Source organism: Melozone crissalis, unplaced genomic scaffold (genome assembly GCF_028551555.1).
Source record: "Melozone crissalis strain CALT ecotype California unplaced genomic scaffold, PUWL_Pcris_2 ptg000017l_1, whole genome shotgun sequence".
In the NCBI taxonomy this organism is placed as follows: Eukaryota; Metazoa; Chordata; class Aves; order Passeriformes; family Passerellidae; genus Melozone; species Melozone crissalis.
In genome coordinates this window covers 3,150,752-3,219,855 of record NW_026535795.1, presented here as the reverse complement: position 1 = coordinate 3,219,855, position 69,104 = coordinate 3,150,752, and the positions used below count along the sequence as shown (strand labels likewise).

Genomic DNA, 69,104 nt, shown 5'->3' with positions numbered 1-69,104 from the left:
GCTCCCAGCGGAGCCCCGGCCGGGCTCGGGGGAGGTCAGGGAAGCGCTCCCGGCAACAGGAGGAGCTCCCGGGGCCGCACAGCGCCAGGGCAGCCCTGGGAACCGGCACCGAGCTGCAGGCAATATTCGCTTTTTAATGAATCAAACCAGAACTTCAGGTCACCTCAGATTTTAAGACATCCCTCCTCCCCTTTTTTAAAGTGTTGGGTTACTCGTTGGGGTTTTTATGTTTGTTTTGAGGTGGTTTGTGGTGGTTGTGTTTTGGGAATTTTTGTTTGTGTTTAGCTTTGGTTGGTTAGTTTTTACTCCAGTGTTTAAAAACATTTCTTTGAAATTTACAGCATGGTTTAGTATAGAGTGCAGCTTTATTGATAGCCCTAGGCCAGTGTAATTACAGCAACATTACACTTTTTGCTTCCCTCTCTCCTCGGTTGTTTTAAACATTTGAAAAGTTCCTAAGAATTTATAAAGCATTGCTATAACCTGTCACAGGCATGAGTTTGGGATGCCCCTCTTAAGAGGAGAAATATGCTGGTCTTAAAAACTGGTAATTTATGTACACTAAAAAGTATTCATTGGACTTTAAACATACTGGACTTTATACATACATGACTTCAGAAAAAGATGAAATAAAAAGATTCCAAAGAAAATTAATTTCTCACACCAGTATAATCTACATGCAGGGCACCTTTCCCTCACACAAATTCTTTGTATCATGTTATTTGACTTACTAAATTCCAAAAATGTGTAAGGTAGCTAAAAAGATCTAGAATAACAAGAGTGTTGTTCTCTTCCTGGCACTAAGAGCAATGTCAAATGAGTGATGTGTATGTTAAAATTAACACCCCAGAGCAGGACAGTGGCGTTCCCTGCTCTGAGCACATCTGCAGTGTTTATACCTCACCTTCAGCTGCTCCTGTCCACCACAATCCCTGTTCTGCTCATGTGCTTTGCCACCTCCCATCCTATTTCATCTTTTTTGTTCTCTATCGTCTTTCATTCCATGCCAAACCAAACCAAACCCAACCCATACCTGTGTTTAGTACAAAACTTCCAGTTTTGCATGATACAAGTGAAACCTGCCAACTCCTTCCAGGCAGGATAATGGGACTGATTTTCTAAAGCTTCAGCACTGCAGGGCAATACCCTCAAATACTGCTCTTGTTCTTTAAATTCCTACTCTTTTGGGGAAAGGATGGTCACATAACATCATAAAGGAGTGCATTTTCTTTTCCAGAAAACTAGATTTGGATGGTATTTTTACTCCTTGAGGGGATGGGGCATAATTTTTAGCCTAAGCTACAGGTTATGTCATAACATTTTAGATCTCAAGTCAGGAGAGAATTGAGTTCATACTTTGCAGCTTTCTTGGCTGGTACTGTGGGAAGGTTACCTTCTTTTACCTAATCGCTTAAGTTTTATTTTATAAACAGATTCTCTCTGTAAGCCAGGCAGGCTCGGAGCAGTAATTAGTAGAAAAGACAAGCTTCATACATATCAGTAAATTATTTGCAAACTAACGGCGAGGAGTAAGAGAGAAAGCTTTACACAGCATATAGTCATGCATAATAAAAGCCCTAAAGTAAACAACCATTAAGTGTTGCTGCCCAGACCTTTCCGAGTTCTACTTTTCCTGAAAGAAGTACAAAGAAGCCCCTGAAGCGTTATGATCCACCTCTCAAAGGAGTTGCCAAGATGTATCACCTTGCCCTAATTGGCAGCTCTGAACTTACCTGTTTGTATTTGAAGGACTCGCCCACGTTTTCATCCAGGCTGAAGGTTTTATAAAGCACAGCATTGTTTAAGTTGAAAATTTATGAAGTCGAATAAATGCAGGTTGTCAGGTTTTTGTTGCATGTAAATAATGTGTGTACATTTAATTTTGTGCCAGGTGTGCATGGAGGGCACCTGCAGTACCCCATCCCTGTCCCACAGACAGCTCTCACTGGGGACAATTCAGCCACAAGACTAAAAGGCAACTTCGTGCCCACAAGAGTTTTTGATTTTCAGGAGAAAATTGGGATGAACACTGCAGGGAAATGCTGGACAGCACCTGAAAGCTTTGTACTGGAACAATTTTAAAGAACAAGTTCATTGGTTGCAAAACTTCTACCTAGGAAGCAGTGAAAGTGAAATATTCTCATTGTGTGTGTGCAAACCAGGTGGTTTGCATTTAGTTCTCAGATTCCCTATGCAAACACATGCAAATGGTTTTTTCTCTCTATTCCAGCATATTCCTTGTGTCTGCATTTCTTATGCTCTCCTAGATGCACATTCATGCCATCTTAGACAAACCCATCTGACACTATTCAAAAGCAGTTTGTTCACATCTAAGAGCATAACTGCAAAATTGCAGGTAAAGAAATTTAAATAATTCCAGGTCTGTTTAACAAAATGTGACATGGTATGTGTTTCCTGCATCAGAACTGCAGCCACTTGCTTAATAAAAACTTGTACCCAACCTTTTCATGTGAAAGAGCAGTTCAGAAACAGGACTTTATGTTTATTTAGCTTTTGAAGGCTGCCATTAACTCAACAGGTTAGATATGCATCGCAGAGTAAAGCGACCAAACCACATCTTTTAAGCATCGTGTAAGACAAGTGAGTTAACTGCAGCCAAATCCATATTTTTGAGAACTACATAAGCCCCAGAGCAGTGGTTTAAAAAAAGCAAGCTACCAACCAGCTGGGTATTAACAAACAGGAGAAGATCCCTTCCCAGCACAACAGGCCCACGACACTCTGCAGATATTAAAAGCACTTTACAGTTTTGATTGACAGAAACCTGGCCTAAGCAGTTGAGAACTGTGCATTTCATGCAGTCCAAGGTAAAAACAATGTATTAAATAACTTGGTTCTATAGAATTTGTCAGCCTTGCCCTGCTAGAGAAGCCTGTGTGTGGCCTGCAGTTTCTCAGGCATGGTGCTGCAAAGAAAGGAGGAGTTACACAAAAGCTGCATTCTCTCTGCTGTTTGCCCCCATCCCTTCTTTGCACAGGATCTTCTGCCTTTGTCTGTGTGTACACAGACCAGAGAAAAACTCCAGTTTCTGCACACCAGTAGTCAGGACTTCTGGAAAACAGCTATTCCAGTCATTTGTACATGTAAGCTATTGCTTACATTCCTCTTCTGTAATTATATTGCTATAGAGACTGTTTTTTAAGATGTGGAGAATTTTGGAAGCATTTATAAACAAGCCAGCATATTTATAAACAAAGCATTTTATTAATAAAATGTTTACACCTTTTTTTTTTTGCACAATACATCAGACTGGTAGTGATTTAGCATGTTATTACACTATAAAAGTTTATTATGAATGCTTAGGCTGAAAAGGCTGTTTACATTATGTCAAATCAACATTTCTTTATTTGCATTCTATGCACTATATGGGAATGTAAGGACTCAAACAAAAAGGAGAGAACAAAAGCCTGGTTTTCCTCATTAGCATCTACAAACCAACAATACAGACAAACCTGTACACGCTCTCAGGACCAGCCCAAGAGAAGACTAAAAAAAGTCTTAAAACATTCATAAGCTTGGGAATTCATCACTACAATATTTCATCACTAGTAATCTGACTACACTTCATGCAGTGAAGCAATGGGTGGGAATTTGTGCAGTTTACAGTGCTGCAAATGCTCTGTAACTTGGAGCGGCTTAAGTTTGTTTTAGTAAGAGATAACAGAGTAAGAAGGCACAGACCTTTCAACCCTTGGAACAGGTTAGCCCATCCTAGAATGAAAAGGCAGAATGTTGTTATGAGTGACAAGAATTGCTGACACAAAGGTTAACCTTTACACATTTTACAGGCAAACATTTACTACACTGCAAGAGCTCTATGAATATCAGGTTATTTTTGTGTCCTGAACACACAAATGCAGTTTCTCATTCAGAAAAAAACCCTTTTTTCTTCATTGTCCTCAGTGTGGAGGGTACAAGTGGGAAGATTGCCAGGAGGTCTTAAGCATCTTAGCTACAGAAATGCAATCCATTCCTGTGCCTTAAATCAATTAACTCACCCTCACAGTGTCAGTGTTGGATACACAATTTCAGAAAGAGGAAGTACAAGAAAGGAAGTTAAAATACGGAAGAGTGGACTAGAGGCTTACAATAACTTGCTCCTCCAGGTGAATTTAGCCTTCACTATGTGGTAAAATACAGTCATGGCACAGGTCTCAGCTGCTGGGACAGTTTCATAAGGCTGTGCTAATGAATTACCCTTTTGCTGACAAATATTTGCTGCTGTGACAGATACTTCTAGAACTTTGTGGCAAAAGAGACACTCACCACCTACCCTTGTCTAAATCCCATAAGGAAACAAAGAACAAATTGCCAAGAAAACATAATGGATTTAATAGGAAATACATACTGTAACATGAGTAAAAGTGAGGCAAGATAGTAGCAGTGAATCTATCAAGGTGTCAGAGTTACAGAATATTCAAGTGCAACAACTGGATGGAGTATCACACCCATGGTGATGCAGAGCATGACAGAAGGGTGGTCTGTGTCCTTCAGCATTTGAAAAAGTTGGTTTGTTCAACAATACTTATGTGAAAACATCAACAGAAGCCAAGCAAAGCAAACCCCAACCTTCTTAAAAGAAAATCTTTACAATGGTAATTAGCTCCTTAAATAAAATTTATACTTAGTGTTTAAGCAAAAACTTAGGAACATCAATTTGCAGGTTGATGTAACAGGAACAGCAAAATTGTTTCTTCTTAGAAGTCTTAATTCTACATTGAGAAAACTGATCCTACTGCCTCAATTCCTCATGTAAAATAGGGAGCACCAAGTAACTCTCAGCCATTAGAACTTCTCTAAGTATTTCTGAATAGCTCTTTATAGCATGTACACTCTGACAACACTATGTTAAAAATTCAGGGTTGGGTGGGGTGGGTGGAAATGGAGGGGGAAGGAGGAAAAAGGTGACCCTAAGAACATTTTGACATGTCAGAGGCTAAGCTCATCAGCATTCTTGGATTTCAGGATAGTCTTATATCCTTGAAAGATTTGTATCCATGACACTTTAGGGTAAAAGACTGGTCATGCTTGTTCAAACTTTTCCAAGTTGTGCATTTCTGATGGTAGCTGAGCAAGAAATGGTTTGCATTCAGATTTTTGAGACCTCCAGAATATCAGAAGGGATTTTTCAGAAACAAACATTAGTGTCAGAAGGTCTAAAATAATTTTAGGGAATTACATTTTGGCACCTGAATTTTTGTATGATACACAAATATATATTTTCAAGCGTATTCCTTTTGACAAGCTGGAGCCATATGACTCAAAGGAAAGCTAACATGACTATTTTAACACTAGAACCTTTATTTCCATCTTACATTGGTAATTCACACCATCAACATAGTTCTGTAAATCTTGTCACCTACCATCACTAGGCTGTGATCTATTATCAGAGATGGGATCTGAACATGAAACACCAACAGTTTTCTATAGGAATTTTTTGCAGAGTTTTAGAGACTTAACTCCAAGTATATAATTCTTCTGCTTTGAGTGACTGACTTGTGATGTACAAACCATCTCAGGTGGCTGTACAATGACTCCCTGCTAGAAAAGCTAAGAAAGTTTGTCCTTTTCTTTCAACTATGAGCCAAAAGCCATTTCTAGAGGCTGTAAGTATTCAGGAGAGATACATGAAGCCTGTTTACAAAATGAGCAGGCAGTGTAGAAGTTGAAGCCAGTGAATTATGATGGTTCTCCTTGTTTTGGAGATGATTTTGCCCTGCTTGTCTGTGGCTATTGCTGCTGAGTGGGGTTCACTCCAGGGTGAGCAGCTCCACTGTTCTGACAGCTTCTGTCCTGTAAATCATCCATTCCTGTGCAGATTGCTGACACAGCTCACCACAAACAGCCTACACCATCCTTAACACACACTAAAGACTGTTTCACAAGCAAGTATTCAAACATCACTGCTAAAGCTTCCTTTTCCAACTACTGATCTGTTCTACTGGAACTAAACACTAATGTGAAGGAATAATTTAACCTTAACAGTGTAAGAAAAAAAATCTTGCTGAGGCCAACTTTTAAACCATTCAAGATTTTCACCTTGAATTACTTTTTGATAATTAAAATGGAGCTTTAACCAAGATTGTAGCTCTCCCTCAACCAGGCTGAAGGATTAGACTTCCAAATCAATAAGTAGGTCCTGTCTCCTCTCCTCTTACCCTCTTCCCAAGCAAATAAATAATCCTTCTTGAGCAGGCTGGTAGCATTAAATGTAAAGCAACACATCAAAGACTCCAGTCTGCATAAAACACCCTCTAAACCATTAACTGTCTGATCCTGCAGCACTTAAAGGAAGGGTCTCACTGATGGCAGCAGGGATCAGGAGTGCAGTGATTTGTTGGACCTAAAATAAAGCCTTTACCTTCACAGTAACAGCAAAAGTTGTTAGAATTGTCTTAGAACTTTTCAAAGCACCTATAACAAATTTCAGTAGTATGATTACTAAATGTCAGCTTCCAAATTTCACCTAGCTGGGTATTTGACATACCAGTTTTCAGGATGTATATAAAATATTCTACAAAACTACCTGCAGCGCAGATGGAGAACCTGGCACGTCAGCTAAGTGACTGTTTCAAGAGAGGGTCAGATGAAGACACCTTCCAAAACTGGAGAGCACATTCAGGTTGCTCCAAAGCTTAAGAATGAAATATTTATCAAATTTAATTCAATTCTATAACTTTCATGAGAAAGAACTGGTGGTGTTCAGAAGTTGCATTAGTCATATTTTTTCAGCTAAAAATGCTCTGGATCAATGATATAACATACACCTCATTACATTTTTACATACATGACACTTTGCCCTTTCAAACATGTGCTGCAGAAATTAATCTGTGCAATGTGCTCTGGAATGACCCTGCTTGAGCAGGGAGGTTGAACAGATTACTCACTGTGGTCCCTTTCAACCTGAACCATTCTGAGATTGTGTAATCCCCTTTGACAGTATCTGAAAGTTGAGTCTCTCTGGTGAGCTCCACTCATTAGACAGAAAGACATGGTGGAATAAAACTTTAATCCTGAGCTTTTTTAACAACTTCTTACCAGAAAAAAAGTTATTAAAAATTTAGCTGGAATGATTGATAATCTGCACTCCAAACACTCCAATACCAATGTATCTCCAAACAGAGAAGCTATGTTAGGACAAAATATAATCAATTCCAGCAAGCCTAGTGCAAGATCAAAGCAGCTGACCTAACAAATTATTAATACAAAAGAAACCACTTTTCTCTACCAAAAATGAAACAATGAGCATGTGCATCTCATGCAGGGAAGATTGCATTCCAGCATTCAGCAGGGCCAGTGATCAATAAACACTTCTCTGGGCTCAGAAGAACTTACATCAACTGTCTGATTTTTAAACTGGCAAATATTAAGAAGCAGCCTCACTCCAGGGCTGGCAGTTTGGGCAATCTGAAACACTGGCTGTTACACTTGACCTGCAGCAATCCAAGATCAGAACTGCACAAAGAGCAGGGTGCATACCCTTGAAGTTGGATTTCCTGGGCTCTCTAGACGCATGGAGCCTGTGGGACTATGGCAAAGAAGGCAGAATTGGCAATGCAGCAGGGGAAGCAAAAGGCATGACCAAAATGTAGTCACCAAATATCATTAAACTCACTGATCTGTCCAAAAACCTCCATGTACCAGTTTGCCTGTTCTGCTCCAGCTCTCCAACAATTTTCAGTAACACAAATGAATCTGAAGTACAAGTCCTTTCATTTCTTATAATTTTTTCTACATTTCCTTCAGAGAAAATACTTGAGATGATAGAAAACCAGATTAAAAAAAAAGAATAAGCATCATCATGAGCTCAGTTGGATACTAAAGCTAACCAGCATATTTTATTATATACTCAAGTCTATTAAGCTCTTTTTCTTCAAAAGTATAAAAGTTTCTCACTAGTGCTGGTAAGAAACAAAAAGTAAAAATAAATAAAATAGCACAAACAGGTATGGTCAACCTATAGTTTAATTGAAAGCCTACTAAAATCCATACAGAATAAGCTAAACACTGATTTGCTAAAAACCCTCACAGATGAAAAACCCCAGGAACCAAGAGGTAATGATCTACATTACCACATGTCTTAAGGTTACTTCCTATGTGTATTTTTGTGCCTAAAATAGGAAAGACTGGTGCACCCTAGATGAAAGCTTGTTCAACAGACAGGCCTTGTGCTGCCCCAACAGGATGTTCTATTGGCCCTTTCAAATGTCATTGAAAGAGAAAGAATTTCATCTGCCTCTGGATGAACTCACAGTGACAATATCTAAAATGCAGGAAAAAACCCTGATGGAGATTCCCCAAGAGTTTATCCCTAGGTGTGGAATGGAAGGAGTGTAGAAGACTCTATTATTTTTTACTGTTTTTACATAATTTATAACACTTTAAACACTGGTCTCATAAATATAATATGAACACTTTACACATGCCAAGCAATTAAAAGCTTCCCCAAAACCTTGTAAGTCTTATCAGAACCACTGGCAGCATCTGTTTACAGCATCTCTTTTTAGTCAGTAACCACTTCATTTAGTCAGATCTACGAGTAATTTTCTTTAACCAATATCTTAATATTAAAAAAACTCGTAACAACAAAAAGATGCCTATCAGCATACCAGTTTGCCTTAAAGTGATTACAGTCAGCATGAAAAAGAAGATTGTCTGTGGTTTAAGATCTGTTGCTTGTGTCCCCACCCCCAGTGCAGATCATCCTTAAATAAAAAGTGCAAATGGGATTTGGGGACTGGATGGACTGATTTGCTATTTGTCTTCAGCTGCTTATTCTGTAGCCATCTCACATCAACTGTCCCATCATACTTTGGAGCAGCTACACCAAAATTTAAAATAGGCTCACTGAAGAAAAGGAAGAAATGCCATCTAACTTCCAGACTCCTCCTAACCCAATCTCCCACAAAAGTGCTCATTTCCCTTTTTACAAAAACCCTCCCAAAACCTTGTTTACAAAACTACGAAAACATTTCAGTTCTAGCATCCATGAAGTCACCTTCCAATCGAGCAAGGCCAAAGAAGTGATGATGGATTCCCTTTGAAGGCAGGGACACTGCAGGCTGCCCTGCCCTCTGCAGTCCTTGCAGGTGTCCGACCAGCCGGGCCCTTCTTGGGGACCTCGCGTGCTTGAACACCAGCAGATAAAGATCTAAGACTGATAGATAAACCCAACGTGAACTATTAACTTCCAAGACCACCTACTGTAATAAAGTTTGACTTTCTAAGGGGTCAGTCAACAGCAGCTGCGCTTTGTCACTGATGGCTGTCGTCGAAGCTTGAAGCCCTTCCCACTGGAGGCGGGGTTGGTGTCAGTGGATGGAATTCTGCGACCTACAAGGAGGCAGGAAAAAGAAATATATAGGAAATGTTAGATTTGAAACTGGTTCTAAGCATCTGGTGTACGCTCTGTATACAAAAATGTGCCTTCAATTAGCTGTAGGTCACTAGGGATGACATTCCTGCCCAGCAGGATGGCAGCAACAGTCTGTGTTATGTCTGTAAGAGGGACGGCTGCACAAAAGGACAGCACAGGCAGTTTGAAGTCAATTTAGCAGCAGTTACACTTCAGATTCATCTAGACCTGGACAGCTAAGCTGTAAAAGCACTTGGAGAATACTTTGCAGGATGCAATACCATCTGGAATAGCTTGAGAACAACCATCTTGACCTGGATTTCCACAGATTACCTGCATCGGGCTTAACAAAGGAGTTCTTGTCGAGAGAGCTGCTTTACTCATCTCATCAGTCTTTACAATGGACTGTTCCTGCTTGAGCATTCTCTTCTGAGGAGGATTTATGATTTTTCCCCCCATAATTTATTCAAGATCAATTTCAGAGAGCAACTATTAAGTCAATAAATCAGGAAGCTAATCTACAGCACATCGTTTTTACATCAGCTTCAATATATTCAGCTGCTTCTATAGACCTTTTTTTTTCCTTAAGTCTGATGTTTCTGCAGTTAGTCCTCTTTTCACAAACAGGCTGACACATCTGCACACTGGTGCTGCTACTTGATACATATCCTCCAAATAGTATTGCATAGAATTCACTTTGGAATACTGTCTTTTTATTCATACGTATAAAAAGTATCATGGTTGTCCTCACCACAAATGGGACAGAAAAGATTTGCAATTTAATATAAAAAACCCCCAAGGTACTACAAACATACTTGAGGAAATTTACGTGCAGTAGTTGCTATTCCCCATGTAGTAATTTGGCATTTATGAATTTTTGTATCTTTAAAAATACATTTTTTTAGCCTAAGTACAAGCACTAAGAGTGAGAACTTAATTCATTTTCTCAGATGTATAAAGTCTGGATCGTCCTCATGCCATTTCCTTCCTCCTCCATAACCTTGGAAGCACTAATTGGAACATTCAATAACAGACATGGTAAGATGACACTGACTTCTGACAGGAGTACCAGGCCTGCTGTTTATCCAGCAGCATCATAGTATGCTGAAAACCTCTAGAAGGAACATTTAGAGGTCATTAGGTGACCAGAAATTCATGCAGCCCATTTTGCAGTTTGTAGTCATGTCAAATTGTAACGACTTTAGTACAAAGTCCATAAATTTTTACCCAAACAGCAAAAAAAAGTAATATAGAAATTTGATTTCTACTCAAGTTTTTTGCAGAAGAAAGTAGTTTAAATACTTACTAATTAAACTGTTTAAATACTTACTAATTTCTATAAAGAGTTCATTAATGTTTATTGCATTTTTCGCACTGGTCTCTACAAATATTGCATGAATGGAATCTGCATAGTCTTTAGCATCTTTTTCCATGACTTCTCTGGGAAAAAAAAACAAAACAAAAAAAAAAACAAAGAGAAATTCATGAATGCAAAAGAACCCCATTAGTCAAAACCTTAAGGGACAGATAAAGTTTTTAAGTGTCTCCTATAATGAATATTTTAGCTGTTTAGCATCACAGTGCTCCCTCATGCTGAAGCTGATGCTCATTCTTTACCCTGTGCTGTCTCCCTGCCTTGAGGTATGAGCACAGTCATGAACTACCCAAGGCCTTCATCCACCTGACAACACTGCAGTGAATTTGTCTGGAGTGCTCTAAGCTTAGGCCTGCAATCAATCCTTCTGGTGTGATATTCACCCCACCAGCTTTATATGTTCTAAGAAAATCCTAAAGCATTATTTCCAATCATGCTGTGCATTTCTTATGACTGTTTACCAAACCAAAGTATCTCCCAACACTGCACAAATCATCAGCACAGCATTTACTTTGCATGAATATGTAGCTATAAAAAAGGAATATTTTTATACTGAGCACACAGGTGTACAAGTTATTCTGCACCCCAAAGTAGGCAAGTTGATGATTTTGTATATTTCCTGAAACAAAATGAAAAATACAAACCCCAGTAGCTGTAAGGAACTCTGGACTTTACATTGTATCACTTCACGTACAATTTCTATCACACACAGGCTACTTTCAGTAATGAGGGACTTTAGGATATCAAGACCATGGACTTTGAGCAGTGACTCAAATATTGCCTCTGACTAAAGTACAAGGAATCTTCCTCATTAGCTTGAAGAGCAATGTTTGCACTTATGATGCCAGCGAGATGTGAATTCTGTTCTAAATAATTTTACACTTTATTTCCTTCAAAAGACATGCTACTTCTAATGAAAGTTATTAGAGCTCACTAGACAACTTCTAGGTATTAACAATTTGCAAAACCATACTCAGAGCAACCTTTGCAGTGGTTCTTTAAACATATAACCAGCTGTCTCCTTGGAGACACCAGCTGTGGTGCCTTTTCCAGCAAAACCTAAACCCAAGAAGTTTACACACACCTTCTTTCTGAATTTTGGCTTATTTAACCAGGACATCAATAAAAAAGGCCTTCTTTTGTTTTTAGTACATGCCTTCCTGAAAGTTTGGCTGTTCATAAAGTTTCTCAAGAGCTTTTCCCGCTCCCTGCAACTATTTTGGCCCCAGCCAATTCCACCCCAATATTTAAGCAGGGAAGGAGGGCACCTGAACAAGCAAGTTAAAAAAACCTACACAATGCTTTCCAACAGGCTTGGTGTTTTTCCTAACAAAATGAGGTGCTACAGACTGACAGGGGCACTTCTTGTAAAGTGAGGTAAACAGCTTCTATTACACTATAGTTTCACAGGCAGTTTAGGTTTGTGTAACTTGGCACTGCCACCAGAAAAGGTAATCCTGTCTCCCTGTAAACTGCTCATTCCTAACTCTGCTATCCCCACACGCTATGCCAGCAAGTGTTCATGGTGTGAGAAAGATAAATATACTTGGATCAGTTTTGGGGTTTTTTTATAAGGGTTAGTTTTAATCTGGATCTATTTTACAGCCCAATTTACTGCCCAATCACAGGTGTACTCACACCAGCACAGGGGAGAAAGTGGGTGAGACCATCCAAGGGCAGACTAACCACATCTTCTGACAGCACAAGCAGCTCAAACCCCATGTCCTCTGACAGCAGAAACAGCTCAAATCCCTTGTGAAACTACAGCACTACAGCAGAACAGCTTAAATTGTTCTATACCTTTCAGCTGCTCTAAAATATTAAAATATTTAATGCTAGGGCTTAAGGAAAACCCTCAAAATTGACAGCAGTTATTTACCTGACATCATTAAGATCACACTTATTTCCTGCAATAGCTACAACAATGTTGGGAGGTCCATGCTGGCGAAGTTCTTTCACCCAGTTCTTTAATGTTGAGAAAGTTTCCTAATGTGGGGAAAAAAAAAAAAAAGAAGAGGACGGAAAGAATTAAGAAATTAAGAGTCAGAACTGGCCCATGACACAAATAAAAAACCCCAGAAGTTGCAATGCTGGGTCAAGATCAGGTTTCTTACCTCTTTTGTGATGTCATACACTATAATGGCTGCTGCTGACCCTCGGTAATACATCGGGGCTAAAGCTCGGAACTGGAAAAGACAGAAAACACAAACCTGATCTTCCCTGCCTCCAGAACCTCACTAGCATTAGTGGTACTACTGAAAAAAGGGAAAACCAAGATCACAGCAGTGAGAAACTTTCCTTTACATCACAATTAGTCTGTGCAGCAGAGCACACAATCTCCCAGGAAGGCATTGTTCTCCTAAGGACAGGCAATAAATCCTGTGGGGCTCAGCAGCACCTACTGCAAACAGCAGCAAAGCAAACTTGATCTTATTTTGTCTAGATTAGAACCTCTCCCTTAACAGACTGTCTACACAAACATGCATGTGCTCAACTTTAAACACCAAACAAGGGCAAAAATGCAGGGAGAAGCAAGGTCAACTTTGACTAAGACAAAAATGTTAAGAAAACTAGCATTTAGTAATTTTGATCTGAAATGTTCAGAAGCTGCTGTCAACTCCTAGCCCCATGGATCAATCACCAGCCTTAAATGCTAGAAATGTTGATTTCTTCAGAATCTAACTTATGGCTTTAATGATTTTGCTTCAGTTTTTCCCTCAAATTTAGAAGTATGTTTAAACCAAAAAACTGCAAAAGCCCACACCTATCTGCCCTGTTGGAAGCAGAGCTTTAAGGAACACACTAGATAAAAGGCTGCTTTCTTGCAATTTTCAGAATTAAATCTACAGCAGGTCTGTTTGCTTTGTAGGGCTGTACTTTTGAGTAGACAGAACCTTACGAATCCAGTGCTAAAAAAAGTAATAAAGTAGACAATCAAGTTGCATCAAAAATCTCAATGAAGCATTCTTAAGAACAGTGGGATATTCTGCCAACTTTAAAAAAGCCAAGACAACCAATCTAGCAACCACAACTCTCCTTCAAAGTGCAGAATAAACTGCATGTATTGGTTTCATGTAAGCATTATGATTTAGAGCTTTTGTGCATCTTATTACTCAGGGCAAAAATAATGAATTGGATACAGTTTTTCATAAAGGCTTATTCATTTCTAATAAAATACCAATTTCCTTTTGCTTAGTACAGTTCAACTGAGAGCAATATAATAAATCATAAAAATCTTGCTATAAAGCAGAATTCCAGACCATTTACATTTGGCTCTCAAATTCTGTTTTGAAAATAGGATTTTGAACGCAAAGTTCAGAATATAAAAATATTTAATAGTGGGAAAGGGAAACACGGGCAGGCATTCAGTTCACATTGGGACATAATCTCTCTCTTCCTTCTAAGTACTAAAATATAAAGGGAAACATATTTGGTAAACCACCACTTGGACTGGTTGCAACCTGGCTTTTTGATTATTCACTATTTACATTGGGAATAAACCAACTTTCACTTGCTGATTTTGTATTACTCTCATTTCCTGTGTGCTAACACTTAGATACTTTTTTCCACCTAAGAGCAGTCAGCAAATAAAATATATTAACAAAACAGATGTTACCAGGAACACTGGATTTTCCTTTTGCAATTTTTCCAAAGACTTCAGCTTGCCCCCCAGCCTCCAATTTGTGTTTTGAGAGAATTATTAATGTAATTATGCATAATGTAACTATGCAGGGAAACTCAAAACTGTTCGGTAAGAAGGCAAAAATCCTAATTACCATAAGTGACCTCCTATCAATTGAACTCAGTGCAGAAGAAATGAGAGAAGAAATAAGGTATGTGTGTAAATGAGGTGTGTGAATGACTTGGTACACATTTCCAGCTCTGGAACAAGGCTGTCCAGGCACCCCAAAGCCGCTGAGAGCAAGGGGGTGCCCAGTGCAGAGCAGCACTGTTTGCAGCTGGGCTTTGAAATGGGAAACAGCAAACACTCCTCAAGAAGCCGGGACTGTGAATTCCAAGCATTCCACACCACAGCTCAGCAGAGACATTTCGGTTCCAAGAATGGTGTGGACATTTTTAGTATTCCAGATCTATTCCACAGAGGGAATCCCTTCCATAATTCATCGGCAGATATGTTGCATGACCAGAAAACTGTGCTACAGATTTCAGGGCAGGCAGGTGTACAGCCCATTTGTGACAGCAGTGACAATGCAAAAGAGAAAGGATCTTTGTGAAGACACTGAATCATTTCAGAGTAAACATCCCTGCTCACATTTCACTGATTCCCTTGGTTATATTGGAGTCTCAAGTGACTTCTCTCAGACATGGAATATAAAATTTCACAGGTATCACAGCTCCTGGCTCAGAGTCCTGTAAAGACACCTTTCCTTTTTTGATTCAATAAAGATATCAAGCAACTTGTATGGAAGAAAAGTAAAGAGGTATCACTGAGAGTCCAAAAATAGACCAGGAACATGCTGGTCATGTACAGAGATGCTTCCTCAGATTAGATGTGCTCAAGCCAAATTCCAGGGTCCTCCCATTGCTTGCACAGTTAAAGTGAACAGGATGGAATGCTAAAACAGAATGGATGCTTCCTGCCAAATAGTGGCAGGCATGTTTATAAAGCTTTTCATTTAAGAGTACCAACCTCTAAAAATTCATACTCTACCTCTCAGAATATCACTTTGCAGCAATAACATTCCAGAATGGGCTACAATGTTCACTCAAGACAAACTATTTACAGCAAATGCTGACTGACTGCTGGGAATGGAAGGGCTCAGGATATTTTTGATAACACAGATACTATTGGACATATTCCTGGGAAACATCCCTGACAACTTCAGTTTGCTTTATATGGTGCTGCTGGAAGGAAATAAATTGTCATTCAAAACTGACAGCACTAAATCACAATACAAATACACTTGAGCTACTTCCTAGGCTGTTATCAAGCCAAAAGCTGGCAGCTCAGTTCCACCAGGAATCCTAAAGGTCAAGTCCCTGTGGACAGGGATGACTGAGGCTTTACAAAGTGTTTGTTTTGTTTGTTATTATTGGGAGGGTTGTTTTGTTGGTTTGTTTGTTTGGGTTGTTTCTCAAGCCAATCCTGAAAAGCAGTAGAGCTGTATTTGCCAATTCTTATCCTAAAGTTCTAAGCCAGCCTTTATCACAGTTACCTCACATCCTAATTAAACTCATCTCGAGTAATTGGCAGCTGCCAGCAGTTCACTTGCAGTCAGAGCAAGAATAAGCACTGTTAATGCAGCTACTGTAATTTCTACCACTCTTACTAGTAATCCATAAGCAAGCCAGCTCCCTAGCAAAGACTTCCTTTTAATTTCAAGTGAAAATCATGCAAATTAATTAGCTGGGATTTCATGTGATTAGTCATTTTCCTCAAAGCTTTTGTTGCCTTCCCTCAGAACTATGCATGCTGCAGAGATCAAAACCCCAAACTACCAAATTAAAATTTAAATTTCAAAAGAGATTGGACACAGCTTCTAACACCATCAGATTTGATTAGTAAAACTTCACAAAAGAATAAAAGAGTAGTTATCACCTGTAACACTGCTTGAAACTGCTCTGGAAAACCTAACTCTACATCCTACTCACATTTACAACCCCAACAGTGAAGCTAACAGAATGTGTCAGCAGTTGTATATTTTTCCAGAATCAAGGCCTTACTTGTACTATGGAACATGGTAATTCATCTCACTTTGATTCTTGTGTTGCTCACTGACAGCAAATATTGCAGTTGGAGGTTTAAAACTCAGCTCAGAAATGGTACTGGAGAGAGCTGCTGGCTTCCCCCCAGAGCAGCCTTGTTCTCTGTGGAAAGACCTTTCCCTTTCAGTGAATCTAAACCCAGACTATAGTTTCATAAACTCCTCCTAGGTAATCTTCCTTACCTTTACACTTAAATCATGACAATGAAAAATAAAAACAGATCTACAGCACCCACATCTTGATAGGAATCTGCACAGAAACAAGTGTTCTAATACATGTTTGTAAAACCAGATCACTTTGTGACTTCCAGGGGCAGAGTAGAAAACAACCCAAACTGGCCCAAACTTTCTCCACAAATATTGGTTATACTTACCCTCTCCTGTCCAGCTGTATCCCAAATCAGGAATTTATGCAGCTCATTTTGATACTGTACAGTCTTGGTCATAAATGAGGCTCTGAAAAAAAAAGACACAGTTCATGCTTTTTGAGAATATAAATATATCCTCAGAACATTATACATATATAAATGAGAATATAAATATATCTTCAGAACATTCATTACCACCATGAGCTTTCAAGAAGGTTCACAATCCAATAAAAGTGAGCCTAGTTGCATTTCAACACCATTAATTAGCTGATGTATTTGTGCAATGAGTGAAGAAGACCAAAGTGAGAGGATATCTCTTGTAAAGCACAGCAGAGACTTTCACTTCCTTCAAGACTGCTGCAAATTATGCATCAAATCTGAATTCTCTGGTCAATATGGAAACAGTTTCCTGAATCATAGATTCTCACTGAATTTATCTTACTTGGTTCTACAAACCACAACATCCCTGTACAGTCAATGTGAACTGCAAAGTTGCGTTTCTGTAATTCACATCCCAACTAAACCATCCCCAGTGGTGCCTGACAAGAGGCTTCTCAAAATCCTCTGACAATTGAGTGGACAAATCCCTCCAAACTGGAGTTATCCTTGATGACTTTTTGTAGGAATAATGTCTGGTTTGTTATTAAATTTCCCAGCTGCTTTTCCCAGCCAAGTAGGCACTATAACTTGTTTGATATTCCTTTTTGATGCTATAAATAATATTCTGCAGTACCTAAAGTATTTGCTGGTTAAATCTGCCCTCAGCATCCTGAGGGGAGAAAAGCTGCAGAATTCTGACAGGGCTTCTGCAGCTGCCCATGTCAGGAATTGAGCAATGAACATTGACAACAACAAAGTGTGATTGCTCAGCTGATTCTAAGAGGAATGAAAACAGGACAGGAAACAAGATTGTATCTCATGAACTCAAAGACCCAGAGAATAAAGTTGAAACATTCTCAGCTTTAGTTTTGCAAGACTCTCAAAGCTCTTCTAATCCTTACTTTGTCTTTTCCACCTACTATTCCCAATTGGGAATTAAAAGCAAGGCATTAAAAAAAAGGAAAAATTAATTTACTTTAAGTTTTTGGACTGTGTATCTTGTTGGAGCTTAACATAATCCCTACATTTGGGCAAGTTTTGATTCTTTTATATAGCAAATTACCAAAATAACCAGTCCTCAGAGCAGTGAATGATTTTGCTAAGGCTGGCAAAAGATAGATTTTCAGTCTGTCACTTCAAGCAGCTATAATGATCTCAGTACCAATAAACCTCTGTTAACAGAGAAATTCAAACAAAAGCACACTTCTAAAGAACATTTTGCAGTTCAACATCAGTATTTATACTCGAAAAAAGAGAAGGGTGTAAGGGAAAAGAGAGAGATCACAGAGACCCAATTTTTCAGAAGGACAGGATGAGACACAGCTGATCTTTATCAGCAGGATCTTTTTTGGTAGAAGCTGCAGCAGAGCCTGTGGGACACCACACCTGAGACAGGAAGTTGTGCTGACACTCCCACACACCTCTTGGCATCAAGCAAAGTTCCCTAAGCCAAAAATTGATTCTCATCAAAGCAGCCCAAAAAAAAAAGACAGCAAAAGAAAGAAAAAGATCCAACCACTCCAAGAATTCCTGATGTTTGCTCTTCCTTCCATCCATTCAAAGATTTGAGATCAATAATGTTGCTACTCTGAGGCTCAAATTTCAAATATTCCCCTTACCTATGAGACCTACTGCAAAAACAGTGTCATCAGTTAGATTTGTGTGTGCATTGCCTACAGATGTGTAACATTTTAACTAATTAATGGTGAGACCTACCTGAATTAGTATGTTAACCACCCTCAAAAACCTAGGAGACTTACAGTACTTGAGTCTTAAAAAAATGAATTAGAAACCGCGGAGTTGCATAATAATTAGAATTTGAAATTTAAGGATTGTGCATGAGAAAAGCATACTGTCCCTTTAGAAGAAGCACCTGTAGTGTAATTTATTCATTGTTAGCTTAGATCAACAATACAAAAATGGGTCCAGACCTTACACCTGAAAATGGAAGCTGCAGGAGTGCTGAGAGCACTCCTATGTGTCCTGAGGTAGCTCACCAGCTTAATTAAGGCTGCAGTTATGTTTATTACCACACTTAGCTGCCACACACGAAGAACTCCCAAGTGATCCATTCAGGTAATTTCATTTTATTCTTGCATAAATCACATTTACTTCATTTACTTTCTTACCCTATTGTTGGGTTGATGTTGGGATCAAAGCTATCTTCAACAAATCTCCACACAATACTTGATTTGCCCACACCAGTGTCCTAAAAAAAGAACAGAAAACGTCGAAAGCATTATTAATTACTACAGACATGATTCTCTTGTCCTCAAATCCTGCAGTAAACTGCAGTGAATAACACATCCCTGCAGAAAATCTCAGAGAAGTTGTGAAATCCTTCAGGTATTACATTAATTTAGTAGAAAATGAAAGGTCTGTTACAAGTTATAGTCTTCAAACAAAATTTTTAAGATTTTTTTGAAGAACCACAAAAATCTGCATTCACATATTATTACTCAAACTTTAAGCTTTTTTACAAAGCTATGCACACCTTCCAATGGAACAGCAGTGGGAAAAGACCACTTTTGGTAAAACATACAGCAACTGAATATGGCTTAGCAGGATAGAGGACCAGTGGAGTACATGAAATTATACAAGTGTGACACATGCATTCAACCTCTGACTAATGCTGTCCCACCCCGCTTAATGAAAGACTTGAAATTTCTTCTGTGACACACCTGAAACACGTTACTAATGCAACTCTACGTGCTAAAAATGGTGAAAGAGGAAACAAACCATGAAGATTCTGGATTGTGTATATCTTTGCACCCTCAACTCCATGGTTAAAAAGCAAAAGATACAGAGAAGTCACATTTAGAAGTGAAATTAAACTCTTAGTGGTAAAACACTTCTCAGTAGAAGCTGAACATTTGAAATTGTATTTTATTTAAGATGTGTGAAAACAAACTTTTTGCTTTACATTTCCTGAGTCATTAAAACTTTAAGAAATAAACCCCTGAGGAATTGCTTCACTGAAAATGAAGTTTTACATCATTCATGCTTTTTTTTTTTTCAAACCTCCTGAATATGGCAGTAATTTGGGTACACTATGTACAATTGCGTTCATCTTGCCAAGCTATTTTCTTCTTGAAAAAAACCACATTATCATAGCTCTGTATTTTTCACTGTTTGCAGTCTCATTAATCAGAGCAAACCTTAAAAAGAGAAACACAGATGTGGCTCCTGGCTCAGGGAATTCAAGGACAAGTTTTCCCGGGTGCTTATTCTCTTTTTCTTTTCCACCAAAAGGTTTCTCAGGCCAGGCAAACACAAACAGTAGTTATCCCAAATACCTTCACAACACGAAGGGCACGCAAACACGTAATCTTCCCCTCTGAAGGGCAAGGTGGCCATTTAAAGCAGAAAACAACTCTGAACAGAGAGTTTCAATGCTGGTAATGACACCTCCACCTGTTCACCGTCGGGCTCTCCAACCAAACCAAGCCAACAAACAGCTTCATACCCTTACAAATTTTTAAATTTCTGCTTCACTTTGCTCCACATCTCCTCCTTCCACCACCTGCAAGACTTCCCTGCAAATGTTCCTACAATATAAGTTCAGGCCCCTCCCTCTCTCCCACCAGTTAGATTTCAGGTGCTTCTATTTATTTTGTGCACTCCAAACCCGAAAAGGCCTGGGAGGAAGAGCGAAGGGCGCATTAGATAATCATGCTTCCTCTCTTATTTTTTAAAAAGGAGAACAGGGCAGAAAAGAAGCGATATTGACCCCTGGCAGACACCTCCCTCGCGGAGAGGAAGGCGCGTCCGCCCGCTCCCCTCAGAGGGACGGGGCGAGGGCCCGGCAGCGCCCGGGAGAGCTCCCCGCGCTCGGCGCCTCTCCGGGCTCTGGCAGAGGCTCTCCAGGCTCTGAGGGAAGCTTTCCGCCATCGCCACAGAGCCTCTCCAGCCCCTGACAGAGGCTCTCCGCCATCACCAGACGCTTCCCGAGCTCTGACAAGAGGCTCCCCGCCACCACAGAGCTTCTCCAGCCAGCCCCTCATTTCCCTCCCACCCTCTCTCCCGCCGCCCAGCACTTACCCCCAGAAGGCAAACTTTCAGCTCCCTCAGAGCCATGGCCGGGCAGGCAGCGCCTTCAGCGAGCGCCTGAGACGCGGCCCAGCACGATCATCGCCGTCCCCGCGGCGGCCGCCCCCCGCCCGCCCCGGTTACCCGCACACCGCGCTCCTCCTCAGGCTGCGCGGACGCGCCGCCATCTTGGGCGGCCGCCGGAGTCCCCGCCCGTGCCCCCCGCTCGCTGTTGTCCCCCTTGGGCGCTGAGGGACCACTCGACCCCCGGCAGCCGCCGCTCCTTCACCCGGTGGCGTTTCGGGGCTGACCCGGCGACAGGAAGCACCCGCGGCTCCTCCCTGTGCCCTCCCGCTCCTCCTCCTCGCCCATGTCCATTCCAAGATGGCCGGTAAGTGGGGCCGGCGGGCGGGCGGCTCAGCCGGGGCTGCCGCCGTCCCTCCGAAACCAACCCCCTGGTATCTCTCTTCTGTTTTTTGTTTGTAGGGATCCCTTTGTATTTTGTGGATTTGCAGGATGACTTAGATGATTGTGAGTAACTGTTTTTTATTTTTCCGCTCCCTGTTCAGGCCCGCGCTCCCACCTCGGGGTCCTCCTGTCGCCCTGTTTCCCCCTCCGCATTTGCACCCCGGTGAGGGCGAGGGGAGGATTTTGTGGCAGTTCTGGCAGGTGAAGGCTCCCGGGGGCCTGGGACCATCCCCGCTGGTTCCAGTGCCCGTTGGGCTCGGTGTAAACAGCAGCTCCGGCAGCCTGTGAAAGGCGCACGGAGGGACGAGGGGATCAACCCCGCTCCTGTTGTCAGTGGGAATTAGGATACTTAGCCCAGGGATTGCTCAGCTCAGCAAGGAGACTTTCCAAAGCTGTAGGGGCTGTGAGGACGCGTTTTCCGCTGCTCCTGCATCCCGGGGATGTGCTGCGAGCGCACCTCGGGATGAAGGGAAGATCTCCGTGCGTGCTCCGGTTGGATCGCACAAATTCGGGTCTGGGTTGGGTACCGAGCCCCGGTCCCAGAGCAGGGAACGGCTCCGTCACACGCCCGTGTAGTCCCGGGCTGTGTTCCAGAGGAGCTGGACACCTGTCAGACCTGAGCCAGCCTGGTCAGCGCTGTGACTTCAGGAGATAAAGCTTTGACTGACAGTGATACGAACTCCTGTTGCCTTAGAAAGCAGCTCTCTCTGTGGGGTGGCTTCCTTGACGCTTTGGATTGACTTTTCTATTTAAAAAGAAAGATGTTGTGTTCATTTCTTGTGTGAAACTTTGTTTCTCACAAGACTTTTATTGCTTGATACCGCTTGGAAATGTGGAACAGGCGGACCCATCCCACCCACCTTCCCAGCTGAGCATGAGAAAACTGATTTAGGAGAAAGGTGGGGAAATATTGGGGAAATATTGGAATACAACTGGGATCTGAAGTCTTTCCTTTGGAATATGTGCAGGGACGTTGCCTCTGTGGGAGGAGCTGCTTCTGTGGAATTCTGTTGGTTGTTGCTCTCAGCCTTTGAGGTTTCTGCTTTTCCCTAGTAGGTAGCGCTGTGTAAAGTGTGAGAAGCAAAAATAAAGGCAAACTTCAAGGTTGTTTCCTTATGGGTTTTGGCCTTGGACCATCCCTGGGAGTGTTTGTTGTCCATTAGTGTTCACTCCTTGGCTGTTCTGTTTAGACTGTAACAGATTTGTCTGCTAAGTTGATTAAGAGGCTTGATCCTTGTAAGGCAAAACTCGAGTGACTAAGAACGTCCAGATAAAGACAGTTTTGCCACAAGTGGAAATTTATAAAAGAAGTTACCCATTCCAGGATGAGCATGGAAATAAATGTACCTTTTAGAGCTTTATGAAAATTGAATTATGTGATTTAAAAATATTCTTTGATTATGTTAATTAATTTGACGTTACCTTTAGAGTTATGGAATTAAGAGCTCCCTGTTGTAGCAGAGTTCAGGTGTCCCATGACTAAGACACTGTTGTCCAGAGACCAGGCTAGCAGAGAGTTCAGGGTGTGTTTCAGGAAAGCCTCAGTGAAATAAATCACTGGAACTGGATTCTTACTTGCTTAAGTAAATAGGTGCAATAGTGTCATGCACACTGAAGATCAATTGTGTTGAAACAGGAAGTCTAGGGACTTATTCTGAATATGAGAAAAAGCTGTAGTAAAATCTAGCTAAAATCAAGTGCAGCTTAAAACTTGTTTTTCATAAGGTAATGGGTCATCTGGAAGAAAGAATTAGCTTATTTATGCCCTTTGTGTAATTAATAAGAAAGTATTTAAATAATTTGTTTTTCCTTCTACAAACACCAGGAGGGAAAATTACCTTCTTGAGCTGATTAAAGCATTGTGCTGGTATTTACTGGTTTGTGCTGTGAAATCTGGATGGTGACACTGGGGGATGACATTGAATTGCTCCACTAGGTCCTGTGACCCTGAGTTTCTCACAGCCCTGGGCAGCTTTTAAGCACAGTGAACTCAAGTTCAGCTGTGAATACTGTCACATTTATTTCTGTTTATGGGTGAACAGATTTCAAGCTCACTTTTTTGATCTAGTTAGAGGGGAAAATACTGAATAATAGATGTACCTGTGAAGGAAGATTAGATAAGAAATACTAGTTCAGTATTTGGGATTTACTTCATAGGACTTGATGCATTCTGAAACCTGTGAATATCCATGGTGTCCTATTTTATTGAAAAAGGAAACTAAACTTCTTGAGAGAAGACAAAATGGATTCTGCCATGATTATTCCTTACTTATGTGCAGTGAGAGTGTATGGAAAAAATGCCAGGTATTTAACTCTCAATCCTGAGCATAAGTAGTGGTGCTCTGTTTTCTCTCTGCTCTTGGAAGCACTGGTGTGTGCTTAAGAACTTTAAATGAATCATGGAGCTGCTCCATGCAGTAAAATTAAACATGTACATCAGGTTTACAAGATTAGTCCCAGGTGTGGTATTGTAGTCAAAGTTAGAACTGGGATTTATTTCATTGTTGTTTGAATTGGTAGGAATTCTGCACTATTTGAAGTGAACAAATAGCTTTAATTGTTAAAGTGTTTCTAATTAGGGACAGGTGGGACTAGGCAAAGCTAATGACAAGTATATTGATTCTAATCAGTCTGTCTTTGTGTAACAGGTGACTAAGCTCAAAAATCAGCTACTGAGTGTCTGGTCTGTGTGAATTTCAGATATAGACACAATAATTGCACAGACATAAGGATAGTCAGAGTTTGTTGCAACCTCAGAAAGGAAATTGCAGACACTGTAACTCCCCTGAGCTGCCAGGGACACAGCAAATCTGCATCTTCCCTCTTCAGCTGCTCTGACTGGGGGGAAGTCCTGGAGCAGATTTATCCCAGACAGACCTGGGCTCTGTAAATGGTTTACACTTGTGCAGAAAAGTGTTTTGAACCAGACAGACCCTGCTGTAAGGAGCAGGCATGAGAAATAATAATGACCAGTGGAGGGGAAATAAGGGTGTCAGTGCAATATGTCTTCATTCTATAAAGCTGGGAATCATTAGCATCTGTTTCCTATTGTGTGGCTGTGGGTTCACTTGTATCTGTGTGCACATTTGAAATGTCAATGTTTAATCTAACCCCACAGTTCTGTTTGTTTGAAATCTGTTGGATTTGTTGAGCACGTTGTCTGCGAGAAAAGCAGATTTTGGCACTTCTGTAGTATTTTAACTCACCTGGGTTCCTTGGAGACCTTAAACCAATCTGCTTTTTTTCCCCCCAAAGACCCAGATGGAGCATTTTTTCTCCAAGTATGTTCAGATGACTTCTTCTTTTACTGAGTTGTGTTTCTGAGAGTGTTTTGACTTTTGCTGAATAATTGGAAAGCAGAATTTTGCATAGGAAATTTGGGAAAAAACTGAGGCTTGGAACAGAAGGATTTTTAACATATAAAGTGTGAGAGGAGTGGGTTTACACAGAAAAAAGCCCATAGTTGATAGGTGAAGCAGGGAGCTCCCAGCACCTTCACAAGTACTGCGAAATTGAAGTTTTTCCCCAAAGTTTGTGATCTGCAATTGTGTTAGCTGAGCCCTCTGAACTCAATGCATGTGGATCCTCCACTGGAAGGGCAAAGTAAAGTGTTTAAAGCCAGTTAAATTTTAAAGCTTGGATTTACAAGTCTGTGCGCAAGTGTTGTACTCAACTTCATTAGATACAATTTAAGATGATTTTGTAAGCTGTTTGCAGTGATGGGCAATTACTTTTCTTTTAAAGAAATAGTTACTGGTTTCTTGTATTTTACATTGTAACATCTCTTGCTGACTCTTGGTTTTTTTTTTTTTTTTTTTTGGGTTACTTTTCATGTCTTTCAAGTTGGCTTTGAAGATTATGGACCAGACTGTGATAGCATGAGGATAACAGCATTCTTGGATATTCCTGGCCAGGATAACTTAACTCCACTGGCTCGTCTGGAGAAATATGCCTTCAGTGATAATGTATTTAACAGGTAAGGGCACAGCAGGCACACTTGGTGGCACCTGAGTCCGAGTGCACTGTGCATGTTTACATGTTGCTCTGTCTTTCATTATTCTCCCAAATACATGCCTGATGTTATTTCTGTTTGAATAACTTGTAAAACACTTCCATGAAAAGAGATTTTCAGCCTTGATTATCAAATAAGATCTCTTGATTCCATCTTTATTTTGTTGGTATTGGAATGTTCAGAGAACAGCTTGATTGTCGTAGGAAGGGGACCAGGACACCAGGTGGTTCCTCACAGGTCCGGTTTATTAAAGAAAGTATCAAACACTTTGATATCATAATAAGCTTATGAATATTCTGTAAGCCAAGCAATCTATTGGTTAAACTATACCATGAACTCTTCCTCATTCCTTAGGGGTTACATCTTTCTTTTCTCACGTCTCTTTCACTATTTGTTATCCTACTACAGACAGGCCCAAGGACACGCTATCTCACAGGTGCAGGACTTGGAATTAGCCACGGCTTTGTACTTTTCCATTCTCTAGTCTCCTAAATTTCCCAACACTTGATCTGTTTTATGGTGCCATTTACATGTGATAAGTTCCCCTTGCATCCCATCTAAGTGGCACTGGCTGGATTTTAAGGCAATTGTTGTGTTTTCTCCACAGGCAAATTATTGCCAGGGGGCTTCTGGATGTCTTTCGAGACTTCAGTAACAATGAAGAGGACTTTCTGACTGTGATGGAAATAGTGGTCAGGCTCTCTGAAGATGCAGGTTTGAAAGTTTGCTTTTGTTTGTTTTTCAATTTGTGTAAGTTATTTTATGTAAATTGCAACATAGGAAATGCTGACTTCCGATTTTGAGAAGACAATGAATGAACTGAGGAAGTTGAATCATCCAGCAGGAAGATCTGTCAGTGGAAACAGATTCATTTTTATCTCTTGGTTTTGAAATATTTTGTATGGTAAATGTTAAATGAAAGGCCTCTTCTTAGTATAGGGCCTGAAGCAACATTTTTCAAGCAATTTGTTAAATTTGATTTGTTGTATCTGGTTTAAGCAGCACAGAACAGTTTTGTGTTTTAATAGTTCCTGTGCATACATTCATGGTGACTGATTTTTCCAGCTTGTGATCTCATTTTATTGGATTGATTTGGGAACTGCTCCCAAGTCTCTGAACTGTGATGATGTAAGACTACTCTGTCAGGCAATCTCAGTGATGCTATTTCTATGTTTTAGTTATTTTAATTTTCCTCTGTTGTGAAAACATAAAGAAAAATGCTACCTTTTTTTTAAGGTACCTGATCTTCATTTCATATTTACCAGTGTAACCTGACTTGTATTTCCAGAGCCAACTGTTCGCACAGAGCTGATGGAGCAGATTCCTCCTATTGCCATCTTTCTACAAGAAAGTCGACCAAAATTCCCAACAGCATTTTTTGAATACCTTATGCCCATAGTAGTGAGGTACCTCACAGATGTTAACAATCAGGTAGGAAAAACAAACAACAGGAGTTGAATCCTTGGAAAATTCTGTGTGGTTCAGTGAATTTAAGGCATGAGAAAGAGATAAGAGAAAATTCCATGTTGGTTGATATCTGGCTTTTATGTAGTGCTCTGTGTTTATTGGTTTCAGTACATTCTGCTAGGGAGGTCTGATTTTTTTTTTTTGTATTTTTGGTTTTTGTTTTTAATACTTGCCTTAGCAGATAGGTAGTGGGAGACTTCAGGATTTGTCTGACAGCACATGGACAGAATCTGTTACTGGAGTCATGACTTGAAAACTCTGTCTTCTACTTCATCTTTTATCTTATTTTCAGAATGTGATGAAATGTCATCTAATGATTGTATTAAACTTTAGTATTTGTTACTAATTCCTTATGATAATAAAACTAAGACTTTTTTTCTGGGTTTGTTTTTTTTGTGTCCATTCAAAGCATAGAGGCTTTTGTGGTTGTTGTATCTGTAAATGTTGTTTTTATAGTGACAGACTGGTTTTGTGTGTTTGTTTACAGGTCAGAAAGGCAGGCCAGGAAGCACTGCTGATTCTGCTGGAACAAGATCTTGTGGCTCAGAGTGACATTGAAAATAAGGTGTGTCCAATTCTGCTGGACCTCTCTGCTCCTGACAGTGATGATGAGTACAAGGTGGAAGCTGTCAATGTAAGTTGATAACATTAATTTATAGTGGTGATTAAGATGAGGTCTGGGAATAGTGCTGACATTAAAAAAGTAAGCCATCAAACTTTTTTGTGTTTATTCAGTAAGATATTTGGATTTTTACTTTAACAAAACAAGTCTTTAATTTTTATTCTGCATTTTTGAAAATAACAGATTTAAAGAGACCATCTTTATGCTTCAGGATGCCAAATGATGTCAAAATAGTAGCTGAATAGCTTTAAAATACAATTGGTCCTTGGCAGCCTTTTTTAAAATTCCTGTTAGGATTGTTACATTCCCCAGAGTGTTTTTTACATTTGCTTTACCAGGTTTCACAGTAATGTTGTGGAAATGTGACCTGATCTCTGTTCTGAAGTGTTCTGAAAAAAACATTGCCTGGTGACTTTCAAGAAACCAGTTGACTCCACAGAAAAGTGCTGGTGTGTAATTACATTTCAGCATGGATATCTGACACTTGACCTGTAAAATATTTTACCAGCTAGATTTTCCTCTTCCTTGTTTGGGAGTTGGGAATTGCTTAGGCAATTTTCCAGGATGACATCTGAGCACCAGATGCCTTTTAGGAGTTTGAAAATTTGTAGGAAAGTCCTTGAATGGTCTCTTCCTTAGTTGTTGAGCACTCTATTACAAGGACAAGCATTCCTAGAAAGGAATAAAGCTTATTTTTTGTGAAGGTAGAAAGCTTCAATATTTTTTGAAAAATAAAACCAGAAAGATGGGAACTGTAATCTGATGATGTTTGTGTAAGCATTAAACCCCTGGTGCATCAGAGCCCCTCACTTTCTCCTTTTGCAAACACAAGAATTACAGCTGAAAGGAAACACCCAACCCAAAGCACATGATTTTCACAGCAGAAACATGGTTTGTGTTGGTAGAGGAAACTGATGGTTCCTCAGAGAAAGCTGAATTAAGGAGCATGTTGCTAACTTCCTTTACACTGTTAACTCCTAAAATTCCTGTTCATCATTCCTGCAGAGTGTGCAGTGGCTCACATAAATAACTCCTTTTTCTTGCACTCCCTTTTTTGTCTCCTGCTGTATGGCAAACTTCTATTTTATTGTGGTATCTGAGCCTACAGAGCTGGGACTCTGCACTTGAAGTATCTGAGCTTTAAAGACCAATCTCTTATTGCATGCTGAAGCTTGGGATGTTTCTAATACACTTTGAGAGTGTGATTTTTATAAGATCCTTAGTGCAATGGAGCTTTTGTCTTCTTCATACAAAATGCCAGTGTTTGCCACATTGCAAACACCTTGAAAACAAACCTTTAATAAAAAGTCTATTTAAATCAGATAAAAAAGACAAGGAGTTAAATGCAGAAATGTTATGTTCTGGCATATAATGATTTAAAGTAAAGCTATGTTTGTGCTTTACATAAAACAGGTGTATGGAAATACAAACAATGTGTAGCAGTTTCATCTGTTTGATTGTAATCACTGTCTTGCTCTCTGAGGTAATTTTTAGGAGGAATATTTGGCTGTGCTTAAAAGCTTTATAATTTTCTCCTTCCTCATATTCCTTTCCTGATTTTCAGATAATCTGTAAAATGGCTTCAATGTTGAGCAGGACAACAGTTGAGCACATGCTGCTCCCTCGTTTCTGTGAGCTGTGCAGTGATGGGAAATTGTTCCAAGTCCGAAAGGTTGGTGTGTGTCCAGCCCTAACCACCTGACAATGAGTTTGTACTGCTGTTCAAATGCTCTCCTGCATTGTTTAGTCATAACTCTAGCTGATGGACTTTCAAAGCACCTGGAAGAGTTTTGATTTATTGACATGGTTCTAGTTTCTGTGGTTCAGTAAGGAACAGGTGATAGACTTTGGCCAGTAGGTTGGGTCCAGGAGTTCAACTGATAACTGGTCTTGCACATTTAATAGTTTTGCACAATGTTTTTTTGTAAGCTGCTGTGCTTGGTTATAGGATAGTAGCAACTTTTATAATTTCTAGCATCTTATTCCAAAATTCAAAAGTAATGGACATTTGAGACATCCTTTCTTTAAAAAGAAATCTGTTATTATTGAAAGGAGAAATCCCCAAAGTGTAAGACTTTAACTCATGTTTGAGTACAAAAGGCAACTTGTAGCATAAGAAGTATTAAAATACTTGTGTAGACTTAAGGGTCACACCATGCTTCAGCTTGGTTTGCAACATAAGCTGCACTTGCTGGAATTTGAGCTGCTTTTATTGCCTTTCAAATAAGCACAGGGAGTGACTAAAATGTGTATGAACACAGCTCTATCTTAAATGATTTCAGATTTTGCCAACATCTTTTTCTGAGGGGATGTCCCTTTTGCCTTAGAGCTCTGTAGTGGCCTGTAAATGGCACGAACTTGAGACCTTGATTAAACCTTGCTTCAGCAAAGCACTTAAGCCACCTTGAGCCAGGGTAGTGCTGTCAGTACACCTAAGTCCTGACCCTGGTATCATGTTCTGGCCTGCTTTGGGTTTGACAGCTGCTGCTCAAAGTGATTTAAACTTTCATGGGGGCTTATTGTCCCTTCTGGTGGTTACTGGAGCAGATGATGCTCCTCATGCAGGAACCTTTATTGCTATTGATCCCAGAGGCATGTGGTGTATGGACACTTGCTCCAGTGACTCTGTTTGGATGAGTTAATATTACATGATGCAGTTACAGGCCTGAAATTGGAAGAGTCAAAACATGTGCAGTTGTTTGATGGGATAAATAATGCATGGTGGAGTTGATAATCAAACTAATGCCCTTGAAAGAGACACAGTGTTATTAATGACTTTTTATTTCTTAGATTTGTGCAGCTAATTTTGGTGACATCTGTAATGCAGTTGGGCAAGAAGCCACTGAAAGACTGCTGGTATGTAAAAACCAAATCAATTTGCAAGACCTGTATTTCTCACTTCAGAAAGTTTAATAATGAGTTCCTTTATTGTCTTCTCTATAAATTAATCAGTGTGCATGCATTTTTTAATTGATTTGGCTAAGGCCTTGGTTGCAATTACACAGCAAAACTGGGAATTAAGAGAAATGCAAAGTTCTTCCTTTGCAAAATATGTTTAACAATGTAATTGACAGCAGATATATATACACACACATATTTATGTATGCACGCATGTTGTAGAATTACCACTTTTATTTTTTCCTGAACTAGATGATCATCAATTCAATTATGATTTCAGGGAAAATTGGTCATTAATAATTCTTTCTATTCTTCCTTTCTGCAAATAGTTGTGTACATATTCCTAATGGAGTAAGTGACAGACAGATGGGTTTTTTCCAATTCCTTTAATTAGTGTATGCATTTAACCTGTCCCTGTTTCTTCTGTTCTTTACTTATTGTCTCCAGTTTTCAAACAAATACTTTGATATTGCTGCAGTCTTTGTTTAGTCTTTAATTAGTTTTGGATTGGCTTTTTTTGGCAGATTCCCAAGTTCTTTGAGCTGTGTTCTGATAGTGTGTGGGGAATGAGGAAGGCTTGTGCTGAATGCTTTATGGCAGTGTCTTACACCACATCCCCAGAGGTTCGCAGGAGCAAACTGTCCCCACTGTTCATCAGCCTGATCAGTGACACCTGCAGATGGGTGAGTAACTCCCTCTGGACTGGATGCCTTCTCCCAGGCACATCCCAAACTAATAATGGACACGTTTAGTAGTGCTCTGAAGCTGAGATCAGAGCTTAATGTGCTAAAAACTAATCTCTTATGAGGTAGTTTCTTATGTTTCCTCTGTCTCAACAGTTTATAAATGTAAATACTCTTCTGAGAAAAGGTTGCTTGTGTTAAAAGATGAGTTGAAGTAAACAGATGTCCTTCAAATTTATAACTCCCAAAAGATTTCTGTACAATGATTGTAGATACATGCTTAGATGTATCACCCTTTGCTTAAGTGGCACTTATTTGGTAATTGGTTATAGTTGGTATTAAATGAAGCTGTTATATTAAGAACCAATTGGTTCTTACTGAAAATTGCACCAAATTTAGATTTTTCAACTCTGTGAGACTTGCATGAAGCCTGAGTGTTGCTCTCACACCACCACAGGTTCGTCAGGCTGCTTTTCAGTCTCTTGGCCCATTCATTTCTACCTTTGCAAACCCTTCAAGTGCTGGTCTGTACATTCGGGAGGATGGGACACTGAGTATCCGACCACCAGCACAAGATGTGAATTCCAATCCCTGTCAGCCAAGCAGCAATATCACTGTGATGTCTTCCAGTGCCAATGCTGCACTGTCCAGGTAAATCCTGGGAAAGGTGGGATGTAGTGGAAGGGGTTAAAAAAAAGGGGGTTTTGTTGTTTGTCAAAGTTAAAATTCAATTTGAGAATGCAGTTCCAGAAAAGGTCTGAAGAGTGAGATCACCCATTGGAGTGTAACCACATTATTGAAAAATTCACTTTGGCTTCACAGGAGGGCAAAGGGAAAACTGGTGAAGTAAAGCATAGTGGTAACAAATTCTGTCTTTCTTTAGAGAAAAGCTTCTGTTGTTGCTGCTCTCTTTTATGAAGTATTTAACTGAAAACTTCTTGTTACAGAGTACTTCAATTTTACTTTGAATAACTTTGTTTCTAGCTCAGAACAACCAATGGAAATCAAACCAGAATCATCGACTGAGACGACTTCAGCAGAAGTTCATACAAAGCTCTCTGAGGACCTAAATAAAAATTCATTGGAGCAAAGTTCAGATTGTTGTGCCAGCCCAGGAGAAGATGTGTCTGGCTTGTGTCAGGGTGACAGAGCTGCTGCTGGTGGCTCTGAAGGCCCGAAGGAGAGCAGCGTTCCGGGGCTGGGCTGGGGGCTGCCGCCTGCCGAGGACGTGTTTAACACATTCCTGTACTGGCGCCCTCCTCTGCCCGACATCAGTCACGACCTGGAGCTGCTGCAGTTCAAGGCTGACAAGCACAACGATGGCTGCTCTGGGCCGTGCAATAACTGTGTTGCTAGCAATGAAATAAAAAAGGTTCTAGAAAGCTTACAGGAGCACATAGATGATCCAGATGTTCAAGGTGAGACTCTGTGACAGTAAAATTGTGTTTTCTCCGAGCAGGTTTTCTTGGCCTTTACAAAACACTTGACTGCATTTTAATTAGCTTGATCTTCATAGGGTGATGAACCTACCTTGAGTAGTAAATTATAGTAGAAGGTTATGCAACAGCTTTTTTCATAAGACCTAAATTATTTCTAGAGCAGCTGGGGAAATGTTCCTGGCTTCTGTTTGCATGAAAAATAAATTGATCTCAAGACAAAAGGGAAAACAGCTTGTTAAAGACAGTTTTAACAGGTTTTGAGTATTGTAGGTACTGTGGGTTTAGTGACAGTGCTACCTGTTACAAGCTGAATTTATCTTATATTGGCTGGCTGAGAATGGCCCTAATTTCAAGTTCTTCCTCCTTACCCACCTGCAACAGGCCTGTTGGCCTGATAGTGGGATCTGAATTGGCCTGATAGTGGCATCTGTGCTTCATGGACCAAATCCTTCTTGTCATTCACAGCCAGCTCAGTTTCTTGTTTTCAGCAAGTCTCTTGAGTGCTCTGCAGTGAAATGCCTTTTCTTTCCAAGAGCAAATGTTTGCTAATACAGCATTTGTGTGCAGCTCCTACTGGGCTACCTTTTATCTTTTCAGATGAGTTAATTGCAAGTTTAGTGCCTTTAAATGCAGAAAGGAGACTAAATAACCAGCTTTTGCTTTCTACAGCTCAGGTCCAAGTGCTGTCTGCTGCTCTCAGAGCTGCTCAATTTGATTCTGTTGGTGACTGTGACACCAAAAAAATGGAAGAAAGTGGTGACAATCTTCAGAACAAAATGGTTTTGGATGAAACAGTGGTTTCAGATGCTGCCTGCAAGCAGGTGCAGGGGGACACTCTTTCATCCCCTGCCTCCCAGGGTGACATCAGTGACCAGTCAAGCACCAGTGTGCTGAAAAGCACAGTAAGTACATGTTGTGCTCCATGTCTGAGCTGTGTGGGGTTATGTAGTCCTGGCATAACTGATCCACTTTTGATCCAAAGCCTTTGAACATTACTAGACCAAGCTATCATATTCTACTTACTCTAATTAACAAAAGAAAAGCCATTAAGGGTTATCATTTCTGTTTGCACACCAATGACCCACGTGGGTCATTTTGCAGTAGTCTTGTACAGGTTTTTTTTCTGATTAAATTCTGTTGAATATAGTTAATTTCAAGAACAAAAACTATTTAAAAATAACCATCCAAAATGTGTATGAATGTTAGGTTTGAGATGTTAGATTGCTTTCTTTAGAAGTAAATCTTAACTACTGCTGCCCTTGTTGCTGCTACAGTCTGTTTGCCTCAGTGTGCAACTGTTGTCTTTTTGTACTTGCATAAACACACTGCACAAAACTCTGCTTGTGCAAGGCTCTGCCTGTGCAGAGCTGTTCTGAATCTGAGCTCTGTTGTTCTGCACTGTGATGCTTTGAAATAGCCCAAACACCACCAAGTGTCCTTCATTTCACTACCTGGTACCTTCTTTTACAGGACTCAGAGGAACAACACAGAGGAACCAGTGTCTTTTTGAGGAAAGAGCAAGAAAATAATCCACCATTTGAAGATGACAAGTCAAAGTTACAGGTGATTAAAATGACATCTAATGGATTTAGTAGAGTAATTCATCTTACCCTTAATGCAGTGATACCTTCTGCAATGGATCAGTTGCAGAATGTGAAGGAATGCTCCAGAATTGAAGGAGAACCCTGTTTTAGATGGGAAAATCAAGAACGTTCTGTTGCCTTTTTGGTGCCTTAGAGGCAACCTGTGCAAGCAAGGTAGGCACTGAGTGTCCTACTGTGTCACTGATTCTCTGGCATCACCATAGAAGGAACTTTGAGCTTGGTGGGTGCAGGGTGTTGATAAAGCTGTAATGACTGTTCCTTGCTGACTGCTCTGTCCTGATGAGAGGATTAACCACTGGAGCCATGTACCCTTGCTGAGGGTAACACACACAGGGGATGCTGTGTCTCTTGTGTTTTGGTGCTGGCTGATTGGTAGAACTGTAGCACAGCAGCTGTATTTTCTTTCTGCTCTTAAATGGAAGTGTGTCTGTCTGTAGGACATCATCCCCCAGCCTTTACTGGACCAGTACCTGTCCATGACTGACCCTGCTCGGGCCCAGACTGTTGACACTGAGATTGCCAAGCACTGTGCCTACAGCCTGCCTGGGGTGGCCCTGACACTGGGCAGGCAGAACTGGCACTGCCTCAAGGACACCTATGAGACACTGGCTTCAGATGTACAGGTAAGAAAAAAAAAGTTTTGTTACAAAAATCAGAATTTAGAGTAGGAAATTTTTTCTTCAGTCTGTACTGTAGTTATAAGATCACATAATTTCATACAGAGGAATAAATGTGCACTAAAAATATAAAATTCCAGATTTAAAGTAGACTCCATAAATATGATTAACCTTTCTCCTAGCCCTGTTTGTCCTGCTCTCAGCCCTCACCCAGGGGTAGTTGAAAAGCTTGTTTCTGTAGTCCTGGTGCCTCACGGTTCCCTTGCTGCCGTTTGCAGTGGAAGGTGCGGCGCACTCTGGCCTTCTCCATCCACGAGCTGGCTGTGATCCTGGGGGATCAGCTCACAGCTGCTGATCTGGTGCCAATTTTCAATGGCTTCCTGAAAGACCTGGATGAAGTGCGAATCGGTGTCCTCAAACACCTCTATGACTTTCTGAAGGTAGGAAAATGTAATAAATTTCTCAACATGAAATTTTTTCTGACTCCATTATATGAAGAGTTTATGAATGACCTGTGCATGTCTCAGTATCTAATCAACATTTAGTTTTTCACCATGCTACCATTTTATGTGTGTGCCTCTACTCCTTTTTGTAATGTGCCTCACTTCTCTTTTCTCCATATCCCAACAAAATACCAAGCTGAAAACCCTTTGTAAATGTGGTTGCAAATGCTGCTGGCTGTTGTAAACTGGGAGAATTGGCCCAGTAGCAATTTGTGTTTGGGGCTGGGAGAGAAGAGAGCAGATCCTGGTGGGCTGCTGTGGAATGCACACAGATCCTCAGCTTTTGGTTCCTCACTGTCATATCCAGAGATGGTGCTTTGGGTGTTGCTAAAGGGATGACTTCTTGTACTTTGGGTGTCACTTGTGTGTGTCCAGGCACTCAGCTGACTGTGCACAGTTTTTAGGAAGCACCTTGTGATTGGTCACTGGCTTTCAAGTAGGAAAATGCACCTAGGTGTGAATAGTGACACACCAGAGAACTGCAAGTCTGAAGTTTTATCAGTTTGATACCAGTAATGTTTTTCCTTTAGCTACTTCATGCAGACAAAAGGAGGGAATATCTTTACCAGCTGCAAGAATTTGTGGTGACTGATAACAGCAGGAACTGGAGGTTTCGTTACGAGCTGGCAGAGTATGTAATTTTGTTAACTTCTGATTTTTAATCTGTATTACTAACTTGGAAATAAGTAATTACATTCAGAAGTTAGCACATCTAGATTAGAAGCTAAAAGTTCACAACCTTTCTTTAGGAAGGAAAAAGCCACTGGCTGTTAGGGTTATCTGGGGGGATTTGAGGGTGTTTGGGTTTTTTGGTTTGTTTTTTTTTTTCTTCACAAGTTGTGTTGTAATGTATAACAAAAACTTAAATGCCTGTGATTTACTAAAATGGAGATCCGGTTCACTTGCAGCTGATGAAACATGACAATCTGATAGATACTATTCAGTGAGAATTTATTAGTTCAAGACTCTTGCAAAAATTAGTGGCATACATGTAAAAATGTTTTTAATGTGTAGGAAAGAAAAAACAGTTCTTAAAAAATAGGTTGGTTTTTTTTTTTGGTACTTCTATAAGACTGGGTATATAAACAGAAGTAGATTAACATCCTGCAGTTGTTTTTCTACAAGCCCTGTAGATATTTGCAGCACCATTGTAGCCATAGTTTGCAGATAAAGTCTGACCTTTATGATTATTTTGTTGCTGTGTTTGGCCTGTTGAGGACTTGCTCTCCCTTTGTAGTTTGGCACAACAAACTCTCAGTGGCACAGAAGCTACACAGCAGCTCCCTGAGCCCTGGTGGGGAGCTGCCACTGCCTGGCCTCTGTGTGGCTGCTGCTTCTGTGGCTGGAGTGAGTTCTGGGTGGTTCTGTGATAGGAATTATTTTCTGAAATGTAGATTTCTACACTGAGGAAAATATTCAGTGTCTGCTTTGCAAGAATGTACAGGGTATTGGTTTGAAGTTGGAAAAGGCTTCTCATGCTTCTGTTTGTAGCTTTTGCTTATTCTTTTGGCAAATGTTGATACAGTGGTACATGTAGTTTGGATCACAGTCTCTCTGGGCCTCCCTGATGGATTAAAGCCTGTACCTGTAACAAGTGAAGAGAAGAACAAACTGCCCAAGGGCTCTGTAGTAACCCTGGTGCTTTGGTGCTCCTTCCCACCTGTGAGAGCTGGTGAATGGCAGCAGGCTGGTGCTGCCCCTGGTACAGTGATGGTTTCCTTTGTGTTCCAGGCAGCTGATCCTGATCCTGGAGCTCTACAACCCCAATGATGTCTATGACTACTTAAGGCACATTGCACTGACTCTGTGCTCCGATAAAGTGTCAGAAGTTCGGTGGATCTCCTTCAGACTGGTAGGGGATGTAGTTCACTTCCTGGCAGGAGAGCAGCAAAATGGTCCTGCAGAGGGTACCTGGAATCATTGTGTTTTCAGACTGTAGGGTGAATAGGGATGTTTTAGTAAACACAGGAATCAATGTGGGAAAAAGTGAAGTGGAAAGTTTATAAAATATTTTGAGTTGTCAGACTGCCACAGATACTGAAATTTTTCTCTGTGGTTGTATGTGAATGAGAAATCCTTTGAAGTGAATGAAAGCCAGTGTGTGTGAATTGGAAAACCTTCCTTCATTCTAGGGAAAAAGAAACCACAACAAAACACAGAACAACCAACTACTGATCTGTCCTCAAAGTTGATTTAATTTGTAATGAAGCCTACAAGCAGAGCTGACTACATTGAATACAGTGTTCCTTGTAGAATTCAAATGAAATGATGCCTTTTTAAGTCTAAGGGCTGAAGTTTCATTTGTTCTTTTTGTTCCCCTCCTTTTCCTATTCCTCTGGCTCACAGGTTGTAGCAATACTGCAGAAGTTCTATGCCAACAGTGCCAATGCCCTGGGACTGAATTTCATCAATGAGCTCGTGGTGCGGTTTCGCCACTGCTCCAAGTGGGTTGGGAGACAAGCCTTTGCCTTCATTTGTCAGGTTGGAATGTTCTCTCTCTGTTTCTATGTGTACATTAAATTTGGGGCTTTGCAGCATGTGGGCAAAGCTGACATTTGACTCTCAGTTTTTTTGGTTATTTTTGGTTTGGTCAGAGTCAGTGTGGTCTCAGTGCTGGCATCTGGCTGTCCCAGCCCAGGCTGGATCCCTGCCTGGGTCTGTGCTTCCAGCTGCCACAGCTGGTCCTTGGAATGAATATCTGCTATCCCAGTGGCAAACAGAGATGCATGGCCAAGGATTAAACAAATGTTAGGCTAAAGGATCATCACAAGAGCTCCTCACACCACCAACGGGTGCTGGATGCCAGGAGCCATTTCCCTCTTTACTGCCACCACTCACCCCCTCCAAACCAAAAATGCTTATTTGGGTAGCAGTGAGGAGCAAGGGTTGGGCATTAGAAGGGAAAAGGGAGAGAGCAGCATTTCTGAAAATATTCTTGAAATAAATTAATCTGCTCTTCCTGGCCCATCTTTGGCTGAAATTCAAAATGGTGAGACACAGGGTGAGGTGTTCTCATTCAGAGCTTTTTTAACAGGCCAAATTAAGGACAGGGTGGAAAGAAATTGAAGGAATGGCAAATAGTGTATTTTTAACATAAATCTTGCTTTTTCTGTTGTGTGTTTGTCTCATAGGCTGTAGTAGAAGAGGAGTGCATGCCTGTGGACCAGTTTGTTGAACACTTACTCCCCAGCCTTCTAAGCCTTGCATCAGATCCTGTGCCCAACGTCAGGGTGCTGCTGGCCAAGGCTCTCAGGCAGACATTGCTGGAGAAAGGTGTGGTCCTCCATTCCCTTGGAAAGATCCAGCACCTCGGGCTCTCCTCTGGAGCACAGCTCTTGCAGCTCAGTCGGTGCAAGGCTGTAAAACAGAGCCACGCACTGAAATCTAGGATTTAAATCCAGATTTGAGAGTGCTGGAGTGGCTCTGCAGCCCCGGAAGGTGGGATGGGATGGGATGGGATGCTCATCCCGAGGGGGCCGGAGCTGCCTCGGCCATGCCGCAGGTGCGGAGCGGCCCCACACGGGGGCACTGCGGCCCCGCGAACCGCCCGAGGCGGCTCTGCCTGCGGGTCCGGCCGACTGAACACCCATCTGGGCTCTTCTGGTGACTCTCAGATCTAATTTGTGTCCTGCCCTCTGATTATTCACAGGAAGAAGCACAGAAATCTCCTATCTTTTTGTCAGAATAAAGTATGGAAAAATGTTTGGAATGTGTTGTACGGTAGCAGTTTCCTGTTGCTCATTGATACATTTCTATTTAGGGCTTGGCAAAAAAGTTTATCTTACAAGTATTTAGGTAGCTAATAAGATGAATCAGAAGCAGCATAGTTCTCTTTCTCTGTCAGCTTCCTTAGTTTCCTGTGGTTTCTGTAAGGAGGCTATAAGCTGGATAAACTGCCCCAGATGGTTTTGGCATTCTCTGTATTTCTGCACTACTTATGCTCTAGGGTTTATTCCTTTGGATTTGATTAAAATTGTCTTTTTTCTCCCCTTATTCCAGCTTATTTTAAAAGTGTTGGCAATCCTCATCTAGAAGCTGCAGAAGAGACCATTCTAGCCCTGCAGTCTGACAGAGATCAAGATGTGTCTTTCTTTGCCACCATAAAACTGAAACAGGATAACACGGACAACATCACCATTGAAAAACAATAAGGAGTTGTTGTGCAGTGAAGGCTGAACAGCCGGATGGTTTTTCACCTAGTTTCTGTTAGTGTGAGTAATGAGGACAGACAAGGTGGGTTTTGTTACCTATTTGAGCAGGAAAGGGGGTGTTGAGAAATGTTACAGTCTTCATTTCACAACCTTGTTTCATCCACAGCGGTGTGTTTGATTCCTGTGAGTAATTCCTTCCTTTTGGTTTTCCCTTTATAAATGGAGGTGATAACTCTGACCTCACCTGCACTTCAGTACTGTCTGTAAAGTCTTACACCACACTCTGTGTTTAAGCATAATTGGAATTTACATTTCATTTTTTAACAAAATATTTCTGTTAGTACAAGTTTGCTATAAGCTTAAAAAGATTGCTAAATCTTAAAACCTGATTGTAGCAAACTTTCCTGAAGCTGTTCTTTCCTCACTTTTATTATAATCTTTGTACTGTTCCACCTACTGCATTTATTTGAAAAAAAAAAAATGTATATATGTGAATAGTTTTGAATTGTAACAAAAAATTATGAAGAACTTAATTCTGTATCAGTGGGAATAGCTCAAAAATCATTTCATTTTTTAAAGTAATTACACTGCTAGAATTAAGCATTGGTTGGTCATTTTTATGTGTGATACTTTTCAAAGCACAGAGAGCTCAAGATTCTTTGTATATTGTGAGGTTTCCATTAATTTGTTCCTTCTGAGCTATACCTTAATGTTAACAGATCATAACAGCAACATTTCTGAGTGCCCATGCAGGGGTTACAGGTCAGGTTTTGTTGCTGCTGCCTCTCTCAGGAGCAGGCAGAATGGGGAGTTCCTAAGTGGAAAATTCCTCCTTGTGCCCCAGCAAAGGTCACTGGAGTGGAGAGATTCAGTTCTGCACCAGGAGCTGTACAAGGGAATTACAGAGAGATGCAGGCCTGGGTCTGTGTGTTCTACCTGCACACCTCATTTAACAAACACCTTTTAACCTGCCCACTGCTTAAACCCCAAACAGCTTTTCCTAAGAAACAAAGGAACTCTAAATTCTGCAAAACCCCAGTGGGGAAATGTTCAGGGGAAAGGTGGTGCCACAGTTGGCTCTGCAGCCTCTGTGGGCTGTAGGGCAAGCTCTGGGGCAAACACCAAGTCAGACATGTGAGGTGAACTGGGATGGCTCCTGTCTGTTGGAACAGGGGCTTGGAAGAAAGAGCAGAATTGTGTTAGTCCAATTGAGTGGCCTCAGAAAAATTGTCAAGCTTATACTTCTGCTGGACCCTGTCTTCTTTTGGATCCCAAATCTGCAATAATGTGGGTCCTGGAAAAAAAACCAGTCTTTTTTTTATTGTGGATTGAAACTTTGTCCAGCTCAAAAACTAATGCTTAAACACTAAAGAAATGCTTTCATGTGGTAACAGTTACTTTCTTTCTGAGAGCAGAGTCCTTTCTCCTCAGCAGACCTGTGTAAATATTCACCCTTGTTTCATGTTCCATAGTGAGCTGTGCACGTGGGGGAAGGTTTTCACAGAAATACCTGTTCTGGTTCTGTTTGAATGTGGCAATACAGTGAGTAGGTTCCTCAGCTGGGTTCTGTATTTTGGGAGGGCTCACTTTTGTGTGAGTTAACCAGTCATGTATTATAACATGTACAGTATTTGTAGCAAATTGTTTTCTTGAAAGATCACAAAATGCTGTTTGGAAGTTGCAGGCAGAAAAACACCACTGCTACTGCAGCAAACAGTGTAAACTCTGCAATATTCTACATTTAATTTTTTACAGTTTCTTTTTATAATTTAAAACAAATGCTTCTTCAGTACAGACTTTTTATGATTACAATTTCTTAACAAAAAGACCCCTCAAATTAATTTTTTCTAGTTCTAATATCTTTTCCTAATGCTGGCATTATACTGATATTTTCTAACAGTTCAGATTTTCTAAAGCCTTTCTGACAAGGTTTCACTTCTGTTTTTTATTATCAGTTCATTAAATTTCTCAGCACTGAACAGATTTTTTTAAGTGTGTGTATATGTAAGTATGTTTGAAATATCTGTATATAAATTAAATACCCTGAACATTAACCCAAGCCAGGTTGCTGTTTGTCAGATCACCTTCAATACTTACCTTGACTTGCAATAATCCACACAAGCTTCCATAGGGTTTAGCCTGTTTGGTTAGTCTTCAGTAGGAGTTTTTAACTAGGATGTGTGTCAAGGGTAAGCCACCAGCTATAAAAGTTCACTAAAAGGCTGAACCAAGTTCTTTGTTTTTTAACAATATTTTGGTACCTCTCTGGCTCCCAAATTCAGGTTGGTTTTGAACGAGGTGATTTCAGTCAAGTGTTTAAAACCTCCTGTTACACTCCACAGTTGCATGTCCTAATGGGGGCCAGCATAGCTCTGGGATGGGATTTTTGTAGACAATGTGCAGGTCTGTGACCCAGATTTACCCTCTGCAAGTTTGTCCTTTTGGTTTAGTTTTAAACTAGAGATGATTTCAGCATGACTAAAGGCTGCACTTTATGTCTTGTCTAGACAAATGTATGCAATGAGTGTGTTCACGTGCAGTTCTCTGGGTTGTTTAAATTATGCAAAAATATGTATTTAAAAAGCCAGGTGGAGCAAAGTTAGCTAGTCCACTTGCACAGCAGCAGTAAGGATATCACTTTTCAGCATTTCCAGCTAAGGAACATGACAATAACGGTAGTTGGTGCAATATTGCTGGGATGCTGTAGGGAATGAGCCAGCACTTGTGATCCAAAGCATGTTGGTCATGTTGTTTAGGTCTGAGCCTCCTTGTGGCCCTGGTGGGATGAGCATGTGGCAGCTGTGTCACTACACCGTGGTGTTCAGAGCCCACTTAAGTGGGGACACTCTGGAAGTGTCACCCATTTGTCAGAATAAAGAATCTATGTAACTTTCTATTTGTATTTATCTCAATAAATCCTGTGACTGTTTTATAAACCAGCTTGTGGTAACTGATTTTTGTTGTGGGTGAGATGTGAATGCATTTCTTGGTTAATGAAACCTGTTCCACGTGTAAACACTGTCTGTCAGACCAGGGCTGAATGTGGAATTCCTTGTGCTGTGTAGTAAAAGAATCTTTAAAATCTGCCATCGGTTGCTGGAACTTCCCCTACCTGTGGGGATATGGAACTTGCAGGGAAGCCTCAGGCAGGACCTGAGCAGAGTTTTGTGTTCTTGGCAGCTTCACACCAAGCTTGGTCTTGTTTTACCTGTGAACTCCAGCCTGCTGCACATCTCCCTTGGAAGCTGAGTGTTGGAGCTTGGCAGCAGAGTTCTGTTCTTGCTTTGGCATTGCACAAACAACTTTTTAGCTCAGGGAATTTTTAAGGAGAAAGAAAGAGAAGCTGTTGTTACACCTGTTCCATATCTATCAATACATACCAGAGGCTCAGAACACTGTGGCAATTGTTACATTCCCTTCTTAAAGTGAACCAAATGAACAGAAATTGTTAAATGCCAGAGTACAATAAAGCCCAACAGACATCAGGGAACTGGTGCTGATTGGGCTTTTACAAGTTTTCCTCTTGCTTAGGAAGGAGAATTGTAGTCAGCTTGCAATCTCCCTGACATTGTTCCTGATGGAAGCAGACAAAAAGTACCAATGAAACAGAAGGGCTGCAATTTAGTTAATTTATGCAAAACACAATCAGCATTCAAACTGGGAGTTACCAAGCAGAAATGTATTGATAGAAAAGCTGAAATACTCTGTGCATAAATTGTGAAATATTAAAACAGGATTTCAGAGAGACTCCTGGAATTCACATAACTCTAGGCCAGAGAAGGTTCAGGAGGGAATTTTGTCACTGTCAAATTGAGGAGGGGCAGAGGGGCTGTGATTTAGTCCCCAGCACTCAGGCCATGCCTCCCTGTGCTGCTCTGCTGTGGCACAAGAGCTTGGAGCAGTAAGGAGAAATAGAAACAGCTTTTCAGAAGAGTGATGAGCAGGGAGGGTGATTGCTCATGAGGGATGGCTGCTAAGGATCCATGGTGGGGAGAGAAGAGCAGTGAGGAGATGGCAAAGGACTGAGAGAAATGGAACTGCAGCTGAACTGGGGCACACAATTCCAAGGGCAGTCTGTCTGTAGCATGTCCACACATTCTCTGCCTTCATTTTGTGAATTTGCAGTGCTGTTGGGTTGTAACCACCAACTGTGTTCAAAGGCAAGCAGAAGCCAGCAGTGAGCTGTGCCTGAGGATCTGCTGACCAGTAAGGTTTGGGGAGGGTGGTGGTTTGCAGAGGGGAGCCAGAAGTTATTAATTTCCTACTCTGCTTCCAGCAGCCTGTTTGGGTTGGTTTGATGCCTAAGCCAGGCTGCAATTGAGGTTTGTGCTTTGGTTTCCCTTTAGGTTCCAGTTCTCTGTACACTGTTCTGTTTGCAGCATTTGCTTGATGTGACTGTCTGGTGTGGGTTGCTGGTGTTTTTCTGGAATTCCTGTGAGCACAGGAGCTAATAAAGGAACTGTCAGCTCAGAAAGCCATAAATCCAGTTCTAGTGGCTTGGGATAAGAAATGCAGAGATCCCCTGGCCAAGCCTCTTCCATGGAATTTCTGATGCTGTTTCAATTCATTTGGTTTCCAGTAGCCAAACAACCATTGGGGTCAAGCAGAAGTCAAGGTATAAAAATTCATGGCTCTGAGCCCCCTTACCTATGAGCTGCCAGATGTTAGAGGAATGATCTAGACCATAGCAGTTGTCTTCTGTCCCCTGATGAGTGTTTGTATGCATAATTCAAACGTGTGCATGTGTTTGGATCCCAGCTTTTATTGATTGAATTGGGCTCTGATAATAAACAGTATAAATAAATCAGAAGGGAGTTAAAGCACTGATGTGCTGGGGGGTGGAATTAAAATGAGTGCAGTGACCTCGAGCAGGATGTAATTTCAAAAGTGCCTGAAATATGCTGATGACATAAAATAAGGCTGGGGAAGTTGGAGGGGCAGAGGAACAAAACAAACTCATTCCAAATGATTTGGATTTATCAGGATTACAGGCAGGTGAGTGGCTCATGCAGTTTATTGTAGGGAAGTGTGAGGTAATGAGACCAGGGACCAAAAGTAATGAGAGTGGAGTGAGAGTGGTGTGGGATGTGATGAGAGCTGGGGGAGGGCAGGTGCAGCACTCACCCCTGGTGCCAAACCTGCAGGAATCCTCTCACACTGCTCTGGCAAAGCACAAACCTTCCACAGGCTGAGATGTGCCTGGTGCTTTGCACATGGAGAGAGGAGAATCCAGCTTTTGATGTGACAGCACACGTGGTTTGTTACAGAGCTGCCTAATAGTTCATCACACTGATTTCAGACTAGAAAAATTAAAAAAATGATTGCTTTGGACTGATGAGTGCCCTGACAGCCACAGGAAAGCAAAGAGAAATTGGTGAATCCTTCCAGTTGGCTAATCTAGAAGGGGATCCTGTGGTTTTGAAAGTACTTGTTTTCTTCTGGTTTTCTTTCCTTCTTTTTAGTCCTAATGTCTATTTTAATTTTTTAAAATGTTTCATTTCTCCCCTAAATTGTAAGGTTTGGATTTTTCTCAGTTGTGGCCAAGCAGCTTTTGAAACCAAATCAAAGGCAGAAACAGTAAAATGAGAGCTCTGTGTTGAATTATATTGATGTCCTCACAGCTTTTATTGTTCTGACAGAATCCATATTAATTGTCCCTGTTTAAAAGGACTTTCTCTAACTTGACCTGTATCTCTAAATGTAGTTTTTACACTTTTTCACTAAAGAAATATTTGAAAATAGAATTTTCCTGTCTTACCTTTTAGTGTCCCACTTTTACATATGCCCTGACAGATTCCCAATAGTCCATAACTTCCAGTATCTTAATGCCTATCTTTATATTATATTGATTATATATTGATATGCCCTATCATTAAGGGGATATCAATAACACAGAGACTTCTCTCTTCCTCTGAGCTCTCCATGCTGCATCCCATGAAATCCTTTGTTGTCTGGAAGCCACAGCTGAGTCAGACAGTGAGGAGCTACAGGGAAAACACATCTGGGAAGGACAGAAGCTAAGGCAAGTCACAAATAATAACTTAATCTCCTTCCCTAATCCTCGTGTCATATCAGAATTAAATCAGGAGTGGGGAAAGAATCCTTGGGGAAGTAAGAGATGCGCTTGGGATTTTTTCTTTTTGGAGTATTTTCAGGGGTTTATGGCCTCTGATTGACATGATTCCCCTTCCTGGGGTACTGGGAATGCTCTGGATGCCCTTTGAGATGAGCTCTGCCCCCAGCCAGGCGTGGATCTTGCTGTGATTTTGGTGTTGCAGGAGTAAGGACAGAAGGATGCCCTCCATGTTGTGGTATCCATGGGTTCTCAGCAGAGGATCAGTGTTGGCTGCAATCTGCAGCCTCAGAGTTCTGTTGTCAGCTTGGGCTGTTGTCACACACTTAGCTAATACCCTCTAGGAATTTTATTTCTTATTCACATGCACACTTAATGTCCTTAGTCATTAGACTGAAAAATGTTAACCTTGTCATAGTTAGTGACTGGAAGCAGAAAAGTCCATTTAATTCTCAGGGGAATGAATTCTAATTTTCTGCTTGTCAGAAAGTGGCATTTTACATATTTTTCTCTTTTCTTCCCCACCAGTTTAGTGCTAAATTTAAATGTGTATGTCATAGGAATAGACCTTTAGTCAGTGCTAAACACCCCAAAGGCCTTGGCAGGGCTCCAATGTATGAGAGTCTTGACCAGGAGCTGCTGCTAAAGCTCATTTCAGGCACTGCACAGAATGGGGGGTGAGAATGAAAAGTTAAGAGATAAGAGGTCAGCTCAGAGGGCACATTAACATTGCATGTCAGGATGCATTTTTCCCCCAGCAAATATGGATGGATGAAAAGCAGCTCATCTGGAATAAAATGTCCAATGAAGAAATAAATTATGTTAATCAAGCAGACTAGTACTAATATTTGTCATTAAAATGTGACATCTTCTAATTAATGTCACAAATTACTGTGAGCCTTTAAAAACCATACTGGTGGGAAGGGAAGTTGTCTGCAGATACTGAGTTCCCTGATCTATGAAAGAGAAGAGCTTGTCTTGAAAACTAGATGGCATTTGTGGCAAAGAGAAATAATCCTCCCACAGATTACAGCTGTTCACTGCATTGTTATGCTGGTGGTCTTATCTCATCAGTGGATGTTTTATATGGTTCTTTTTATTTTATTTTTTTGATGCATTTTCATAAGGCTGTTCTGAGGAGGACATTGTGTACTGGAAGCTGGATGTATTTTGAGAAAGAGACACCACTACAAAGAACTCTGAGTTTAAATTGCAAAGATGGATGGAGTAAAGATGAGGGATGGTTATTTTGCTTTTTACAGATGGGAGCTGAAGCAGGGGAGGGACTGTTGTGGCCAAAGTCACCCTGGGAGTCCCTGGAATTGCATCCTGATCTTTGAAGTGCAGTCCCAGTATTTTACCATAGATTGTCTTGTGTTTCCTTGCTGCTGAGTGTGGATTTGACATGCACATGTGTAATGAGCCAAGCATGTTCTGCATGTGTTTGGCCAAACTGTGACCTCAGGGACATGAGGGGAGAGCTCCCATGGCTGGGCTCAGCCAGGGACTGCAAAGCAGTGTTGGCATTTCCTTTATGAAATGAAAGTTTGGTGTTTTAGCATCTGAGGGTTCTGGAGAGGCCTGGCAGGGCAGTGGGTGATGCTGCATTGTGTGACCCCTTCTACTGTCACATGCTGATTAATGATTAGTGTGTAACAAATTAATAAATCAATACCACAGACAAATAAACATCCATTACACGGGGCTCTCAAATCTCCTCTGGGGGAGAAGGAGACCTGCAGGCATTACATTCTTCATTGCCACAGATGCCTCTGCACTCTGTGCTCTCCTGACACCCTGCAGAGGGAATGCACCCTTGAGATTAATTATGTTCCATAGGTGTTCAATATGTGCTGCTAAAAACCTGACATTTTGGGCTTAGTTTTGCTGTATGCAGATGTTCTTGCAGGGAAGGTGAGTGGTCAGCAAAGCCAAAGTGGGCTCAGGAGGAGCAAACCCTGCCCTGAAGGGGTTTATCCACAGGGACTCATTTCAGACAATTCCTTTGAAGTCTTAAGTTCAGATCTCATTGCTCAGGCTCCCTCTGAAGCTTTGTGGAGAACAGGGATCCTGTGGTGCATCATTTAAAGTCTGAATTTGGACTGCAGTCCTGAATCCTGACCAGAGTTTAAAAGTAATGCATGTGGTACATCAAACACCACTGACCTGAGCCCCTCTCAGCCAAAATCAGGCAACAAATTGAGTTACTGTGTTGTCATCATTGGGCTGTCAGAAGCATAAAAACTTCTGTGCATCTGGCCTTGTTTTTCAGAAATAAAAAAGCATTTAAAGTTGGTGTGGTACATTATGGAATGCAGGTAATTCCATAATGTAGGGAATTCTCCCACCTCAACTAACAGGGGAATTTGGACAGAATTCAGATGTGGTTTCTGAATCTGTACAAACACCTACAAATCCAGAATGGGACAGGGGAGTAAATATATCCCTGATAGGCCTATCTTATTTTTCCTTTCTTGCATAAGAAATGTGTGTGTACTTCTGTGCTATGCTTGGGGCATAATTTATGTATTGCAATAAATAACAAGTATATATGTGCATAATTAGGAGGGACAATAAAGAAAAGCAGTTGATGAAATTGAATTATGCATAATAAAGCTGCAGTTTTTCAGGGAAGGCTGTAGTCATCAGGAGAGAAAGTGAAGCTTGTTTGTTTTGTAAGTGTTGTGAGAGACCTGAACTGGGACTAGAGTCTTGTAAGAATTTGTATTTTTGTCTCACGGGGTTTGGGCAAGACCAGGTGAACAAATCAACATTTTGGAACCTGAGCTATAGGATAAACTTTGCCATCTGCCCTTATGGGGACTGTTCAGGAGGCTTACAAGGCAATGCTGTGCATTTATCTACTTTTCCATAGTAAAAATGTATGAATCATCATTACAGAGCCCTTCTCCAAAAGAGAAAGATTTGGCTCACTAGATTTGAAGAGCCATTCTCATATTTGGATGCTTTTACACATCCATGACCACTCTGCATGTGCTTTATTCAGCTTCAAAACAAGTGCACCAACACTGCCAAACACACACATGAGATGAATGTAAAACACATTCCAAATAATCACAGTATTTATGTAATTTGGTGTCTTGTGTGTTCCAGAAACCCTCAACAGCTGGTTAACCCCAGCAGGAGCAGTGAGCTGAGAGGGGCACAGGGAGTGCCAGGGTCTGGCTGCCCAGCACAACCGGCCAGGTCCTGCCTGTCACTGCTGCCAGGTGAGGATGGACTAGCAGTGACTCCAACAGTGCCAATAAAGGAAAATGGAAGGCAGATTTAGGCAATTCTTTCTCCTTTGTGAGTGCTTTAACTGTAGAATTCTGTGTCTGTGTCTGCAGGACATTTTAACTGAGATTTGTTGAGTATGAGGAAGGTGGTTCCCTCTCAAGTTAAACAGCTCTGGCCCAAGGGGAAGGAGTAAGGCTCAAGCTGTCCATTGCTTGGGCTATCCCAGTAAAATACTGATTTGCTCAGCACTCCTGCTTTAAACAAAGAGAAGGGCAAACAAACATAGTGAGAAACCTGGTTTGGTCAAATCTATGGCAAGAGCTTTTCTCATTTGCACATAAGTAACTGGAATTATTGTGGACACAGCTTCTGGGAGAACAAAAGCATCAGCAGTGCTCTTTGGGAACCAGGCTGTTGTCCAGTTTGCACTGCAGTGTGTTCCCTTTACCTGGCACCTGGCTCAAGACCCCCAAAAGTTGTAGTTAAAGTGAATTTTCCTACTTTAAATATTCAGGCCCCATCTCCTGAGCAGAGTTCTCTGGCCCAGCAGCACCACAGCCCCTGCACTCTGTTGTCCTGTGCAGAAGCAGCAGAGCCAGCCTGACTCCTCAGGCCTTGGCCTTGAGCAGCAAGGGCTGGTTTGTTGGCACAGAGAGCTCCCAACTTGGCCTGTGACCACAGCCAGGGAGGGAATGAGCTGGGGGAGAATCTCCACATCCATAAACCTCGTCCCTTCGTGCTTCCTCACGTGGCAGTCAGTCTGATCTCACTTCTCCTGAGAGACTGTAAATATGTGGGGTTTGTTCATTAACCTGTGCAGTGCCAAGATGGAGCAGAGAAATCACCCAGCTTCCATCAAACAAAGGACGTGGCTGGGCTCTGGCGAGAGGAACATAACGGCTGTTTATTTTTTCCAGACAGGGACTGGAGCTCACTGGGTTTTTTTGGGCTCTTGCTTTGTTTTTGTTTTGCTCCAGCTCTTAAGGACGAGAATGTTGTGTCTGACGCGTGTCAGCGAGCAGAGGAGATTCAGAGCAGAGCTGGGCTCGTCTTGCTCCCCGGTGAGGAATAAAAGCGTTGCCCGTCTCTCACTTCGGGAGGAGGAGGAGGGGCTGCGGGAGGTGCGAAGGCTTTGTCAGGCTCGGGTCGGGCTGGAGCATCGCGGATTAGCCGGGTGCCGCTCGGCAGCCTGCAGGCATCGCTGGGAGAGCCGCAGACAGAAATCAGAGATGTGCGTGCAGGGCTGCGGGCGAGGCTGCCATGGCTCGTTTGGGTGCGGGGCTGCTCCCCACGTTTGTGATCTTTGGGGAAAGCAAAGGAAAATGGACTGAATAAAGAGCCCTTCCTTTATCAAGGAAACAGAGAAAATGGCCACTTCTTCAGCCCTGTATTGGAACTCTAAATGATGCTGTTATTAGAGAGGTTAAACGCTTAGATTAACAAGAAATGTGTCCACATTTAATTCCAATCTGGTACCTGCAAATCTGATTTTGCACCCACGGAAGCTGCTGTCAATGGAGCCACCAAACTGAAAGTGTGGTGCTGGTGGGGAGTGAAGGTTCTTTGTTCTGTTTATTTCTTCATTGTTGCATTTGTTTTTGTGCTTTGAAGTCCGCAGGTTTATTTCAATACTTAGTGAATTTTTAGTTTATTTCACTTCAGTGAGGCAGATAAAGCAGTGAGGGGGAAAATATGAGGAAGGGGCTAAATTCAGAGTCACTTGGGCCACATACACAACCTGTGACCACAAGGTATAATTTCCATTAATAAAAGCCCATTATATTGACCCATCACTTCCAAATTTCAGCTAGATCTCATCTGGAACTGCAGAGTGCAGCTCACCTGAAACAGGACACATGAGGTTAACAGAGTTATTATTTCTCAATACCATTAGTCTTTTCCATGTATGACTGAGGAACAATGTTTTGTTCACTTCCAACCCAGTCAGTTTCACAGCACAACAGCATCAATTTCCAGTACAGTTGAATTTATTCCAGTATGGTCCTGTGAAATGGTCTGACATGCTTTCAGCTAAATGACAATTTGATGGGATGTGAAAACCACAGGAGTCAGGAAGAAGGTAATAGTCTGTGAGCAGCCCTTATCTGTCTTGCTACAAGGGCTTGGCTTCAAGGGGAACAAAACACAAAACTGAGGAAGCCAAAGCAGGAGAGGCTGGGCTGGGTTTCACAGGGAAGCAGAGGATTCTGGTCTGGTTGCCAGTGACTGTTAGATCAATGTTTGTCACTTTGCTACCTTGTAGAGGCTGGAAGGAACCAAAAAGAATCCTTCACTAAAGGAGGAGAATGATGTGTGTGAATGGGGAGCTTTATGTCTCTGAAAATTGTAAAAATGTAATCTACATCCTCTGGTTTGGAAGGAAACAATCTCAGCACTGAAGTTACCTCAGGCAGAGAGAGCAGCCAATGGGATGGGCTGGAAACAGGAGTTGGTTGTTCAGCTTTAGGGCTGCACTGAGTGTCATTGGGCTGTCACAGATGTCACTGCAGAGATGTCTCATGCAGAGCACTGAGGTTTATTCTCCAAGCACCCTTTTAGGCACTGGATCACTTGTCTGTGCACAGGCTGTGGCTGCTTTTCACTTTGGCTCTTTCCAAATGTACAGCAAGCCTTGTATGGTGATTGCAACCTCAGCAGCGCTACTTACTCAGAATCACCAGCAATTATGATATAATAAAAAAACTTTATTCTCTGTAAAATGCATTTTAAATAAATAGCAATCTTTTGACTCTGAGCTCCTAGTAAAGTATCTTATATTAATGAAATTATAAATAGCAAGTGCCAGTTCTGTGCCAGTTCTAACAGCATGGAAAAGAACACATTGTGAAGCAAAACACCAGGTTTTTGTCCCTCAATTTTGTTGTTTGTTAAGTGAGTGCTTGTGAAAAAGATAATTTTGATTTCATTGTTCTTCAACTTAAATACAGCTGCCATTGAAGCCTTTGCTGTTATTTCATCACACACCCAGGAGAGCACCTGCAGGGACACATCCTTGGTGGCACATGTGGGGCTGACCTGTTTCTGGCTCTGGTGCCTGGGTAGCAGATCCAGTAACATTTCTGTGTGTGCAGCTCTGAAGGGCCATCCACACCTCTGTAAAATGAGTCTGTTAGCAAAGTTTACCTGAAAACAACAACAAGGCCAGATGGCTTCAGCTTTCTGAGAAAGTTTTGTCAAGCAAGGAGCTGCTCTGCAGCTCCCTGTGCTCCCCAAAGCTTTGCAAAGCCCAAATCAAATTTTGGTTGGAGTATCAAAGACATCCAAATACACTTCCATCCTGTTCTCATATTTTGGTTCTGCTCTGACTTGCACAGAAACACAGGTCTAACACTTTTATACAGAATTAAAATTATTTAGACTTTTGTTGCACTTTTGAAGTGATTTAGTTTTGTTTTGAAGCATTTTCTGCATGCAGAGTTTACTGACACTGTCCTGACCTTGGAGATGTGTGATATTTTACAGTGTGCAGTGGCATTTAAGTACCCAGCCTGGCTCTAATAAATAGGTTAATTTCCACAAATTAAAGGCCATGTTTCAAACATAACAAGGTGATACAATAATTCTGTAATGATCTTTAGGATTCACAACTGGAACAGATGACTGGGCAATACTTTATCAGCTGCAACTTCTACAAATTTTTTTCATGTAAATGTTAGAAGTGTTGAGAAAAAAAATAGTCAGGTTTGTATTTTCACATAACATCAAAACCCTGAATACATGGGACAAATAATAACTGACAGATTTATGATAAAGAAATGACTTCAAATTTTAGATTATATTCTTTGCACATCCCAAATTAGTGTCTATCTAAGTATCTCCTGAAGTAAAGGTACCTTAAATGATAGAATGTGCAATACAAACCCCTTAATGTCAGGCCAGAGTTAATATTCAGACATTGGAATGAGTCAGGAATGTCCAACTGCAGATGCTGGACAAAGAATTTATTTTGGTTTTCAAAATCAAACCATGCTCATCTGGATTTGGACTTCACTTCATACAAACATCCAATGGGTATGTGGTGCTTTGATTTATTAATATAACTCTTAAAAAGCCAGTGGAATTCCCCTTTTATTTGGCCTGAATTAATGTAATTTAATTGCTGCTAAATGGCATATCAACCATCATTATACCTGTTTACATAAATCAGACAAGAATAAGATCTTTTGGCCTTAAAATAAACTGAAGAACCACATACCACATGATTAAAATAAGCAAGAGATACAAACCTGGCAATGACAAGAAAGCACACTGAATTTAAATATTGTTCTTACAATTATCTTGGTTGTCCAAAGATCAGTGTACACAGGTTATGGTTAGTAGCTAAGCTACAATTTAACTTCAATTTCCAGAGTCTGATTCCAAGTTATTCTTTATTCTGGTTTTTAAATAAAGTGTCTGAAGTTACTTCTACTATGTGTTCTCCTTCTTGGGTAATCTTTCCAAAGGATATGACTCACTTCTCCATTATTTGTAAAGAGTATGGAAAAAAGTAAAATATTATTATTTCGTGGGCATTTGGAAATGGATGTAAAAAAAAAAAAAGGTGGGATGTTGATCATTGTGAGTCATTTCTTGGGAAGAAGGGAAGAACAAACACTGGCTGCTGCCTTACTGCTGTGAAAGCCAAGGACTTAGTGCTGACTCAAGCAGTAGCTATTGATGGCTGCAGAACACAAAGGAGATCCTGCAGCAGGGTTAAAGAGAAAACCTTTCCCCTCTAAGTGATAAGGAGTTACAGGGAGCTGCCTGGGTTGATTTCCTGGAGGCTCTTTTTGGTTAAACAACCTTCTGCTGTGAACACCTTGGCCAGTTAGAATTGCATTGTGCAAACATTTGCTGCAGCTCAGTGAGTCCTCCTGGGTCTCCAGAAACCCTGGCAAAGCTTCAGGTGCACAGGGAAGAGCAGGAGTGAACCCAGAGCACTGAGGGAGCTGCCCCAGTGACTCCAGAGCAATCACCTGCTGCCTCTGAGCATCCTGCCCTGGCTGGAGCAAATATTGCTGTACACACAACTGAGGCAATCCTTTGTAACCCATGTGCATGCTGATCAACTCATGGAAAAGCCCTGATTTGATACCAAAACTGATCTTTCAAAGTGACTCTGGGTCACTGTGGCCCTTGTGTACTTTATTTCTGTACTAGGAACTACTCACTCACTTATGTGTGTAACTGCACAAAATACCTGCAAAGCACACCCAACACAAACCCAGTGTATTTTATGAGTATTTTATGAGTAGAGGTTCTCATGGAGAAGCAATTATAAAAATTTGCACTGTCACTCCAATTTCCAATGAATATTTTTAAGTTATAGTCTTATTAGTGATAATAAAAATAGTATGTGCTGTGATCTTTACCTGAGTTTATTCATTGTTATTTCTAAGTTACAAGCAGAAGCTCTGAAGCAGAGTTAGCCTGGATGCCATAGATTCAATGAAGTAAAATGAAAATGTTCACACTTTACCAAAATGATTGTGGATTTTTACAAAGATAAGGAATGCACAACAGTCCACTCCAGGATATTTCCTTAGGAATGAGTCTTTGTGCCTCTTTATTTCATAATGTCACTTAGAAGACTCACATGGTCACTTCATTCTAATGACAGATCCTTTGGAGCTTTGGACTTGATAATCATGCTCAAGAGCCAGTGCTGGAACACTTGATCTCCAGCCAATTAATCCCTGGGTCGTTTTAGGTATTGGAGGAGATGGAAGCACCTAAAATCAGAGTAACATGCAAAACTGAATGATGAAAAGGTTTTTGGTTGAAGTTTCTGCAACATTGTCTTTTGTACTGTAGTGTTCTAAAATCAACAATCGAGTCATTGTTCAGTAGTGTATATTGGAATTATTTTTTTTTCAAGTTTGGTTCAATACTAAGGGCTTTAATTGCTTAACATTATTAGAATTTTTGTATTAGTATTATTATGTATGGTAAAAGCTCAAGCAGAAGATCATCATCATCATCATCATCATCATCTTTAAAACTAATTAACTTCAGTAAACAGGAGAAATAGTGTTTCCTTCTTGCTGCAATATATTTGGTAACAATGCAGCTATGGAATAATAATTTTAAATCCAAATGCTGAAGATATTACTGAACAAGCTGGCTTTTACATCAAGAACTACTTATTCTACCTTCCTTCTACTCCAGAAGATGGGTGAGTAGCAAGTTAATCTGCAACTAATCTGGCTAAAAAGGAAACAAAACAAAAGCCAACAGACTCTGTGCAGTGACTGCTGTGCTTACTTTGGCTGAATCATCTCAATTGGGCACGTTCTATCATTTCAGCATCTGGGGACTTAGCAGAGAAATACACAGCAAGAGAACAATGTTTCAGTTCTCTTGCCAGAGTTGCTTCACTTTGTTCTTTGGCCAAGATTAGAAAATGTTTATGATATTTAGGTGGAGCAGTTCCTCAGAAAAGATAATTTTTATGGCCAAAAGTGCCACCCACTGAGCAGGATAATGAAGGAAATCATGTCCCACTTTTGGTCTGGGGGAGGGGACTGCAGAGCTTTTATTAGTCTAACCTAGAGAGAACAGATTTGACTGTTACCACAAGGTAAATGTGCAGAAAGACACTTCTGAAAAGGATGTATGAAACTTCACTCTGAATATGTAAAAGGTGACCTAAATCACAGCCAGCCCTTCTCTTCCTCCCAGTTCTGAGGTGAAATGGAAACTCAGTTCCAGCAGGCTGTGCAGGCTTGGGGAGCAGCTGAGACCTGCAGGGTTTGTTAATGCACCAAAGCCCCACGGGGCTGGGACAGCGCTGGAACTGCAGCTGCACTGACACTGGAGCTGTGGGACAAAGCTGAGGAACAAGGAGCAGGACTGGCACAAATGAAGCCACTTCATTGCTTTACCACACTCAGCACTAGCTCCTAATTTTTATTTTAATTTAATCTCAATAAAAGCTTTCGCTACTTCCATACCTTATCTCCCCACCCTTGGAATCCTTTGAAAGAAAGCTAGTTCAGCAAGTAAGAACTTCCAATCTCCTTTATTTCCCTAATCTTCCTTAAGTGGACTAACCTTCCTTTTCATTAGCATATTCTGCTTCCCCTTTTGTAAGTTCCTCTCCCAATGTCACTGCTTTAGCTGCCTGTGGACTCCCCCTATTCACTGGTGATCGTGACACACTGTATTTATAAATTAAACCATCACTCACATTCCACTCTCCAGCTATTTGACAGCTTTAAGACCCTGAATATACATATAAATCATACAAAACAAAATAATTATGACTTGGCTTATTAGAACTGGCTTCTTATTAATTTGTGGTGCTGAAGAGGACAGTGGTATTGTCTCTGACAAAAAGCAGACTCTTAAATAAAGACAGAAAAATTACAACCATAATCAAAGGGCAATTCCTTGTCTTAAACAAATGCTTTTAAAGCACAGTTTGGCTTGCAAATGCAGTTTACTTTGACCTTTAGTTAAAGACCCCCCTCTATTAAGACAACTGGTTTTCAGAGCTTGTGTGGTTTCTTAAAACAGATGTTGCTGTATTGCAATTTTCAAATCTAATTTTCTAACCTTAATGTATTTTTCCACAGGTGTCACAGGTCGAACCTGCAGGTGATCTGGAAGCTGTAGCTTGGGCTTTGCAGCTTCTTTATTTTCAGGTCCCAGCAACTAAAACCAAAACATATTTAAAAATTGGATTCTTTAGTTTTGGAAATGTACTATAGTATGTGAAATCCACACCATTCCCCTCATTGTTGCAGATGAACTTCCTGTTCTTTCCACCTCAAGCAGGATTATTTATTTCTGTGCTTTGGAAATTATTGGACTTTTTTTTGTTTCAGAAGACATGCAAACTTCATTTGTAACTACACAGGGGCTACATCAATCCTGTTCTTTAGCAGTGAAATACTGTGATTGCAAATGTAACATCATGTGCTACTGTATTCTAATATCTAAACATCACTGAGAAGAGACATCACTCCAAATATTTTCATTTGTTGTAGATTCCCCCACTGACAATTTAATTAGCTGGAACCTTTTCCCCTAGATTTTTAAAATACCATATGGAGAGACAAAGGGGAAATATTTTCCTGTCAGTGTGCATCTAGTACTTGTTAGCACTATTAGGAGTCATGCTTCTCAGGAGAAATATATCAGAATATGCACAGCATATAAATTACCACTTGACATGTTTTATTCAGAAGAAAATGGAATATCTGAACCATTTCAAAAGTAGTGCAATTGCTACCTTGGAGGTCAGTGTAATAAAGCATACTCAGTACACTTCTGGTCTTCTGTGCTCTCATAATTTTGTGTCCAGATAAAGGTGTGCTCATGTGTTGCTTATCTTATAAGCCATATTACATGACCTTCAACTTTACCTCTTCAAGAGGTGTTTTCAAAAATCCCCATTTCTCAGCCCATCTTTTTGCAGCATCTCTTTCAGTTTCAATACGGATTTTCCTGAAACCAACAAAAACCATTTAAAATTACTGTGAAGACTTTCATTAAAAAAAACCCCCAACACGCCAACCCTAGATACCGAAATCACAAAGCGCAGCACTTCAGCTGGAATCTTTAAACTTCCATCTCAAAGCAGCGCGTTTATATACAAGTATCATTATCTGACTCGGAGCTAATGGGAAAATACTTTCCAGAGGTTTGAAACGCTGTACGTGAAACAGCGAACACTGCATGTGAAACAGCGAACAGTGCATGGGAACACTGCACTGCTTTTAAATAATGTTAAGAAGCGGAGGAGGTTGGAAAGTAAGCACCAATGATGCTTTCAAATATACTTTCATTTACTGTGTTGGCTGATGAGGTGCCCTCACCCCACAGCCGGCGGGGTGCCCTGGAGCCACCTCTAAATCTAAATGACTTTACACAGGCACGCTTCACCCAGCGCACACGCTCTTTAAATACACAAGGGAACTCTTCCAGCGCGGAGCTGCGGGCCGGGAGGGGAAGCTGGACGAGCAGCGGTACTGCCGGCCCGGGCGGGCTGTTACCAGCTCTTGTCCTGGGCTACGTAGTTGGTGTACTCTTTGCTCTCGGCTGTGCGGTCAGTGGGCTCCATGGGACCGGGACCGGGGCCGGGGCAGCCCCGAGCTCCGCCGCGGCCGCCCGGGCGTTGCGGGGCAACGGCGGCAACTCGTGTGGGCGGGCACAAGATGGCGGGAGGGGCGGGAATGTGTTCCATGGAATGTGGGGAAGTGCCCACACACCCACCGAGGGAAAGGATCCCTTTCTATCGTCTTTTGGGATTTCTTCGGCGGCACCGCAGCCATGACGCAAGGAAAAAAAAAGCGAAATAATTCCCGCCCGCTGCTTTCTCGAGCCCCTCAGGCGGGCACAAGATGGCGGCGGGGGAGCAGCGGTGGGCGGAAGGGGCGGGGACTCGTGTGGGCGGCACAAGATGGCGGGGGGCGGGCATAAGGTAATGAGGGGGCGTGTCATAACGCGTAATAAATTAATGTCGGGAAGTGCATATATAGTCATTGAGGGGGTGAGTTGCCTTCTTTTGTCTTTTGGAAGCTCTTAGTGGCACCACAGCCATTTCTCAGGGGAAAAAGAAGTTAAAAAATTCCCACTCCCTGCTTTCTTGAGGCCCCTCAGGAGGGCAGGGCAAGTGCTCGGTAATTTTTTTTGTGTGTCTTTAAATGAAGGGAAAACACATTTGGGTGAAGGTGGTTGAAAGCTTCTTTTTAATCTGCTGTCCTGTTCTGGGTTCCTCTTGCTACACACCAAAATTGTTTTTTGATAATTTCATTGGGAAACAACACCAGTCCTGTGATACGATGTCTATTGGATCTCTTTTTCTCGTAAATGTCCTTTACAAGCTACATGTCAGAAGTCCTGAGAAAGAGCTTAACATACTTTATGGCTTCTATGTGAGAACCCAGAACATATTTACAGCTTGTAAAGGGTTCATTGTGTTCCAATATACTAATTTTTTTGGTAATTTTATTTTCTTGCATTTGCTGGATAAAACATTCCTACGATGAGTGGAGCCAGCTTGCTCTTTGCCCTTGTAGGTTTAAATGGTTCCCGGATCTCTTTTGTGTTGTCTGGAAATTGACTTGTGTAAACACCCTGGAAATAGTTAATGGGACTCCCACACTACTGGGCACTTATTATCCTTATTAGAAAATAAATGCAGAAAGGTTTTGACTTCAGCTGAGTGGTTTAGAGGCGGTGTGTTTGAATGTTTAATTACTAGACTTCTTAAAAAAAATCCAAAGTACCTAAAGTAGTTAAATATTTGAGTACAAGGCTATATACATTTCGTAGTTATTTTAGAAGTACTATGAATGTCTGAGTAAGAGGAGAATAAAAATGCCTTCTGTAGTTCTCAAATAGCAATTATAACTGCTCTTCTGGGTCTCTGAAAATCATTAAAGTATCAACAAATGGAATATTTCACTTACACGCCATTTCTTGATTCTCTAATTGATAATTAGGCTCGCAATTAAATCAGCTGGGTCTCCTATCACACCCATAAATGCTTACTCATTGTCCTACTTAATTAACTCCTGCTGCTTTGTCACATTTATCTCAGGAGTTTTCTTATTGCTTTGATGCTTTCCTTGAGAAAGATAATTTGTTAATGAAACAATCAAATCTGTAGTTTACTGTGTCAGGGCTTAAAGTGCGCCAGCATTTGTCAAGAAGAAACGAGAGATGAAACTTCTTATATTGACACTGTGGAAACAGAGCTTTGTGATGTCCAAGTGCAGTGTGTGAGCAGAGTCCCAAACATTCCTGGGGTGCTTTGGCTGGGTAGATCCACGTGCATTTGTCTGGCAGCTCTGTAGAGGAGCTGGCAGGGCTCTGCCTGGGCTTTTGGGGTGGAAAAAGGCAATAAAAGCCCTCCATTGATGGGGCATAGCAGTGAGGGAGGGCGAATGAAGATATCCCTAAGGAAACCTGCGGTGGGCTGCCCCAGTCTGTGTTCCCTGTGTTCCTCAAGGTGCCATCTTCACATCTAAAATTTGAGGAGCAGCTTTGTTGTTTTCTTTCAGCTGCTCTAGTCTGGTGTCTTTCCCTCCACATCAGCAATGTCAGAGCCTCTGAAAGTGACGCTCTCTGCTGAGGTGTTTATATTTGCATTTATAGATCCATGTGTAGCTGTGCTTAGGTTTTTCCATTGAAAATGTTTACCAAAAAATATTAGGTAGTACTGGCAGTGTTGTGTTTGCTGATGCACATTGTGTTTGCAATGCACAGGTGCCTAAAAAAGGAGTATTTGAGCATAACTTCAGTGTCTTTTTGTAATGTTTTTACATAATATTTCAGATGTAGGCAGCCTGAAACTGCCTTGTTATGATTACTGTGATTTAAGTAATGAAGTCCCATTGACACAGACTGGTTTCATTTAAAAAAGCCCCGCTAAAGTCTATCACATCAAGAACATGTTAATTGGAGTTCCTGAATTTCCATTTATGAACGTAATCCAACAGCCTGGTTAGAATCATTATACGTTGTGGCAAAATTTAGAACTCTCATCTTATTGTGGCTGTAATTATCCAGTGGCTTCTGAAACAGTGAGGGCATGTTTGTTTTCCCAGTGATAATGTGTTCCTTTTTTTAATCTATAAAATGGCACTTACAGCTACAGCTTTATGCAGATTTTTGTGCTTGGAAAATTCAACAATTCCTTGAATTTTATTTGATTTTGAGCAGATACATTCCTTTTTTATTCAAACTGAAGATTTGCATGAGAGGCTGCTTTACAGTAAACCTGATGGCTACACTTATATTTCTGTAGTACTGGGTGGAAGAAGTGTACATGCCCTCCAAACAAAATTATTTGTTCTATGGACATGGAGACCTTTGTCACCTTCAAACTGGAGAAGGAGTTTGCATTGAAATCCCTGAGTCCCAGGCATTGTCTCAGAGCACAGCTCCCCACTTGTGGTTGCAGGGAGTTTGCAGAATGCTGCCCTGCTGCAGTTTTAAATAATACAGCCACCACTTGTAGCCACTGGAGAAATTTCTTGTAAATGCCAATGGGCAACACTTAACAAAACTCTCCTGCTGGTATGGGAGCTACCTAGGCACCATATGAATTAAAGATGAAGGAGAAAGACACAATTTTAAATTTTGTTGCATTGTGTAAACTGAAATCAAACTCTTCATGGTCTTTGAAAGTGTTTTTTGTTTCAATACAGCTCATGTTTGAAATCAGAAAGCGTTTCCTTTTTCCTTTTGCCTGAAAGGCAGGGGGTCTGGGACATTTTAATAGCTTTCATAGCCTACTCTGCAAATATATGATTGCTGCACAATAGTTTCTTTGCATGAGAATTGCTTAAATGATTCAAAAAAGATTGGAAAATATATTTCAAGTTTTAATTTTATGCACAGAACATTAATGAGCAGTGCCCCTTAGAGACTTGCTGTCAGTTTAACATATTCACAATAATCTCAACACAGATGTTATTCCTTCAAAATCCTTTTAGAGGGAAGAAACCAGTAATTTTTCCTTAGAGAATGTCAGAAAATATGTTATTGTTGAAAATTACATTTTGATCCCAGAATGCTATGTAAAAAATCATTGCCGGGAAGAATAAGTAGCACATTGTTTCTGAGGTAAAATGCATGTGAAACTTTCTTGAGCCTCCTGTAAATTTTAAAACAAGTGAGTGTTCTGTTAGTCTCATGCAATTTTGCTTCCCTTGAGGGTGATTGCAGGCAGTGGAGGGATATCAGCATCTAATTGTGTTCTAATTTAAGAGTGTATTTGTTATAAGTTTAAATTTCTCCATTTGTAGCCATCACATGATGAAGTTATTGTCTCTTTTGGATACATTTTCCTCTTCATTCTCTGAGCATATAAATTAAAATACTTGCTTGAAAGAAAGTGCATACTTGTAACAACAGTTTTTTGTTGGAAAGCACTTCAAGTACCCTTTCTGTTTTGTGTTCTGTGATATCCCTGTGTTTTCTTTCTTCTCTTTGGTGCACTCATGTTGTACTCTGCTTGCTTGGTCTTGCTTGAGAACAGCTCTGAAATTATGCTGGTACTATAACAATGATAAGATTGTAAATATTATGTTGCTCAGTATTGGAGGAAAAATTTTCTGTTCCACTAAATCTGAAGTTGATCTCCAGTGGAGGAGCTGCAGCCAGTTCCCTGGAGAGACCCCAGCCATATGGGAGTGCTGCGTAGGTAACGTGAAAGAGGACATTTGGGGAAGTGTTGGATGACTCAAAGCAATGGTTCTGCAATTCTCCCAGGTTCTGAGAACACTTCCAGGACTGCATAATGGCTGGGAGTGGAGTACAGAGGGCACCATCAGTTGTGTGCAGAGGGAGCTGGTTGGAATAAGTCCTATCAGGTTTTTCAGAAGTTGTTTGGAGGAGGAGGAGGGTGAAATGTGAGGACCAAAAGCAGGAGAATTTCTGTGGGGGATTGAATGTAAGACAATAAAGGTAGTGCAGAAGGTGGTCTCACACCTGAGGAGCTGCAGCTGCACCAATCACCAAAATCAGGAACAGGGCTGCCCTTAATAGGCCACAGCTGTGTCCCGTTAGAAGAGGAGTGCTGCAAAAGAGGGGGTTAGCTGGGTGTGCTGTGAGGAGAGATGGAGTTGGTTAGCTGTGAGAAAAAGAAGTCAGTGCTGCAAGGAGATGGCCATGGGAAATCACTGAGAAGGTATGGGAGCTTTGCACTAAGATAACAACAAATTTCCAGTCAAAGAAATGTTTGTTTCCAGTTCCAGTCAAAGAAATGTTTCAACCTCTTCTTGGGAAAGAAGCAGCTCCTAGAGCCCCTTAGTGGGTACTTTGGCAGAAGGGAAGGTTGCAGTTACATAACACGAAGTGGGATCTCAGTTTCCAGGCTATTTTATGAGTCCTACAGCACAGAATGGCAGGGATGATGACTCAGTGAAATTTCAGGGTACTGCAATGGAATATCCTTTATGAAAATGTATTTATTTTGCAAAGGTAGCTCTGATAGCTTCTAATTTCTGTGCTCTGCTATTAAGAACAGCACAGAGAGAATCTCTGTTTAGATGATGGTTGAAAATAGCTGCAAAACTGTAAGCAAACATAAAAAAGACAAAAATTCCAAGCATTTGCTTTAATTGGGATACCTTTTACTTAAAGTAAGAAGCATGGAGGATGAAATTCCATTCTGTTGTAGAATACAAAGAGGAAGAAATGCATTCAGCAGCAATCTGTTGTTTTAATAGCAGCTATGGGAAGTCTTGGGGTTTAAATTATTCACACTGTCATACTCGTGTCTGGGTTCATCCTATTTTATACTTAGTTGCACTCAAAATGCTCAGTTTTGTGATGTATGCACTATAGGTAATGTTGCCATAGTGAAAAAGGTTGTACAGTGCTGTAGTAGGAAACAGCGTAAATCTCTTTTCCCAGTATCTGTAGTATTGACACTGGAAAAATATAGGCTGTTAGTATTAAATTTAGTTCAGGATCTTGTTGCTTTTCTTTTTACTGAAGGTAGAAAATATTTTTTTTCATTATAGATTTGGAAAAAAGGCTTATTGTTATTAATTTCTTCATTCAAGGTTTGGTAGCTTTCTTTGATCAGATTTGCTGCTCCTTATGTAAACTGCACCTTTAAAACTAACCTGAACAGGTTCATTGCTGTAAGGAAAATCAGTGTTTAAATAGGTGGTGTAACATGATATATGCAATAAATGGTAAATGATTAAGCACCTTAATGTATCTATAGACCTTGGTTTAATAGTGCTTTGACTAACCTGGATTATGACATATAATTTGACACATACACATCCCAATTCAATCAAAACCTCTTTCAGTGCCATCTTAAATAGTACCCACTCATGCAGACTTTCACATTAAAGTAATTATGGGGGAGGGGGGAGTGGTAAGAACAGAAAGAAAGTTTACTCTTCTTCTTTATAGTGAAAACAAATGTGTTTTTCTCCAGAATCTGCCAAGCCTGTGTTTTAATGATTTAACAGATGGAGTTGGCACATGTGAACCTGGAAGATGCATCTGTCTGATTTTTCCAGTCTGAGGATTTTTTAACTGCATTAATGGCACAGACAATGGTAAAATATCACCTCCCCAGGCTGCTTTGCTCTCCTAACACATAATGTCTTTTAAGGAAAAAAAAAAAAGTGATAGGAGACTGGGGTGAGGAAAAGGCCACAGAAATGAGGATTTGAAAAGTTTCATATTTTCTGTCTTTACTGCATTAAGCTTTTAAGCCTTTCACTTTGAATTTCATGTGTATATGGTGTGGAAACAGAAATTCTACCCAGGCAACATGATGTGAGATCTCATGGTTCTATTAATTAATGGCTTTAAATAAACACCATTTAAATAAGGAGACCAATAGCCACCAGTGCTTTGTTCTGAGTAATTGAAATTGAGTGTTGCTTTTCCAATTTGATAATTTTATTTTGATGTGGGTTAGTTCTTGCAAAGGTTCTGCTCATGTATAACTTTAGATTTAGCAATCTCATTTAGTCACTTGTACTGTTCATTCAAGCAGGCAATGCAGATGCTTAACTGTTTGGAATGAGGGCTTTAATTTGAATTTCTTTTGGACTGGAATCCTTAGCACTCACCTGGATTTTCTGCTGAAAGCAATGGAACACCTTTCTGTGCTAAAATCCTGAAGTCTCTTGGTTATTTGCACTGAGCTCTGGGACAACACAGCAGAAGCAGGAGCAGATGACCCAGTGTGATTCTTTCTAGCCTGACCCATTCAGTGAGGCTGAAATGCCTCACCAGTTCACAGGACTAAAGGGTGTCTGTGAGAAAGTCCCCTTCTGAGGAAAGCCTTGTCCAAGGGCCAGTACTCCTGTGAGCTGCCCAGCTGCTGCCACTAACACCAGGGATCAGTGCTCTTGCTTCTGGAAGGGTCATTCATTCTCACTCTGTTGGTCAACAAAAGTGTTGTGATAAAATGAAATTATCTGCTCCGGGCTGTGAACTGTCCAGGACTTGTTTGAACAGCACCATGCTTTGTGGTTCACTCCAGTTTTACTTTACTACTGCTGAGGAAAAAGATTTCAAGAGAAACATATTTCATTGTTAATGAAACTAGCATAGCTTCTCAGTCTGTCATTGAAAAAACTTTAGGTGACAGTGAAAAGGGCAGAAAAACTTTTCTAAGTGCTCCAGAGTTTCAGTTTTAGTTTTTGCTGGAGAAAAGGGCCCAGTGATAGAGCTATACATCAGAAATGACTGCAGTGATGTGCTTCCCTTATTTGTGTATCTATTGTTGATTCCACATGCTAGGATTTACTCACTGCTCAAATATCTGCCTGTGAAATTTGCTGGACCAATGTTATCACATTATGGGTTTTCAGGAAAATCTATTGAAAGTCCTCACAGATGCCCCACCTGCACTTCCTGGTGAAATGGGGAAGGAGGTGGAGCTGTGGTTCTACAGCTGTGTTGTCTTCTCTCTTCCATCTCCTTCCATCTCTGTAGTACTCCAGTCTTGATGTCATGGACCTCTTTGAGACTCTTAAATTAGTGAAACACACTAGGTAAACTTATTAATACAGACTGCTTCTCCATTTCCTGCCATTTTGTATAGCTTACATTGCCTGTTCTCTGTGTCTAATGAGACCCCTGCTCTGGGCTATCAACCATCACAGGATTCACAACCCCTTGGAGGTGCCTCTTTCACTTGATGGCAGTTTAGGCTGCCAGCTTCAAATAAATTCATAGCTTCAGGTTGTAGTTAGGTGGGCTCAACACTACTCCTGCTGCCTGTCATCTAAGTACATAAATGGGAGGGTTTCAAAAGGTCCTCACAAAGTTCTAGAAAAAAACTTGAGTCAGTGCAGGATCAGACACATTTTTTTCAATAGTCTTATCCCTGATTCATGTTAGGTAGAGACAGAATTTATCTCTTGATTTTTAGTGAATCAGAAAGCATAAGAGTGCTAAGAAACTCCTGCATTCAGAAGCACTCAAGTCCCAGAAAGGAGGTGCCAATTTTCTGCAAGCCTGGGATACTGAAAATATCACTCCATTAACTATAGCAGATATTGCTGTTTATTTTCTTAATGCCCTTTTGTATTTTAACAAATGGCTGTAATAATTTTCATCCTCATTTTAAGGTTTGATTAATTGGTTCATTGTGTTCTCTCTTCAGAAGGAAATGTGTTACTGATATCCCTTGCTATGAGTGACATATGGGTTCTAGCTGAAATGATAGAACGTCCTTTCATTTAGCAAAACAAAAATATGCTTGGCACTCTGCTCTTCTTTGCTACTCTTCCAGCCAAATTTAATTTGTGAGAGTGATGTGGCTTCTTTGTCATTGGTTATGGTGACAGAACTTCATCTGGGTGAGATTCTTCATGCCTGTGAGGTGAGGTCCATGGGGTGGCAGCAATAATGAGAGAGGTGCTGTTTTCTCTGTTCTCTTCTGCCAAAGTGTTTAATGTTGCAGCTCAAATCAGCCAATGAATAGAAAAGGATGGAAATATCTGAAAACATGAAAATGCCCTACTCTGTATGAGTTCTTTCCTTCCTTTTAAATTTTCTGGTAGCTATTATTCTTTTAAAAATTCTGCATTTTATTTTAAGATAATCTTCTAGAAAACTATGAGGTGAAGTCTGTGTTAAGGGAAATTGCCTTGAAATGCAGCAGTGGAAATTACTTACATTCTTCAGGATTCAAGCCAGTTAAGAAACTGGATGATTCCAGAGTTTTTTGTACGTGCTTTGCTGTATGTGAGAGTACATCCACCATGAGCCTTCATTTCAAGCCCAAAACTTCTCTGCACACATTGAACCCTGTTATGAATGGACATGGTGCTGTTTGTGTCCTACTGACTGTTTGTTCCTTGTGTGCTTGTCACAGCACTGTTAATCATGGGTGATTATTTTAGGAATCTTTGGAATGTCAGGTACATTTTGCCTCTCCAACAAATACCAAATTGCAAGGCTGTTGCCAGTTCAGGAATTTTTATTAGCTTTTAATTCCTTGTTTTATTTTGGACACTGATAGGTAGGGTACTTTATTCATTCAGCTGTAGCTTTTTACTGTGTAACTGAGATGAATTCCATCTTTCAGAGAAAAGAATTTCTCCATTATTGAAGGATGTTTTTATATAAAATCACTGAACACATCATGCAAGCTGAGTATAGGTCATATAAATTTAGTGTCTGGTCTAAGAAAGATGAAATTTAAAACTGCTTAGAACACAGGTGCTGCCTCTGAGCCCTCAGTTATCTGATTTGGAATTTGTAAGTGTGTCCTGGATAAGGAGAGGCAGTGTTGCCAGTTTTAAGAAACTTTTGGGAGATCACAATTTTGTATCAGAGTACGTGCGCATATGTCGGTGGTGATTGTTGTTAGGAAACTGTTTGTACTCAAGCATGGATTTAGAAAATTTTTTTCCCAGTAATCTGTTGATTAATTTTTTTCCCCCAAGGAATAGAACAATTTGTGTGGAAAAAGATGTAACTACCAGTATGCACATGTAACTACCAGCTTCCTTGATCTTATAAACCTAATTTTCTTTTTTTTCACAAGCTAATTAGAATGATGGCTTGGCCAAACCAAGTTTAAAGTGAATAAGTTTATGCCCCACATATAGTCTACAGTGACAGGATTTAAAAAAAAATAGTCACATAAGCTTTAAAGTAATCTGTGAGTCAACAATGATAATATAAAAAATAGTATAATTCCTAAAAGATGAAAGATCAAGGAAAAAAGCACTCTAGATCAATTTTCTTCCTGTCCCCAGTTTCAAATTCATGATAGAATGAGGCTTCATTTAGTGTCTAAAACTGCAGTTCTTTGTAATCTGGGAAGGACATGTCCAGAGAGAAGAGTGCTCTGTTTGCCATCTAAGTTTACCTGGAAATAATGACTGATTTGTGTTTTGAGTGGAAAAGTTGTCTTGCACCTAGATTGTGGGTCTGGATCCTGTGGATCAACCTCAGGAAAGCTGAGATCTCCTTGGGGCTTAGAATAATTGCTGTGTTTTTCTGCTTAAATTATTTAAGGTTTCATTTCTGTTCTAGAGAGAGGGCATAGCACTATTTCCTTACTTCTGTCATTTTCCTGGTACCTTCTTAGGTATTCAGGAGAGGAATTCTGTGTTGATCTCCATTTTGTAAAATCTAAAACTTGAGGAATTGTGAGGGGACAGAGGGGACATTTGGGTGTTAATGTAAAATAGTAATAATGAATAACAAATAAACCTTCCAGCCCTCTCAATGTTGGCAATTCCCTATACCAGCAGCCAGGTAAGCTCAGCAGCTTACTCTGCTTCTAAGATTATTTATTTACAGTTTTGCTGTCCAGTTTGGCAGAGTGAACCAGGTGATTTGGAAAACACTTGTGATTTTTTTTTTTTGCGATAAGAAATGAGGTTTTCTTTTAAATAGCATGGTAGTTATAGTAATAAACTATTGCTGAGAATAACTTTGACAATTAACACCAATGCAAGATAAACTTAATTTTGTGTCAATATTTGTAAAAAAGATATCAAAGCACAGGTACTGTGACTGGAAGTGCCCTAAGGCAGCTGAGACATGGTGCCAAGAGGAAGATGAGTGTCGAACTGCCCCAATCCATGAAGCCTTTCCTGAGATATTAAGATTTCTCTTTCACTGTGATCATGTAGAGTCAGCCAGTAGAAGCTTTTAGTACTGAAGTGTAACTGATGTAAGAGAAATGAACAACATCATGACACTGCTGGTTGCCATCTCCGTGGTGGCAAACACTGAGGGAAGACAAACAGCACAGAGTGTGACTGAATGCCTTTAAGGACTAGAAAGTGCTAAATGACCTTTCATCACTTTCATCATTTGGCCGGGTAGGAAATTTTTTAATGAAGGTTATAGGGCTGGAAAAATATCATAGATGATCATGAAAGTGGCATGTTCTGCTCCTCCTGCTTTGGGGTTTTTCCAAAAATTGTCTCTGCAACCAGTATCTTTTTCCTTGGAAGAAAATACTTCAGCACAGTAATAGTAACAGAATCTCAATGTTCTATGTGGTATCAGATGGTGAAGAGTGGTGGTTTTTTAAAGCAGTGGTTGGTGTAAAAAATCAGAATTTAAAGACTTTCTCTGTGGCAGTTGTTTTTGTAATTTTGTTTGAATGCCTTTAATCCTGTTCCCACTGTGTAAAATAAATCATTGGCATAATTACTGGTGTTCCTAAAGGCTGGTTGTGGCCTTTAGAAACTGGGCCAGAGCAAATAAAGTCAGTTTGAGTGTATATTGCTTTTTGAAAAGGTAGTCTTTGTTGTATTTTCTTGTGCAGCAGTCAGGAACTGCAGCCCAGTTACATCTAGACCCTACACACTGGTTGCTTATCCCTATAATGACAATTAGAAGCCTCTTGGGTGACTTTTTGTGGGCATAAATCAAGTTATTTTCTT

General features: G+C 40.8%; 3 protein-coding genes across 5 annotated transcripts; 1 reads left to right on the top strand and 2 right to left on the bottom strand.

Moving 5' to 3' along the window:
* Positions 1–9,112: 9,112 nt before the first annotated feature.
* Positions 9,113–21,107, bottom strand: RAB22A (RAB22A, member RAS oncogene family). The gene is made up of 7 exons (XM_054274343.1): positions 20,986–21,107; positions 19,074–19,153; positions 16,852–16,933; positions 12,866–12,937; positions 12,631–12,737; positions 10,707–10,816; positions 9,113–9,354 (listed from the first exon to the last, which is right to left on the bottom strand). Exons 1-7 carry the CDS (start codon positions 21,019–21,021, stop codon positions 9,257–9,259), a joined length of 585 nt encoding a protein of 194 aa, XP_054130318.1. The 5' UTR covers positions 21,022–21,107; the 3' UTR covers positions 9,113–9,256.
* Positions 21,108–21,283: 176 nt separating this feature from the next.
* On the top strand, positions 21,284–42,376 carry LOC128935803 (serine/threonine-protein phosphatase 4 regulatory subunit 1-like). Of its 2 annotated transcripts, XM_054274341.1 has the most exons (20): positions 21,284–21,364; positions 21,460–21,504; positions 25,285–25,417; positions 26,061–26,167; positions 26,742–26,884; positions 27,408–27,554; positions 29,107–29,214; positions 30,333–30,398; positions 30,965–31,123; positions 31,581–31,774; positions 32,108–32,541; positions 33,232–33,464; positions 34,033–34,125; positions 34,604–34,789; positions 35,062–35,223; positions 35,817–35,917; positions 37,018–37,138; positions 37,633–37,767; positions 38,418–38,559; positions 39,286–42,376. In XM_054274341.1, exons 1-20 carry the CDS (start codon positions 21,358–21,360, stop codon positions 39,435–39,437), a joined length of 2,868 nt encoding a protein of 955 aa, XP_054130316.1. In that variant the 5' UTR covers positions 21,284–21,357; the 3' UTR covers positions 39,438–42,376. The 2 variants fall into 2 exon arrangements, with proteins under 2 accessions (XP_054130316.1, XP_054130317.1); XM_054274342.1 differs by lacking the exon at positions 21,460–21,504 and having other exon boundaries at positions 21,290–21,364.
* Positions 42,377–54,276: 11,900 nt separating this feature from the next.
* On the bottom strand, positions 54,277–58,094 carry CUNH20orf85 (chromosome unknown C20orf85 homolog). Of its 2 annotated transcripts, none has more exons than XM_054274712.1 (4): positions 57,973–58,094; positions 57,123–57,204; positions 56,311–56,409; positions 54,277–54,485 (listed from the first exon to the last, which is right to left on the bottom strand). In XM_054274712.1, exons 1-4 carry the CDS (start codon positions 58,029–58,031, stop codon positions 54,354–54,356), a joined length of 372 nt encoding a protein of 123 aa, XP_054130687.1. In that variant the 5' UTR covers positions 58,032–58,094; the 3' UTR covers positions 54,277–54,353. The 2 variants fall into 2 exon arrangements, with proteins under 2 accessions (XP_054130687.1, XP_054130685.1); XM_054274710.1 differs by lacking the exon at positions 57,973–58,094 and adding an exon at positions 57,753–57,856.
* Positions 58,095–69,104: the final 11,010 nt, after the last annotated feature.

Bases quoted from the DNA above. Each gene is read 5' to 3' on its own strand.
- RAB22A (XM_054274343.1), bottom strand. From the start codon at position 21,021: ATGGCTCTGAGGGAGCTGAAAGTTTGCCTTCTGGGG. The intron at 16,934-19,073 runs GTAAGAAAGTAA...TTTTTTTTTCAG, and splicing joins AACATCAACCCAACAATAGG to AGCCTCATTTATGACCAAGA. The intron at 9,355-10,706 runs GTAAGTATTTAA...GCCTCCTTGTAG, and splicing joins TGAACTCTTTATAGAAATTA to GTCGCAGAATTCCATCCACT.
- LOC128935803 (XM_054274341.1), top strand. The intron at 33,465-34,032 runs GTAAGTACATGT...CTTCTTTTACAG, and splicing joins CCAGTGTGCTGAAAAGCACA to GACTCAGAGGAACAACACAG. The intron at 34,126-34,603 runs GTGATTAAAATG...GTCTGTCTGTAG, and splicing joins ATGACAAGTCAAAGTTACAG to GACATCATCCCCCAGCCTTT.
- CUNH20orf85 (XM_054274710.1), bottom strand. From the start codon at position 57,820: ATGGAGCCCACTGACCGCACAGCCGAGAGCAAAGAGTACACCAACTAC. The intron at 57,205-57,752 runs GTAACAGCCCGC...TGTTGGTTTCAG, and splicing joins GTAGCCCAGGACAAGAGCTG to GAAAATCCGTATTGAAACTG. The intron at 56,410-57,122 runs GTAAAGTTGAAG...TTTTGGTTTTAG, and splicing joins TGAAAACACCTCTTGAAGAG to TTGCTGGGACCTGAAAATAA.